We start from the raw sequence: 72,089 nt of genomic DNA, 5'->3' as shown, positions 1-72,089 counted from the left end.
GTCTTACCAACTGCCTAATACACTTAACATAATTGTTTCATACTCCAATTAGTCCTTTTAGGTCTTTAACCTATGTTTCAAAGTAAGGAGAGGGGTAATGATTCGTTCGCGAAACGTCGTTACTTAAAACGGTCGTTTCTCCTAAACCGTACATCAGAATCAAATGAACTACATATCAAAATGAAGCTCGTAACATGAACTATCTAATCATGGCAATGGTCAAAACCTAGCAGTGAGTTCACGGGTCCTAATGTTAAGAACAAAAACAGCCTAATGTAAATCGGACATTACGACGGCTATGTTTACGCGATTACGCAAATTTAAGCCACTCCAAATCATCTCACAATCAACCCACAATCACAACCCAATCAAAACTCCATTCATACTTCATCATAACAGCCCCAACAACTCCACATTATCAATTTATACTATTCTTAAACATGACTTTAAACTACACTTAAGTTCATTAATCAACAATCCAAGAACTACCACTCCAAAAACTTCACAAAACCAACTAATCTCTACATTCACAACAAGCAAGCCTCTCATGAATTATAACAACAAAACTAAACCTAATTACTCAAATAAAGTTAGGGTTTGGAGGGGTTATACCTTCCTTGGAGAGTGGAGAATCAAGTAACTAGCTTGGAATCACCCTTAAAGTCCTTATCCAAGCTTAATCTAAACAAAACTTCAAGAACAAATATTTTAGTTCTTGAAAACACTATTCACCATCTTCTTCCATGATTTTTAGGAAGAGATTTTGAATGATTTAGGAGCTCAAACTTATAGGATATCCATAACTATGCATAAGGAGTCTTAGATAATTACCTTGCAATTTAACAAAGCTTGGAACTAGGATTTTGATTTTTCTTTCTTTGGAAAAGAAGAAAAGCCGAGAGCTTTGATGAAGGAGATGAAAATTTTTGTGTTTTTGGTGAAAATGAAATGTTTTGGCTTGGTTGGTTGATTTTTGATTTGTTTTGTTTTGTTTTCTTACCTTTTTACCATGGTAATTTTTGTGTGGTTCTAATTCAACCAACAACACACTTTGCTTGGTCATGCTTATGTCACCATATGTTGTCACCCTCCCGCCTTTATCCTCTTCTTATTGGTTTGATGACATTATCCCCACTAATCTCTTTGATTAGCTTTTAATTATTTGGCTAATGACCGCTGATCTGTTATACGGTTCGCTTAACTTTCGTTTCCGTTTATCGTTTGTGGGATCATACCCGGGATCTTATTACTTAGGTTCCCTTAACCTTTCTCAACACATTATATTCCTTTTATGATCCTCTATTAAAATCCTTGAATTTAAATCATTTTTATCCTGTTACCTTATACTCAATTCTTTCGATATCTGGTGGATTTTCGGGAAAAATCAAAAGGTTCAAATTTGGATTCTGACGATCTTTACATACACTTATATATCATATAGAGTACCAATAAAATCTCAGAATATCCATAAAAGAACCCCTACATAGTGTGGCATGAAAAGTTTTCTTATTCAGCAATATCAGCAAAAACACTATTCATAAGGGTTACAAAAAGTTCAAAATTTTGGGGTTATTACATCTCTCCTTGAACTCTGTGAGCAGGGTAGAATCTCCAGTCATGTGTCTTGAACAACCACTATCCAAGTACCACATATTCTTTCTGTTTCCCTGCACACAATAAAACCAAATCAAGTTGATTTTGGTACCCAAGTGTCATTGGGTCCTTCCTTGTTAGCTTTCTTCTTTTGTCTCTTAGGTTTGATCTCATTTGACTTGGAGATCTTAGATTCATCCTTAGTCATCTGAGTTGGACCTTTGAAACCATTCATTAAAACAGAATTATCATGCACATTTTGATTAACAGGAAATGGCATGCTATTTGCAAACATGTTATTCCAGTAAGGTATGCTAAATGGCATTTGAGGATACTAAATGCATCATTATAAGGATTAGGTGTAAATGGCATATTAGCAAATTGTGCATTCATATTCTGTGTAGACATGGCATTCATAGGCATAGAAGGCATAGCACTCATATTGGGAAAAACAAATGGTACAGTCATGGAAGTAGGCATGGCAAGTTTGCAATTAACAGATAGATGATTAACACTACCACACTTAACACAGATTTTTCTTGGAGCATACTTATCAGGTGTGTAGTTGTTATGTTTGTTAATCCCTACTTTACCATTTCTACGGTTTTTCTTTTTAGCCTTTGTTTTAACCTCAATCTTTTCTAGTCTGTCATTCAATTGCTTGATGGACAGATGACTAAGATTCACTTTCTTCTCCTTCTTCACTTGACTAGATTCTCCTGAAATAAAGTTTTTGGAAACTGATCCATATTTTTCATTTAACTTGGCAAGTTTGGCTTTACTCACAGGCTTGCTTACAGCCGACGGATGAGGATTTATATCACTCGACGGATAACCTTTTTGATTATCCGACGGATGACTCTCATCATCCGTCGAGTCTATATCTGTTAGCAATCCTTCAACCAAATTGGAGTCCAGCTTCTCTTTACTCTTTTTCCAGGCTGCATCACAGAAGGACTCAATACCTTGAACTTTGGTGATTTGAGCATGGACATCTCTAGATGATTTCCATGCCTTAATCACCTCATGTTCACGATCAAGCTGCTTCTTCAAAATTTCTTCTTTCTTCAAGGACTCAGTTAATTCCTCCTTAGCAATCTTACATTCTATTCTCAATTTCTCAAATTCAATAAACTGAGACTCTAGCACATTATTCCTCTCACTTAAAAACAAATTGTTTTCTTTGATTTTAGCATTTTCCTTAGTAAGGGACTTAAGTTAACATGCAAATGATATAATTCTGTAGACATGTCATTTATTGCATCATTACACTCTCCTTTAGAGAAATGTGCAAGGTTAGTGGTGATTACCTGATTACTTGAAGAACTTGTCTTTGTTTCATCAGACTTGGCCATTAGGGTTAGATTGACATAGCTGACATCTTCATCCTCATCCAGACCATATGCTGCCTAGTCATTTTCTTGTATAATAAAAGCCCTTTCCTTTTGTTTGAGCAATTCAAAATACTTCTGTTTATAATCCACAGGCTCAAACTTTTTCTTGCTGGAATCTGACTTTCTACACTCACTGGCAAAGTGCCCTGCCAAGCCACATTTGAAACATTTGAATTTTGATTTATCCACCATGTTTCTATTTGGCTTAGCTGCTCCAAAGTTCTTCTTGAATTTGAGCTTGGCAAATCTTCTGGAAAGAAATGCAAGATGTTCATCAATATCATCCATATCTTCTTGGCTCAAAGAATCTTCATTTTCTGCTACCAGCCCCTTGCCCTTATTTTCACAGACCTTTGAAGTAGACTCAACAGCTTCTATCTTCATCTCCTTCTCTTTCTCTAACTCAGCAACCAGTGCAATGGACCCTCCTTTCTTTCTCCCTTTTTCCATTATTTCATCTTGCTCTATTTCAAGCTCATAAGTCTTTAGAATGCCATACAGTCTCTCTACTGTAAATTCCTTGTATTCTTGTGAATTTCTCAAGGAGACCGTCATTGGTTTCCATTCTTTTGGAAGGGATCTCAGGAATTTGAGGTTAGAATCTTTGGTTTGGTAGACTCTTCCATGCAGTTTCAGAGCATTTAGTAGCTTTTGAAATCTACTAAAGATATCAGTGAGAGTTTCACCTTCTTCACAGCGGAAATGCTCATATTGCTGAATTAGTAACTGCATCTTGTTTTCTCTAACTTATTCAGTGCCATCACAAATTATTTGAATGGTGTCCCAAACCTCCTTGGTTGTCTTGCAATTGATGATGTTATCAAACATATCACCATCAACTCCATTGAATAAGATATTCATGGCCTTCTTGTCTTTCCTGACTTGTTCAATATCAGGATCTGACCATTCATGCCTTGGCTTGGGAACTGATGGCTCATTTCCAGTTGCAGCTCTCATTGGTACATGAGGACCTCTCTCTATACAATCCACATAGGCCTCATCTTGAGAAAGTAAATGAAGATGCATCTTTACCTTCCAGTGATGGTAATTATCTTTGTCTAGAAAAGGAATCTTGACTCCAACATCCTTCTTGTTCATCTTGCTGTTTGTTGTGATCTTTAAACTCTTTGTGCTTTAAGAGCTTGCTCTGATACCAATTGTTAGTCCCTAACAATACAACAAGAATTACAGAAGGGGGGTTGAATGTAATTCTGGCTACTTTTTGAGATTAATGAAAAATGGTTCTATCTTAATAATATATAAGTATTTGATTTGCAAAGTGCGGAATAAAGAGTTAGATAAATCAAAATATAAGTAATAAAAACACAATTCTTTAAAACTTTCTGGTGGATTTGAATGTATCCGCCAGAGATATATTTATATATATATATATATATATCAAGAGAACCCTGTGAAGCTTGAATAGCTCACAGCTGCTTACAAATATGAACAACTAAACTTATAGAGAAATGCTACAGGATTCAGCTTACAATTGTTTCTCTGAGAATGTAATTGCTTAGTCTTCTTGTTGTTCTACTTGTTACTCTTGGTTTATATATCACCAAGATTACATAGTAATAAGACAAGATAATAAAACAAAATCTATCAAGTCTAATACCATGTTGCTTCACTACTCTATTCCAGCATCTTTGAATATCTTCATAATAGCATGGAAATGGTAATGCTTCTTTGTTATCAAAAACTCAGCTAAATAGGCTACCACATTCCTTTTGCAAACACTCGACGCATGTGACTGTGTTGTCACTGTCAACAGATGTTTGAATTGATCATCCGTCGGATACATGATTATTATTGGTCAGATTGCCTTGTTGATCATCCGTCGGGTAGCTTTGTTGATCATTCGTCGGGTAGTTATTTGACACTTGAATTCATTTCATTTATGCATAATTACAAGACATCTTATATTTATAATTAATCAACCTATTCTATATATCTAATTAAAGTCAACATGACTTATATGCTATTACAGAATATATACAAAGGTGTTTGCAGAAATGTGCTACATGACTTATTGTTACATAAGCTACTCACTCGATGGATGTCAAATCATCATCCGTCGGGACTATATTGAGTCATCTGTCGGGACAATATCTGATCATCCATCGAGTGGTACATTTTTCACTAAGTTAAATCTACTAAGGTGTTTTGTTAATGTAATCATCAAGTTTACAATATCTTCCCAACATTGGTCATTGGAGCAAAGGACTATCCTATTAAGAAAGCTAAGAAAGCTGGATTGGTATCTCAAGAAAATACTGTGCTTGAACTTGGAACCATAAGTGGGCATGTAGCTAACATGATTGTTTGTGAGGTTGTTGCTTCTGAAACCAATGATGGGTATGTTACTTACAACCCTGTACAACTTTACAATTATCTATCACATGAATGGTTGATTGATACTGGAGCTACTGTGCATATTTGTGTTAATATTAGTTTGTTTGTATCTTATCACCAGAGTCATGGAGTGAAAATGACGATGGTGAATGCTAGTGTTGCACAAGTGCTTGGAATAGGAAACGTGAACCTGAATTTTGCTTCTAGGTGGATTCTATCTCTCACTAGAGTGCATCATGTTCCCTCGTTTCATAGAAATATAATAAGTGGAAGTTATTTAGTTAAGAATGGCTTTGAACTTTCTTTGAAATGTAATAAAGTAGTGATTACTAACATTTATAAAATTTTTGGCAAGGGTTACTTGTCTAATGGTTTGTTTTTGAAAAATGTTGAACCCGTTTTAGGTGATTTTGTTAACGATAGTGTTTTTCATTATGTTAATTGTGTTGAATCATCTGATTTGTGGCACTTACGACTTGGTCATTTAAATTTTGGTACTCTAAAGAATATGATGAATTTAGAGTTGATTCCAAAGCATTCCATTGATAAGAAATCTAAGTGTCAAGTGTGTATAACAGCTAAACAAATAAGGAATCCTTTTCATAATGTTGTTAGGGATTCGGACTTCTTAGATTAGTTCACTCGGACATATGTGAATTCAGTGGTATTTTGACTAAGGATTATTGTAGATATTTCATTACCTTTATAGATGATTGTAGTAGATACTATTATGTTTATTTGCTTAAATATAAGGATGAAGCACTAGATACATTTATTATGTTTAAAAATGAAGCTGAATCATAAACTGGTAAAGTACTTAAACGTTTGAGGTCTAATGGAGGTGGTGAGTATTCGAGTACCTTGTTTAATGAATTTTGCGCAAGCAATGGTATAGTTCATGAGGTTACTCCATCATACATACATGAGTCTAATGAGGTGGTAGAGTGAAAGAACAAAACTTTTAAAGACATGATTAACAGTATGCTGATTAATTCTAGGTTTCCTAAGTACATGTGGGGAGAGGCTCTGTATACGGCTTGCCATATTCTGAATAGAGTCATTCTGAAACATATGGACAAGACACCTTATAAATTTTGGAGAAAGCGTAAGACTGGTTTGATTTATCTTCGTGTGTGGGTGCTAAGGTGCTTGTCCCTGAACACAAGAGAAATAAACTAGGTCCGAAAATTATTGATTGTATATTTCTTGGCTATCTTGAAACCACAAATGCTATGAGGTTTTTAGTATTAAAATCTGACGTAGATGGTATTTTATTCGAAATTAAATCTGATAGCATTAAATCACGGATTACAGGGCCTAAAAATGTTAGACGCACGTTTTCCTTTCCGAAAAGGTACTCGTTCCCGAAAATCGGACACTAGACCCAGATTTCAGCAAATATGCTGAATCTGATTCAGAATCATATCAAATACGATTCTTATAATAAGAACAAATAAAAATCATGTATATATCAGTATATATACAGATTATATAATCATCATATGATTATACAACTCACATTAATATCATATATTAAAATATACACATAGAGGCATATATATATATAAAAATAACAGCATGCAAAATATACACAATCACATATATATATATAATAGTCATGGCAGATTGTATACATGTTATCCTCGTAAAACCAGTAAACACATAAATGAATTAAACACTTTTTGCAAGTAGCTTTGATACCCTTGACGGGTTTCGAGGAATAAAACTCAACAGAAACAAAAATTAAAAACGTGAAAAAACCAGAATTTTCGAAACCCGCCACAGGATCCATGTGAAAAACATATATTTAATTCGTAGATCAGATTGTTTACCTTAAGAAGCTTTACAAATTGTTTGACTTATGGAGATCCAAAGCTTTTTCAATCACCACACATTCCGCTCTCGCGATCTACGCTCTATCAGTATTCACATAAATGCTTGAACTCAAGGATCGGATGTGTACTAGCACAAAATCGTCTCTTCTTACTCTCTCTCCATCATTTCTCTTGGTGGCTAGGTTTTTTTTAGTAAAAGTCTCTCCTTAAAAATCAGCAACAAGAGATATTATATAGAGAGTACAAAAGCAAATTTAACTCTTAACTAATTAGGAGTTATTATTAATTCAAAATTCCTATTTGTATATTAATTAAGTCGCGCTTAATTATTTAACAACTAAATTTCATAATTAATATCAGTAAATTCGAATATCAATATTTATCTAATTAATTAATTCATGCTTAATTAATATTATAAATAATTCGAATTACTTTAATTTAATTTAAATCCAATTTAAATTAGATAATCCTTCAAGCATTTTGTATGTGTGACCCTATATGTTATTATTACGTTGGCAACAAATTTTAAACCTAATTTAAAATTGTAAACAATGAGAGGCATCTAGTAATACATCATTGCTACCCAAGTAATAATAATTGAATCACTGATCGATTAAATCTTTCGTGAATAATGTACAATGTAATATGATCCCTTTAACCACATATTATAGATTAAACTAGAGTCATGTAATGTGTCATTATCATCATAGTTTAATGCAGATTTTCTTGATCAATGAGTAGACTATCACATCAAATCAACATTTGAGCGCAACCACGCATTTCATAGTCTAGCTCACACAAGAGACCAATAATATCACTCCTAAAATTAGAAAGGTTAAATCCTTTCTAGATCATTCATATTTCTCATACGATTCATAATATACCCGAAATACACTTTTATCATTACCAGGTCAAAGGTAACTTTTAATGTAATCAAAGTATATTAATTCTCGTATAGAAATATAATGATTTCAAGTCTAAGGACCATTAAATCATTATCATAGTGATAATTACTTATGACACAACAGACATGTAGAATCTCACATTGGGTCTGTCCAGCACCATGTATATTTACATATGTCTGTATTTTTTACTTTAGTATCATTATACCTATGATCAATAAGATGTGATCATCAGTCAACAAACACACTAGTATTAATGCGTTATTATTTTCCCTTGATAATAATACTCAACTAGGGATATTTTGGAATATTGATATTATTCTCATAATCTCATTTCTAAGTCGCGTACTTAGAGATATAGAATTCATATCATATTCCAAGGAAATTTATTAATCTAACATTTATATCACAGTTTATTAAGACATGATAAATTATAAAGGAAATAATTGATAGAACATAAACATTAATAGTCCAAATGTCTTAAACTAAAACTATAGTGTTGTCTCTAGGGCACAAACACTAACATAAGCGTACAAAGATAGTCAAGGACTTTGAAAGTGATTTTATCACTTACAATGTCGAGGATGAACCTTTAACTTTCCGTCAAGCCGTGGATTCTTCGGAGTCAATGCATTGGAACGGCGCTGTGAAGAGTGAAATTGCTTATATTATTCCTAATGGAACATGGGAGTTAGTTGATCTCCCTCCTGGGTATTCTACTATAGGATGTAAATGGATTTTCAAGAAAAAGTTGTACCCTGATGGCTCAATAGATAAGTACAAGGTTAGGCTAGTTGCTAAGGGCTTTAGGAAAACAGAAGGCATTGACTATTTTGAAGATGCACATAGATTATTGAAGATGCACATTGAAATTAAGGATATGGATGAGGCTAGTGTGATTCTTGGGATTAAATTGACTCAGTCAAGTGATGGAATAACATTGTCACAGTCTCATTATATAGAGAAATCTATACTTGAGAAGTACAGTTATTTAAATTGTAGAATCGCTAGTACACCATATGATTCAAAAGTTGCTCTTGTCAAGAATAGTTCATGTGTTCTTGTGTCTCAGCTAAAGTATTCTCAGATTATTGGGAGTTTACAATATCTTTCTAATGTGACTAGACCATATATTTCTTATTTTGTGTCTAATTTAGCTAGATATACAAGCTATCCAAATAAGACTCATTGGGAGGCACTGGATTGAGTTCTTAGATATCTCAAAGGAACTATTTCCTTTGGCTTGCATTATCGGAGATTTTCGGGGGTACTCGAGGGGTATAGTGATGCAAGTTGGATAGCTAAGAAATCAGGTTCAAATGCAGTGACTGGATATGTGTTTACCCTTGCGGGTGGAGTAGTATCCTGGAAGTCTTCTAGATAGACTTTGATTACTCGATTTACGTTTGGGGCTAAGTTGTGTGCACTTGATGCCATGTGGACGGAGGCTGAATGGTTACATGGACTTATGTCCATGTTACTGGTAGTAAGCAAACAACTTCCTGCCATTTTTGTTCATTGTGATAGCCGTACAACTATCGACAAGATCAGAAGTATGGAGTATAGTTCTAAGACAAAGAGACACGTCCAAGTTAGACCGGAGTTTATAAGGGGTCTTATGTCTGATAGGATTATAGCTATAGAGTTCATGGGAACTCAGGATAGTATAGTTGATCCGCTGACTAAGGGGCTTGATCAGCATGCTTTAGTCCTTAAGTCGAGGTTGGAGATGAGATTGGTAACCCATCATGATTCATTAGTAGCGGGAACCCAATACACCTGAGAGGAGATCCCTCGAAGTGTATTTAATATGGTAATAACAAATTGTAGGGAGGAATTAGTGGTACCTCTACCATATACATTTAGATACTTATGTATCTGAGTCTATCTTTTGTGAACCTTAAGAGGTACTTGAACTACTAGTGAGCAAGAGTTTTAATAAACTCTGATGGAAACAGTTTTAGATCACAATTTGCTATGGATCAAATATAGTTTCGGGATTTATAAACTCTAAGTGGGGTCAAGTCGTAAGACGAGATGTTCCAAGCTAAGCGAATGTAATTGTGAGGTTGCAATTAGAGGAAAGGGTTATTCCTTGAAGTATTCGACAAACAGGATCGAGACACGATCATAACGTCTCAAAATCGTAAATCTGCACAATAGCCTTTTGACTTGTCGTCATCTATAAAGTGTGGTTACACCAAACGGATAGAGATTCAAGGTTAAACATTCCATCTATATCCGGTAGCCATCGAAGTAGGGGACTTGGGAGGGTTCAACCCTGGAGGGTACCGAATCTGAAAAGTAAGTCATGATAAAACCTGATATGTATTTCTGTATGGATTTGTGGGGGATTCTTAGAAAATGGAAAGTTTGAGGTATGTTTTAGACATGTTCTTGTCGTAATTTTCTAAAACTAATTATCGTAGGTTGTTCCTTGTAATGAGGACTTAAACTTTCATGTTTGGATCTGAGTCATTTTCTTAGTGTAATCCATATACAAATTAAGTTGAAGTTTGTAGCTTGAAAAGAGTTGTGTGGGTTTATCCGACATTGATAAGGTAAAATAGGGTTGAGTACTTTAATATAGTATCATGTGCAAGTGTAGTGTAGAACTACTAAGGCATGTGGATGGTGTTATTGTATGCCTCGCGTGCACACACGCGCGCGCGCCGCCGCCGCCTTGCCACGCATCATCACGACACGACACGTGTCAGGTCGGGTCGAAGGGCGATTTTTGCAAATGTCTCGGCGTCTCGCGTACGCGAGGTGACTTGGGCGGGGAATTTTACTGCATGTTATAATAAAATATTTAATGACTTATTATATTATTTTAAAATGAATATTGAGTCTGTGTAACAGATATCAGTATTTGCTGATCATGATTTATAAACTCTGATATGGCTGGAGTAAATACTGATCAGTATTTGCAAATCAAATCCTAACGCCTGGAATCAGGATTTGTAGAGGCTGAATAAAACCTGACGCCTGGATAGGGATTTGCTGAGGCTGAATAAATCATGATGCCTAGATCATAATTTATTGTTGATAAATACTGATGGGTTGGGCTGTCTGTATCAGGATTTGACAAACACTGATACCGACTGTTACATTTTTTATTCTGATATATTAAATTAAATGCATACTAAGTCAAAATATTTATTTTAATTAATGAATTATTTTCAGTTATGTTTGAGTTTTGTTTATATACAGAATTGAATGTTTGGAAATAACAGACACAACTCTCTGACTTGTGAAAACCCTAGTTGCATCTTCTCTCTTTTTCTCTCCACATACATACTTATTATTTGCATAGGTTTTCTGCGTGAACTGAGGTACATGTCATTGTTGAGTGTTGCGTATACGTGCACGAAGTACTCTGTGTTATTTTATCCTGGAAGCGATATTGTTGCAACCCAACACAGTGTAAGTGGGGAAATAATCTCTCCAAGAACAGCCTAGGCTTCTCGAAGGCTAGGCGACTAGGTTTCTTTCAGATTTTGTTAAAGTTTCTGTTAGATCTAAGTGTTTCTATCCTCTCTTTGTCAATTCAGTCTCTGATTATATCTTGTTATTTTGCCTTCGTGTTTTGTTTCGTTACTGGTTTATTGCATGTTCTTGCATAATTCTGATTATATAATTGTCTTATTGTTGCGTGTAATGTTAGCAATTACCTAGAACTTCGTAGGACCCTAGACTTAAGTTAATTTCTAGTTCCTAATTACTGAGCCCGTGAAATGTAGGATCCCTAGAACTCTACTATAGTGGGGTGTTAACACGAAAGGGGAAATAATAAAGCAAAATAAAAGTGAGGAAAAATAAGAATTGAGGGAAAACAAATATATTTTGCCTAAAAATTTCGCGGGTCAAAAGGTAACGGTAAAATAATATATATAATTTATATACGTGGGAAAAACAACTATGTGGTATATATTAATGTGATGTATACAAGGGAACATGAGTGTCGTCGCAATAAATAATACTTCCTCCGTCTCACAGGATTATTTACATTGGAGCACGGGGGCTCGACACGTATTTTAAGACTTCTATAAAATATAGTTCACTAATTTATTTTAAAAAAATTCTAAATAAAAATATATTTTTATATTTTTATACAAGAAAAGAAAATTTTAAAAAAAGTTATGAAATTATACTTTTGCTCTGTTTGGGAGTGCTGTTGAAAACTATTGTGTTGTTGGAAAAAGTGTTGTCAGGAAAATTAGATGCTTGTTCGGTAATTTTTTTAATTTATGTATATTTTGAGATATAATGTATAAAAATAATATTTTTGAAAAGGTTTAATGATGAAACTGATAGTTACTCCTGCAAAAGCTGAAAACAGTTTTTTTCTAAAGCATAGGGGGACATATTTTTGCTAACGGCAGCTTTTAGACCAAAAATGTTTTTCCAGACAACAACTTTTAAAATTTACCAAAACCTTTCTGACAGTTTTTTAGCGAAAAACTGATGTAGCTGTTTGTAACAGCAATACCATACGGAGTCTTTATAGTAGTCTTGAAATGCATGTGAAGCATGATCAAAAAAATTATAAAAAAATAAATAGGACAGAGGGAGTAAATTTTTACGACAAATTTCTAACTTTGTCATATATAAATTTAGGGGAAATAAAAGTGAGGGAAAATAATCACGACAAATTCAAAATATACTTCATATATACAACATATAATTATGACGGGAAAAGGCACCCGTCGTATATACAAACTATCACAGTATACCATCTCCAATACATACTCAAGTGTTGCATCGAAAACAGTGACCCTGCATCAAAAACAATGACCCGGATCCTGCTTATCTTTTTTTGCGTTGGAGGAAAAAACAGACTTGGATATAGCCCAAGTTTAGGGGGCTCGGCAAATTACAACAATGTTTATAACTTTTTGCTTATTAATTATTGGTTAATAGGCTAAAATATTACTCAACTTATTGCCAACTTGCAAGTAGGTCACTGAACTCAAAAAACTAGCTAACGAATCACTGAACTACATTTAACTTGCAATTTAGTCATCGAACATTAAAACATTTGCACAAACTTTAAATCATCTTTGATTTTAACGAAATCCCTTAATTTTTTATTTATTTTTATTTTTTTCCCAAAGAAATCAGTTTATATTTTTCTTTCATTTTCTAAATAAATTAGTTTTTTCTTAACTTTTTTCCTAACACTATTTTTTTTCTAAATATATACATTAGTGTTTTTTGCTAAATACATTAATTAGTTTTTTTGTTAAATAAATATGTTGATTTTTTGCTAAATAAATCAGTTAGTTTTTTGTTAAATAAATAAATTAGTTTGTTTTTTCTGTACTAATTTTCATAAAAAATTATTCATAAAATTAAAAAGTTTTTGAAATGATAGATTTTATGAAGTTTATAAATTTTAGAATTTTAGAAATTTGAATTAAATTTTTGTTTGTTCTGTGAATGTATGTTAACGACAATTACCTAAATGCAAATTTTTATTAATTTAGTGAGTTGATTATAAATTTATGAGTTCAGCTCAGTTACCTACTGCAAGTTAAGTAATAGTTCAATCTCTTCTATATAACATGGTAATAATTTTTATGAGATGGGAGGAATTGAACCCGAGTCTTTGTGAATCACAAGCACATCACTTTACCACTACACCATACACATAATATATGAGTGTCATAAATAGTGACAATTTATTTAACTTTAAACATGATTACTAAAATATTTCTAAAGTTAGTTTTGAACAATTGAATTAGAGATATAAAGTTAAGCATAATGCATAAACGAATCATTCCTTTATTTATTTTACAATTTTTAATTTGAAATGTATGTCTCATACATTTTTAATATATATTTTTTAATAAAAATTAAAAGTTTCATATAATTAATTTTTTTATATGTTGAAAAGAGATACACTCATATAAATAATATATATGTGTACTACATATTTAAATAAGTTATAATTAGCGTATTTTGATTTATTTCGAATTCAAAATTAAAACTTGACCCATTTTTCAAAAATTACTCAAAATTTGATTAAATGACCTGCCTGTAAATACCACGTCACTACCTGAGTTTCATTTAAATTACGAGTTCGACTAGAAAATCTTACCAACAAAAAAAGTTTGTAATAGCTTATATTGGTAAAAATTAATATTAGTCGATATTTTGAAAGGATTACAAAGTTCAACTCCTATTTAAAAAAATTCATCAAATTGAAAATATTTAATTATATAAAAATAATACAATGTTATCAAGTTATTATAAATAGAAATATAAGAATAATAAAAGAAAGAAACTTCAAAATGATTTGAATGATGATATTAGTAAAAATTTATCTTCAGATTCTTGGAAAAAAACTTCTGAATATCAGTAGTTAGTTTTTGCGATATATGAATTATTTTTATGTCACATCCATGACTGATGCTCTGTTGAGTAAAAATAGATATTCTACGATATATAAATAATTGTAATTAATTTATTAGATAATTAAATTTTTTGAATAATTATAAATACATGTTATTTGAGTAATTTAATGAATAACAATTAGATATATACATGACCAAGATATCTAGCATATAAATAAACGAGACCAACATAATATACTCGAAAATATAATAAATAATAATTTACATACATACACACATGTGACTTTATCTTTACCAATATTAAAAGATTCAATTTTTAATAGTGTATTTCAGAGTTATTAATATATGTACTAGAAGAAAATAACAAAAGTTTTTTATGTTCTGAAAATAAGAATGATCAATTAAATTTAATTTTTTTTCAATGTATTAAAAACTAAATAGATTATGTAAATTTTAATTTATGAATTGACAATTATCTAACATCCTATAAAATTAACTTTGTATAATAGAGAGGATTAAAAGTTAAGCACACATACGAGATCAACTTTAGTTTAGTTAATGAATTAAGACATTAGCAATGATATTAAATCAAAATAAACATTGAATTAAAAAAATAATTTTTTTCTTAAAAAATAAACTTATATTAATTGTAGTATAAATTCTACTTTGTTGAATATTGCGATTACAGGTCTTGCCCACTTAAATTATGTGTTACTAATTTTTTTAAATTAAGCAAGGTAATTATAAATTAGTAATGATTTTAGTAATAAAATATCTCATTACTCATTTGACCAAAACTTAAAAAATTGACTCGACTCTACAATATACATACATGTTAATTTTTAGTTTCTTTATATAAACATATTGACATTATTTGATGGATTAACTTCAATCTTATCATTTTACTTCCTACTTGTAAGTAAATACAAATTACACGACACAAACAAGAAAATATGTATTATGATTAATGAGATATATTAAAAACATTATGAACGTTATTAATATTTTACATGAAAATCATACATATTGATAGATGTTCAACTTGTATTTGATATGTTTTGGACGTTCTATAATACTAGCGTAAAACCCGTGCGATGCACGGACTGCACATATTTTTTTAATGTTACATAATTTTAAAAAAAATTACTTGAATTCAATTCTTAATTTTGTTCATTTAAAACTTTAAATGATATGATTTCATGATAATTATATAAGTAAACGAATATGTTCATAACTTTTTAGAATATTTAAACTTATTTAAAGTGATAACATTGATAAGGGGAAATATTATTATAATGAAATTATTATTTTATTGGGGGTAAAAATATAATGTCTCCATTATGTTGGTATCTTAAAAAATTATTATTTTAGCATGGTGATTGCTTAATCGATTAACTATAATTCTATAAAAGATATTTGAAAAAGGCAATATTACTCATTGAATGAACGATATATTTTTATTGATAATTCTAAGTGTATTTAAAAAAATTATGTTTTTTAAAAAAATTGATTTTTTATTTCACATGGATAGGATACGAATTATACTTAGTCTAATATTAATTTGATTTATCATGGATCACTGATTTACATTATTTTATTTTAGCCCGATGCCCAATACACCGACCAAATCAAACTAATTATTTTTAGTTTAATTTTATTTTTTTTAAATTTCGGATCAATAAGATAATTTTGTTTTAGATTGAATAATTAGGTATATGTTTTTTTGTTAGTCGAATTGTATTTTTATTTTAGTTTTGTGTTAGTCTGAATCAATTGTATAATGTATATTTTTATCCAGTATAAGTAAAATATAATATTTTGTTTATCCAAGTTCATTAGTATAATTTTTTAGGATATATTTTATTTATCCAAGTTCATTGGTATAATTTTTTAGGAGGATTGATAGTATTATTATTTTATATTAACCTGAGTCACATTATATATCAACCAAATTTTAAGAATTATATTTAGTTTGTTTAAATTTAATTTAGCCCGAAGTAACAAATTAGAATGATATAGAACTCAATTTGAATTAAAATTTAAATTGGTAGAAGAAATTGAATTTAAATATAAATTATAGTGATATAGAATTCAATATAAAATAGAATTAAAATTGGTAAGTAATAGAGGAAGTTGACTTCAATATCAATTAAAATTAGAATTGAACGATCCAATAATTAGAATTAGAACAATTAAGTAAGGGTAATTAAGTAATTTCAGCAAGTACCAATCTACCAAATTTTTAATGTTTCGTCTATTATAATATAGTATAGATTTATCAATAAGAAAACGATCAAGAATTTTAATAATATAATTGTATGATGTATAAAAAAAAATCTAGAAAATGACTTGTGGCTCGGAGCCTTATTATGATAGTTATATTTAATTTGCATACCCTATTGAAATCAACATGGCTCTGGATTGGAGTAAATTATACAAATTTTCTCCAAAATCAACTCTTGCTTATGTAGCATAAAATTAGGTCCTAAAAAATGGACTTACACTCATGAGATGGTCTAAGACTATATATTTTTTATAGTTATATACTAGTTCATTAATATTTAATAATCGTTCCCGTAAATTTACAAGACAACATTTTAGATGTGTGTTATTAAAATTTTATATGTGTACTATTGTTGTAGATAAAGAACTAAAACTATTTAACAGTTCAAGATACCAAGCACACTTTTTCAAAAAATTAGAAAATTAATGGGTTAAATATCAAAATTATCACCAAGTGAAGATCATATATCATTTTATTCATTAATTTAAATGGGGTATCATTTGAATTACTATAATCATTATATCAAATGAATATCTCTAAATATGTATTCGATAATTAAAAACTATTTCTATGAATTTTATATAATGATACTTCAACCAAATTAAAAATTATGAATTCTAATATTTTAGAGAATATATTTTTATTTTTTTAAAAAATTTATCTAATGTTTATTTTTAAATGTATGGTGATTTTATTTGATTTAAACAAGAATAATTAGTATATAAACTTTATAAAATCTAGATATATTATCTTCAATATTAGAAATCATAAGTTTTCATTATAACTCGAGGGATTCAAATGATATCTTATTGAACTGGGTGACTAAAGTAATATATGACTTCACTAATCACTTTCATATTTATTATTTAACCCAAAAATTAATTTAAATAACCAAGTAATTGTGTTAATGTCAATAGGACAAATTGTCCAATGAGAGCACGCAAACAATCAAACAAAACGTTGAAAAAACTTGTAAAAGATTCTGAATAACAACATGACAACAGTTACTCTAAGAGTAAATATAAATGAAAATTTTGGAATCTTCTAAAATTTGACCTGGGTATCAGAGATGATGTTTTTATCCACCTGCAAAGCTTTGACAAGTATATCAGTTGATATGTCTGGTTTAGAACCAAACACAGCATTTGCAATAGTAATAACTCCAGGATTTTGGCTGCTAAGGCCAACAATAGCCATTGCATTACCACTTCCTACATTGCGCTGGTAATGAACGAGACCGATAGGGAACACAAAAACGTCTCCCTTTTTTAAGATCTTCGAGATCAAACGATTGTCGGGATTGGAGGTGACGAATCCAACTTCAAGACTGCCTTTAATGACGGTTAAGATTTCAGTGGCACGGGGATGAGTGTGAGGTGGGTTGATCCCCCATGGTGCATAGTCAATGCGGGCGAGAGATATTCCAAGTGTGTTCAGTCCTGGAATTTGAGTAGCAGAAACCAGAGTTACCCTTGAGCCAACTGCATTGCTTGTGTTGCCTGCTATGTGAAGACCACTGAAGGAGAAGTCACTGACTTGGACCATGCTCGGATTCTTACATGCCAGACCATTTAAAAGCACTGCAAATTTTCAAGGCAATTAGGCATATGAGTGCAAGATATTCAAGTTTTGTTAAATTGCCAAGTTATAATTAAGTCTAATAAAAACATCAAACATATGTATACCTTGGCTATTCGATTGAGCAACGCAAAAATCTTGAAGTGGACTGTGGTCAGCTGCCATCGCAACACAGAAAGAAAGAGCTAAAAGCCCGACCAAGACAATAAATCTCACCATTTCCTTCCAAATTTTGGAAAATTTGTAAAGATTACAGAGAAGAAAGTATAAATGATTAAGATTTAAGTATATGTATGTCCCCGCAGATCTTCCCTTATATAGAGATATTTAGCACCTCAGACTGTTTGCATTACAACTATAACTTACGTATCTTTGCCGTCCTAAGTTTTTGTTTCAAGAAACAGTCGTACTCCTTCCCATGCGGAGACCTGAAAACAGAACGTGTGTATATGTTTACTTTAATATGGTGTACATGATCTATTTGAATTTTTCATAAGTCGGCATGCACATATTATTAACTTTACTAAAGATGTTGTATGCGCGTTACAAACATGGCTTGCAATGCACCACAAATACTCTGGTTTGAAGATCATTAGTTAATATACAGAATCGCAGGACGGATAAGAATTATAAATTCTGGAATAGTTTATCTTCTTGACATCACAATTTATGTTAGTTCATAACTTCATATTCTATTTGACCTTTTCCTTGTACGGCATGCCGTTTGATGATGTTCTCTCCGTAAGAACCAGATTCTTCGATCCGATGGTCTTGACTCCGTCTACTATACATGAGGCCGAGGGATTTAACCCCTCCCATAAATGTTGAAGACAGTGGTGATGTTTCTTTAGTAGACTTATTCGTTAATGGGTTTCTACATATAAATTGAAGACAGTGGGCGTTCACTTGTTGTAACTCATGTGGTTAGTGTTAAATAGTATAAAATCATGTTAGAGATTTCTTTTCTCTTAGAAGAGTATAAGATCCGGTTAGAGATTCCTTTCCTCTTAGAAGAGTATGAGATTTTGTTAGAGATTCCTTTCCTCTGAGACCTTAATGTTTTAGACGGACCGATTATTTAACAACCGCTAATTATTCATAATTATAAGTTGGTTTTTACGGCTTTTACTATAATATTAAATGGACATGATTAGACATTTAGACTTTACTGTTTTTTTTCAAAAAAAAATTGTATGATTTGATTTCCCGCTAACTAGTTAGGCCAGAACTCGTTCACCATTGTACCCCTTATAGAAAGTAAGACTGTAAATAAATTTTGAAAAATAAAGAATGGCAATATTCTTGTCTTTTTATCAGCTGAGAGCTGCACACTACAAAAAAACGGCTAAATATAATCTCGATAAGTCATTTTCTAATTCTCGATAAGAGTCGGGAAAATGACATATCGATATGTATCTATTTTCTCAATATGACTTCTCGATAAACAAATTTCAAATGTTTATTTTGAGTTCTTGATAAGTCATTTACCTTTTACTATAGATACCCAGACATCTCAACATACATCTCTTTACGCCTTCGAGAACTCTAAGTGACCTAATATTTCAAATCCAAACCGATTTCTCTCTCGTTTCAATCTCTTTCTCTCTAATTTTTCTTACCCATTCATTCTTACTCAACTACAATGACACTAAACAACATTAGAGCTGAAATCCTTAAGAATGACACTAACTACCTTGCTTTCACAGATGTTATCCAAGCTCCTGATATTTTTAAGGGGTTTGTTAAGTTTTTATCTGAGTCTTATCTTGCAGGAGCTTTAATTGCTAACCCAATCCTTTACTTGGATTTTTAGCATGAGTTCTTGACAACAGCTGTGGTGAGGACAGTTATGCATGAAAATTCTGTATCTATAGTGGTGAATTGCTCTATTGGAGGCCAACAGGTGGAGTTCAATGAGTAAGATGTGAATGCAGCTTTGGGCATTACATGATGGAGGTTCCTACTCAACAGGAACTATATGAGTTCATGGATTTTGTCAACTACAGTGAGAAGATCAATCTGGCCAGTCTCAATAAGAAATATCTAAGGAGAGAGTGGTCTTTCTTATTTGACTCAATCATAAGGGTCTTCACCTGCCGAAAGGCAGGCTATGACAACATATCAAGTGTTGTCCAGAAGCTGGTGTACTCCATAGCCTACAACAGACATCTGAATGTGGGCTTGCTAATCCTTGAAGAACTGAGCACCAGGCTCACAATGCCACTGGCTGCAAGAGGTAAGGAAATATTTTTTCCTAGATTTATTATGTCCATTTTAAATCATAAGTTTAAGGATATATATTTATTTAATGGTATTAATAGATCATTAATAGGCAATGGTAAGCAAGTTTCCAAAATTCTATTTGGATCACTTACTACAAAGAACACGGTACCTGTAATTTTTAGAATCACTCATTTTATGTTGGAGAGATTCAAGACTTACCCTTACCTCATGCCTGATATGAGGTCTCAAGGTACATCAACATCTGTGCAGCAATAGTCCCTGAACCTCTGGAAGAACAAACACATGAACACCAATAGGGACCTTCCAATGCTGAGACCCTTTCTTCTTCACCATTAGAAGCTAGGAAACCAATCACTTCATCCTCTTAAAAGGGTGGAGTGAGTAAAAAGAAGAGAAAGCAGAAAATCCTGCCAATCATTAATGAGAGTGGTGAGAAACAAACAAAACATGAGTCACCCTTGGTCAAAAAGACAAAGAAGGCTAAATAACTGAGCTGACCACTCAAACCACCTCTGCATCCTCTAAAAAGGGTGTAGTTAAAAAAGAGAGACAAAAACAGACTCTAGGGGCATCCTCTCAACATGGTGTCTCTATTGAAAAGAGCACTCTCCCTAGTGCACCCTGTACAGAGTCAGCACAAACACTTGAACAAATTCAAGTGTATGGAAGGAGAAATAAGGATGACACACACAAGGAGAGCACATCTTTTGAAGCTCCCTCACTCATTCAGGGGGAGCTGCCAAAACTCAATTCTGACATTCAAAATCCTATTTCTAAAATTTAATCTATATATTATGGGCTTACAAATTAAAATAATTATATTTAATTATTTATTCTATATTCAGACTAATTAAGTGATCTAAAATAAAGAGTCCAAAGACATCTTATTGGGTATGGGGCTATGTAATGTATAATACCCATAGTAAGCCTTATTAGGTTTAATGGGGTCTAATTAGGCTACTATATAAAGAACATAATAGGATTTTGGTCCCCAAGACTATTCACAACCTCTACTCCTCCATTCTCATCAGTTTGAGTGAGATACGGCTAGAGGCGAATCAAGTTTGTGAAAGATCAAGTCCCATAATCCGTAATCAAGAAGGAGGATATACAAGTTCCATGATCAAGCCTCTCAAGCGTATTGATATTCAAGAGCTATGGAATCAGGTACGTTTCCGCACTACAGTTTTACATAGTAACCTTGATAATATTGCATAAGATGATCTGTGGTTATGTATTGATTTATATTTAACAATTGGTATCTGAGCCTCTCTTATGTGATTTATTAGGGTTGATCATATTTTACAACATGATTGTTATATATGCTTATCCGAGACAATGCATGAATTATTAATTTTTTAATTCGTATTAATCATGTACTTATGCGGTTTATGGAATCAGTAGGTTAATATTTTTTCGGATTATATATATTTTCTCTGACCGATTAATACATGATTAAGAATATTATGCGTCTGACTTGTGGTTTTTGCCATATACATTATATATAATCCATTTTTCCCTAGTTTTCCATGTGCACCATTCTGCTGCATATTATATGAACTCAACATAATTGTTGTACATGTTTCTTTTTGGCATGTATTTTTTTGTATTAAAATCGAGTACATATTAGTGATGTCATGTGGGGTGTTGAATGGATTCAGTTTTTTAATTTTGTTTTCCACTGCCATGAAATCAGAAGGCTAAGTTCATCATGTTATATGTATATTAATAAACGGTGATGTTGACCTGGCCATGAACCTTGTTAGTAAGTTTGTTTTTTTATTATTAACTTTGTATGGCTCCTGATTGCTGCATGTTATTGGTTTAATGGCTTAAACTGTGAATTTCTATTTTTTTAATGTTAAACATGATTCATATTTTAGTTGATATGAAAATCGTTCTAGGTAAAAATATTATTTTTAGTAATATTTTAATATTTTTACAAAGTTACGGATTTGGGCACAATTTTTTAACTTTTCTTAATGTCCTTTTATTTTGTAAATAAGTGAGTTGAAGCAAAATATTGCCAAAGTGATATTTATGTGTAAATTTATTTATTTTAAAATAATAGGATGTGTGTATTTATTATTTATGCGTTAAAATAATCGGCCCAAAGGAAGGTTGTTTAATGGCCAAATAATGAATATGCATGCGGGAATAAATATGTAATAATTATCAATTTTTCATGTGAGTAATAACCGGCCCAAAGGAAGCTTATTACTTGACCGAATTTATTATTAATATTTGATTTCTGTATGGAGAGTACCACTTACAAATTAATGTTTCTGTCCAAAGACTAAATATTAATGTTGTGTTAGATTTCTTGTCACAATGGGCCCACACTGTAATCATATTTGAAATTTATGCCCTATGTGCCTCATTTTAAATTTAATTTTTTTGTATGACATTGTAACACCCCCAGATCCGGGGTCGGGGATCCGGGTCGTCACGGTCTTTCTTTCCACAATATCACTTCACTTAATTAATAAATAACCTTATGCTGTGACCCCACACTAACACACACCACAACCCGTTATAGTCTCAGAGATGAAATTTAAATAAGTACAAGTCTTTGAATCCACAATTTAAAAGTTATTACAACCCAAAATGATTACTTGATAAATTTACAGTTAATTGCCATTATCTGCCACAAGTTATAGTTATACATAATTGATTCTCAAAAGTAGATGGTCTGATCTACAATAGATCTACCTCTGCAGCTATAGCAGCTACAACATCAACGGGAAGACACAGGACGCTTCCCACGTGCTTGCGCTGGGTCTGCTGGAGTCTGGCCATCTTTCCTAACTGTTGTTGTGTGATGAAGAAATAAAGCAAGGGTGAGCAGCAAGCCCACCAAAATAATATGTATAATGATTTACAATATATGAGCCTACTCATAATACTCATGAAAGTCTTGGTCAAAAGAAATGAACCAAGTTGATATCTTAATGCGATGAAGTCGCAAAATATTCAGTATATATACATATATACTTTTCAAAATCTTGGAAGTCCTCTTCCATACATAATATACACAGAGTTCCAGTTTATAACTGTATAAAAATATTGTTGCAAGGTGATCTCATATATCTAACCTTGTCTCAACGTTTTTTTCTGAAAATCTTTGTCATGCATAAGATAATCATTTACTAGATATAAGTTTAAAAGATGAAGTTACAAGATACTCCAATATACTTATATCTTTTCCAAATACTACTTGAACTACCACCGTTCAAGTTATAATTAGTTTCAAAAGTTCATCACGTAGATGAGACTACAAGACCAGATTTGAATAGATTAAATCTTTAAAATATCATCAAAATAAAATGAAGTTACGAGATACTTCATTTGATGCAAACATTATTTTGAAAACTTGACCCTGCCAACACTCAACAATCGCCCAACCGTAGCCTTTCTATCGAAGTGCTTTGGGTAGTGTTGCAGAAATATCCAATTGGATGATGAACTCATTACGGGAGTTTACCGCGCCAGGAAGACCACTTACGATGATCAGTCGTAGTAGTACAACCCCACCATTTTCTACATGTAGAGGAGAACCTGTCGGATTTACTTGTCAACCGAACACTGAACTCCTAAGGAATGGACCGCCTTAGCGGAACTTCCAGGCCATTTGGGCCAATATAATAAGGCTGGGCCGGCGCTACTCGGCCACTTACGCCACTCCTAGTTCAGATGAAATCCATGACTCTGAAACGTAAAGCTTGTCCCCACTTTCCCCAAGTAGAAACTTGTTGATACGGCTCCACCAAGAAGTCGTATCTATTTGGAAAGGAGAACTCACCGATATTTCCCAGGCGATGCCTGTTAATGGATTAACTTGTTCCAAGAATTTTACTTCCCGAGTGTTGGGTAAGTAATCAATTCATTTATCAAAACAGCAACCTTGTTGCGAATATAAAACACACCACAGAGCCGGATCCCTCAGGTTTTGAGCGAGTATTTAAATCCCCTTTTTAAAAGGAAGATCTTAAATATAAAAATAGTTTTGGGATCCGCTCTAACTTTTGAAAATTATTTTAAAGACTCGAAAACACTTTAAAGAGTGTTTGGAGTAAAACTGATTTAATGAAGTAAATCAGTCCCCAGAATATTTAGAAAATGTCTGAATATTATTATTTAAATAATATTCCCATAAAAAATAATCTTTATTAAATAATTGAAGTAGAAGTATTAAAACTTATACTTGAAATGAATAGCAAATAATCAAAGATATACTTATACGAAAGTAATATCTTTATTTGAATAATCAAAAATAAGTTTGATTATCGACACCTTATTCTTTAATAAAATAAAGAATATATCTCAGCAAACAATCGGAGTCATAGATCCTCAAATGAATATTCAAATAATATTCAATAAATAAAATAAGCTGAGTCATAATACCTCGAATGAATATTATAAATAATATTCATTAAATAAAATAAAGGAGTCATACATTCTCAAATGAATATTCAAATAATATTCAATAAATAATGTAAAGGAGTCATACGCCTTCGAATAATATTCGAAATAATATTCAATAATAAAATAAAGTTAAAGTTATCGAATAAACCTTATTCGATTAATAGTTTTAAAAACTATATCCATATATATATATAAATATATATATATATATATATATATATATATATATATACTCGGGAACATCGACTCCCGGTTTAGAAATATGTTCACCTTTTATCCCCTATACTAAGGGTATACGCAACTACTTGCTTATTTCTAGCATAGGTATTATGCAACTATAAGCATTGAAATCAACAGATAGATAACCAGATTACGAAACAGACATGCATATATACCATATTAGCATGCTCCAATATATCGCAAAATTTGCTAATAACAATCATGCAATATCACAAGATAATGCATATACATATATTTACATCACAACAACAGTATAACGGGTAGAAAACTTGCCTGAGCGACTGGGGTTACGAATGGCTCGGGACGAGTCTGGTAACCTATAAACAACAAGTAAGTTGGAATTAAACCAAAATCACTTGTAAATCTATACTTTAACTAACTTAGACTCTAACGCTTGATTTGCGCTCACTGTTTTGCTTAAGTCACTCGGGTACCCTCGGCTCCACCATTTTTAATAATTTAACCTTTACGAGTTTTAAAGCGATTCCATCGCGAGTATCTTACCAACTGCCTAACACACTTACCATAAATGTTTCATACATTAATTAACCCTTTTTGGTCTTTAACCTATGTTTTAAAGTAAGGCGAGGGAGAAAGTTTCGTTCGCGAAACGCCGTTACTTGAAACGGTCGTTTCTCCTAAACCGTGCATCGGAATCGAACGAACTACATATCAAAACGAAGCTCGTAACATGAGCTATCTAAACATGGCAGTGGTCATAATCTAGCAGGGGGTTCTCGGGTCCTAATGCTATGCACAAAAACAGTCCAAAGAAAATCGGACGTTACGACGGCTATGTTTACGCGTTTTCCCAATTTTAAACCATTCAATACCAACCACAAATCAACCCCAAATCAATCATACAACCAATATCCCTCCAAACCACATCATAACAGCCCCAACAAATCCACATTAACCATTTATACTTATTCCTCACATGAACTAAAAGCTTTACTTAGGTTCTTTAACTAATTACCAAGATTTACAACTCCAACAATGCAACAAAACCAACTAATCTCTACAAACTCAACCAAACTTCAACCAATCAAGCATCATGCTTCACATATGCTATATCAAACACATTCAATACTAATTACTCAAAACTAAAGCTAGGGTTTGTAGTTTATACCTTCCTTGGAGAGTGGAGAATCAAGAGAATGGCTTGGAATCACCTTTAAAGCCCTTATCCAAGCTTAATCTAAACAAAACTTCAAGAACACAAATTTTAGTTCTTGAAAACACTATTCACCATCTTCTTTCATGATTTATAGAAAAAGATTGGCTTGGAATTAGGAGCTTAAACTTATAGGAAGTATGTAACTATCCATGGGGAAGCTTAGATAATTACCTTGCTAAATAGTAAGTGGAGGAGCTTGGACTTCCATTTTTTAAGAAAAAACCCGAGAGCTTGAAGAAGAAGAAGAGATATTTTTGTGTTTTGCTTGGTGAAATGAAATGATTTGCTTGGTTGGTTGATTTTTGTTGTTTGCTTTAGTGAATTACCTAGTTGCCCTTGGTTTTTGTGTGGTTAAAAAGTCACCACATCTCCTTCCTTCCTTGTCATGCCTATGTCATCCTCATGATGTCATTCTCCCTTCCTTGTCCTCTTTCTATTGGTTGGATGACATCATTCCCACTAATCCCTTTGATTAACTTCCTAATCGTTTGCCTAATGACCGCTGTTCTGTTATACGGTTCGCTTAACTTTCGTTTTCGTTTATCGTTTGAGGGATCATACCCGGGATCTTATTACTTAGGTTCCCTTAACCTTTCTCAATATATTATATCCCTTTTATGATCCTCTCCTATAATCCTTTTATTTAAATCCTTTTTATCCTGTTACCTTATACTCAATTCTCTCCGTATCTTGTGGATTTCCGGGAAAAACCAAAGTGTTCGGAATTGGATTCTGACGATCTTTACATACACTTATATACTTCATAGAGTACTAATAATATCCCATAAGATCAATATCAGAACCCCTACATAGCGTGGCATGAAAAGTTTTCTCGTTCAGCAAAAACACTATTCATAAGGGTTTCAAAATTTCTCAAAAAATTGGGGTTATTACAGTCTCCCCTCCTTAAAAGGATTCCGTCCCGGAATCGGATAGAAATAAATAGGGATACTTTCTTAGTATTGCACTTTCTAACTCTCAAGTCAATTTTCCCACATTGTGGTTCTACCATCAAACTCTTACTAGTTTGATAACCCTTCTCCTAAGCACTCGTTCCTTTTCACTCTATAACCCTTCCTGGTTGCTCCATATAGGTTACGTCGGGTTGCATATCTATGCGCTCATATGCCCCTATTTATCTGGCATCTGAATTACACTTCCTTAACATTGATACGTGAAACACGTTATGACTAGCTACATGTTCTGGGTTAGGGCTAGCTCATATGCTAACTTCCCAAACGTCTTAATATATCCAAGGGTCCAACAAATTGTAGACTTAGCTTTCCTTTCTTTCCGAACCTCATCAATCCTTTCCAAGGGATACCTATAACATTACTAGGTCCCCTATTTCATACTCTTTATCCTCTCGTGTCAAATCAACATACTTATCATGACCATCTTGGGCTACTACCAGCCGTCCTCTGATTAGATCTATCATATCCTTGGTCCTTTGGACTACTGCGGGTCCGAGCATCTTGCGCTCTACAACTTCATCCTAACATAAGGGAGATCGACATTATCTTCCCTCAAGGATCTCATAAGGTGACACCTCGATAATGACATATGATCTATTGTCGTGATATAACTAAATCCGCGTTAAGTGATCATTCCAAATTCTTTCAAGTCTATTGCACAGACTCTCATTATAGCGTTTAACATTAGAACTTTTGCTTCTCAATACCCATTCTTTTCCAGTTCGTAGTCGCTACTACCTTCCGTTCCTAATATTATACTAGTTATACTTTTGCTCGCTAGCGTTCTATAACTTTTTAATAACCACGTCAACCTTAGTATCACGAATGTGTTTCCATTCCGCATACTACCACCACTTTATTACTCCTTTTTCAGTTATTTCTATTTTCCAAAATTTGATCAATCAAATAGAAGTAAAGGAATTTGTTGAGAGATCACTATGATCATGAACACTTGTTATATCGCATAGTTAGTACAGAAGGTGGCCAGCCTTTAGTACTTGACAAGCAATTAAACAACATGTGGTATCCTACTAGGCTTCTATCACAAAGATAGATAGTCATTCGGCAATACCTCCCCTTCTGGAAGGGTTGTTCTTCTCAGCTTACATGAAATGAAAAGAAGAGAAAAAAACGAACTGAAGAGAATTGTATATATGAAAAAAAAATATATACTGCCACAAAATATCTGGCTTGGAATCTACCTCTGAACTATAGAGGTTTGTCATAGGAGAACAAAACATATACGTATTTATATCAGCATCGAGCATTATAGCCTCGTATTTCACGTGCCTAAATATTTTCGCTATCCCGTCCATCATTCTATGGACCCATGCTCTTCCTCGAGCTTATACACAATTACCTTTGAAACTCCCTCGACATCGAAAATCGAATCTGGGATCTCATTCTAGACATCATCGTTACTTGAATTCTATGCTTGCACCGCAACCTTCCTCGTATAATAATACGACTCTCTATTGATAAGAAAGAATAATAATTCGCTAGGTAGATACTCTACTTAATTAGTCTATCAATGATAACTTATACACTACCACGACCCGATTAGTGGTACTCAATCTCAACACCCATTCCAATACAACTCCCACGGTTGTAATCAGCTCATTACTCGCAGAATCATTGCTGCCTTACTATGGTCCACCACTTACCTACTGTAGTCATTCATTTTCCATGAAGTCTTAATAGCTAACCATACGGAGTCCATACATGTCGTATCTAATCCTTCTAAGGAGGTAACATAATCACCATTCATGATTCATGAAGAACACTCCTGATCCTGACATACATACATGACATGAAGCAAATAAAAGTGCAGAAGAGTTTCAATCAAAGCAACGATAGCAGGTTAATACCATTCTTAATCATATGCCTTAAATAGAAGACTTAACTCAAAGGTTCGTCTAGTCCTTTTTGAAACATGGTCCTGGCTTATCTCAAGATAGGACCTTCTAAGATAGATAGCCCGCTCATGGCGATTACACGAATTAAACCTTTACCAACTACTATTACGGCTGGGTATTGCACAGTCATCAGAAGGAATGTCAATCTTCCAAACCATAATACAACCTTCAGCTTTTAACCATCATCACTGTATCCTTTGGCACAAGCGCCTATAATTATCCTTTTACCGTTAAAGTGTCGACCACCTCTTTGGCCTTTCCTGATAGTAATAGTTCCTTACAGTCAATGTCATTTTAACCCCCTCCAAATAAATTTTTCCACCTTATTTCAATCACAGCTTATGTGAAGATGTTTTCCTTAAAATCTGATGAGTAAATAAAAAAAAAATATATCACCATTTTTCCATAAGTTATTGCCTCAGTCTTTAGAGGTTAATCACTGTCACGACTGACTCTCAATCATACTTAGAACATCTTTTATCTTAAGTCTTAATTGCCCTGAATAATTTCGACCTTTACTGGTTCGATCCATACTTTCTCGTGGTTTAACACGTGCCCTACTTGGCATCATTATAATTACGTCATATTTCCTTTTTCAACATTTCTATTCTTGAGAATTTTGAATATTACCTTTCTCCTTGTAAAACCTCTAAGGTTATCCTTCAATCGTTCCTCCTGTATTCCCTAGATACAGGGCATATCAAAATACCATTTACTAATACTAGAACCATTGTCTATATACTTCTGAAAAATTTCTCCACTGATTCTTAAAGGTTGTTGCTACCTTAACCCTTTCCCAATCATACTGTCAAAACTCATACTGTCCCTATTAAGGGTGAAATGCCAACCTTTATGCATTCCCCAAGGATTCATTTTAAGTTACCGATGTTCTATCCTTAATTCCATCTTTAAAAGGTACCTGCATCCTTCCATGGATAAATCAAGTCATATATCCCTGATAAGGGTGTCTTATTCAATCATTCCCACCTCAATAGTATATGCCTAATTTCACAATAACATTTGTATTCAAAATGAGGTCAATCAATATGGCCTCCAAAAGATAACAACGGTTATCCGCTTTTCTTGCCTAATTTGGTAATGATAACAAGGATGTTCTGGAAGATATTGGTCGTGTTCAAAACGTGAACTTCTTCTTAATAATTCCTTATTTACTTTTGTTGTTTATCCCAACAGTCATCTCAATGTTGGGATATCTCTCATACCTGGAATCTCCCTTTCTGGGTATCGAGCCACCGGTCTTACATTTCACATTCCTGAAGGTCACTTCCTTCATCTAATTTTCCTAATTTCTTACTTCCTTGTCTCCTCAGTCTATCCGCGTCTCATTATTTATCCTTCGAATTACCTCAAGGTTTCCTCGAATCCTCCCAACTTACAGGGGATAAAATATATGTATCTCTTATGCCTTCAACCAACAATTTTAACTCATGGAGAATCACCCTCATCCTGACGATTACATACTTTTCTATTTCTATTGCTACGAGTCTTTAGGGTTTCCTCATACCCAATTCCTTTATCATTCCTCAAACTCTATTGCCTTTATATTCCTTTCCACTTCAGTTTTTTTTTTTTTTCCTTTCTCTTATCATTATTTCATGAACCAACACAACTTAAGCATTGATTTCAAACATCCCGTCATTCTGGATTCGTGTCTTCAGAACGAATCTTGATAACTTTTACAACTTAGATTCATAATTCATCATACTCGTCTGCCTTTGTTGTGGCTCTAAAGCTTTTACACTATTCCATAACCTTGGGAATTACGATCCCGAAAACAATTGGCTGAACTTTAATCAGTTTATTATAATCTCTTGCTCCGTGCCTTCCTTGGCCTTTCACCAGCGGGTGGTCTCTCTCTTGGGAGGGTAAGTGACAAAACAGTCTTTTGTGGTTCGTCAATCATTTAGAATCTCAAATGATTCATCTATTTCCTTTAGCCAGGCTCTTGCCTCGACTGGGTCAGCTTGTTCCTTGGAACTCTGAGAGCTTAGCGACTTAAAGGTCATGAAAGAATTTCCCACCGCACTGTCTCCTCAGAGTGGTGGTTGGGGATAATAGTCTAAGTTCTGTCTAGACAGGTCCATGAATTGCCGTATAGGAGTACCGTCTCGGGTCTCCTTTCCTTACTAGACTTTCTGTTTCCTTATTATAAAATGTTTCATCCTACTCCCCATAATTGGGGTCATCTTTTAATTTAAAATCCTCATTTTCCACTCCATTATGTCATGGGTTCCTTCTATCTTGATGGCGACCTCCCTGACTATCGCGTTCAGGGTTTGCTCTAAATCTTATTCCTCAACTATGGCTCTCATCTAAGTTCTCATCCTTACACTCTTGAACTTTCGGAACCCAAATTCTATAGGAATACCTCATTATTCCCTTACCATCTTTCTCGATATTAATCTTTTATCTAATTGTTGGCTCTCTGCCTTCATTCATAACTTTTTCTGGCACAATATGATCTTTTCCAATAATTCGGGCTGTATTGCAATCTCAAACAGCTTTTTCGGTACCGGCTCCGGTTACCTTCACTACTATTTCCATTTTCTCAAAATCTCTTATAAACTCTCCAAAAGACATTATCATCTTGAGTCTCTCTTTTTTACTAAGGGCATCAGCCACCATATTGGCTTTCCCCGAATGATAAAGAATCTCCCAATCATAATTCTTGATTAGCTCCAACCGCCTCCTCTGGCGTATGTTGAGCTCTTTCTACGTAAGAATGTACTAGAGCACTTATGGCTTAGGTAATTCTCGCACTTCTCTCCATACAAGTAGTGCCTCCAATCTTTAGGGTAAAACTATTGCCACGAGCCTAAGCTCATGGGCGGGGATATCGAATTTCATATTACCTTAATTGTCTTGACGCAGACGCGATTATCTTACTGTGCTAAGAAGCACCCTAATTCCTTATGCGAAGCGTCACTTACAAATCACAAAATCTCCTTTTTCCATCCGGCAACGCCAACATAGGGGCCATCACCAACCTCTGCTTCAGTTCTTGAAAGCAGTTCTCACATTTCTCTGTCCATTCGAACATCTCAAGTCTTACGAGTAAGCCGCGTTAAAGGGGCTACTATCTTTACAACTTGAACGAACCTCCGGTAGTGACCGGCCAATCCTACCTCTGGTAGTCGACCAAACCATGGTCATCAATTCATCAGTGGTCCTTTATCCAATCCTGTCAGGATCCTCCATGGGATCCTCCTCAACAACTATCCCTTCTAGGACAACATCCTCAACCGCTAAATCCTCAATATCAACATCACCCGGTCCTGCATTAGGACACTCTATCGGATCCAAAATCCGATCTCCAATTAGTAATAAAATATCCTCGCGATGTTGCTCCTCAACCTCAGGGTTCGGAGTCCCGCTACCATATACGATAACGAACTACGCTCCTATCGCTACATTTATAAGGGTTCCCATAAGGGTTTTAACTGTCAGTACTACGTTAGGTAGTCCGACTATGAACTTGGCAAGAGTTCTTATTATCTTAGTGAACTTATTATCTTAACGTCCCATCATCTCTGAGGTTTATAACGCTTAGCTCTGATACCATTTCTGTAACACCCCCAGATCCGGGGTCGGGGATCCGGGTCGTCACGGTCTTTCTTTCCACAATATCACTTCACTTAATTAATAAATAACCTTATGCTGTGACCCCACACTAACACACACCACAACCCGTTATAGTCTCAGAGATGAAATTTAAATAAGTACAAGTCTTTGAATCCACAATTTAAAAGTTATTACAACCCAAAATGATTACTTGATAAATTTACAGTTAATTGCCATTATCTGCCACAAGTTATAGTTATACATAATTGATTCTCAAAAGTAGATGGTCTGATCTACAATAGATCTACCTCTGCAGCTATAGCAGCTACAACATCAACGGGAAGACACAGGACGCTTCCCACGTGCTTGCGCTGGGTCTGCTGGAGTCTGGCCATCTTTCCTAACTGTTGTTGTGTGATGAAGAAATAAAGCAAGGGTGAGCAGCAAGCCCACCAAAATAATATGTATAATGATTTACAATATATGAGCCTACTCATAATACTCATGAAAGTCTTGGTCAAAAGAAATGAACCAAGTTGATATCTTAATGCGATGAAGTCGCAAAATATTCAGTATATATACATATATACTTTTCAAAATCTTGGAAGTCCTCTTCCATACATAATATACACAGAGTTCCAGTTTATAACTGTATAAAAATATTGTTGCAAGGTGATCTCATATATCTAACCTTGTCTCAACGTTTTTTTCTGAAAATCTTTGTCATGCATAAGATAATCATTTACTAGATATAAGTTTAAAAGATGAAGTTACAAGATACTCCAATATACTTATATCTTTTCCAAATACTACTTGAACTACCACCGTTCAAGTTATAATTAGTTTCAAAAGTTCATCACGTAGATGAGACTACAAGACCAGATTTGAATAGATTAAATCTTTAAAATATCATCAAAATAAAATGAAGTTACGAGATACTTCATTTGATGCAAACATTATTTTGAAAACTTGACCCTGCCAACACTCAACAATCGCCCAACCGTAGCCTTTCTATCGAAGTGCTTTGGGTAGTGTTGCAGAAATATCCAATTAGATGATGAACTCATTACGGGAGTTTACCGCGCCAGGAAGACCACTTACGATGATCAGTCGTAGTAGTACAACCCCACCATTTTCTACATGTAGAGGAGAACCTGTCGGATTTACTTGTCAACCGAACACTGAACTCCTAAGGAATGGACCGCCTTAGCGGAACTTCCAGGCCATTTGGGCCAATATAATAAGGCTGGGCCGGCGCTACTCGGCCACTTACGCCACTCCTAGTTCAGATGAAATCCATGACTCTGAAACGTAAAGCTTGTCCCCACTTTCCCCAAGTAGAAACTTGTTGATACGGCTCCACCAAGAAGTCGTATCTATTTGGAAAGGAGAACTCACCGATATTTCCCAGGCGATGCCTGTTAATGGATTAACTTGTTCCAAGAATTTTACTTCCCGAGTGTTGGGTAAGTAATCAATTCATTTATCAAAACAGCAACCTTGTTGCGAATATAAAACACACCACAGAGCCGGATCCCTCAGGTTTTGAGCGAGTATTTAAATCCCCTTTTTAAAAGGAAGATCTTAAATATAAAAATAGTTTTGGGATCCGCTCTAACTTTTGAAAATCATTTTAAAGACTCGAAAACACTTTAAAGAGTGTTTGGAGTAAAACTGATTTAATGAACTAAATCAGTCCCCAGAATATTTAGAAAATGTCTGAATATTATTATTTAAATAATATTCCCATAAAAAATAATCTTTATTAAATAATTGAAGTAGAAGTATTAAAACTTATACTTGAAATGAATAGCAAATAATCAAAGATATACTTATACGAAAGTAATATCTTTATTTGAATAATCAAAAATAAGTTTGATTATCGACACCTTATTCTTTAATAAAATAAAGAATATATCTCAGCAAACAATCGGAGTCATAGATCCTCAAATGAATATTCAAATAATATTCAATAAATAAAATAAGCTGAGTCATAATACCTCGAATGAATATTATAAATAATATTCATTAAATAAAATAAAGGAGTCATACATTCTCAAATGAATATTCAAATAATATTCAATAAATAATGTAAAGGAGTCATACGCCTTCGAATAATATTCGAAATAATATTCAATAATAAAATAAAGTTAAAGTTATCGAATAAACCTTATTCGATTAATAGTTTTAAAAACTATATCCATATATATATATAAATATATATATATATATATATATATATATATATATATATATACTCGGAAACATCGACTCCCGGTTTAGAAATATGTTCACCTTTTATCCCCTATACTAAGGGTATACGCAACTACTTGCTTATTTCTAGCATAGGTATTCTGCAACTATAAGCATTGAAATCAACAGATAGATAACCAGATTACGAAACAGACATGCATATATACCTTATTAGCATGCTCCAATATATCGCAAAATTTGCTAATAACAATCATGCAATATCACAAGATAATGCATATACATATATTTACATCACAACAACAGTATAACGGGTAGAAAACTTGCCTGAGCGACTGGGGTTACGAATGGCTCGGGACGAGTCTGGTAACCTATAAACAACAAGTAAGTTGGAATTAAACCAAAATCACTTGTAAATCTATACTTTAACTAACTTAGACTCTAACGCTTGATTTGCGCTCACTGTTTTGCTTAAGTCACTCGGGTACCCTCGGCTCCACCATTTTTAATAATTTAACCTTTACGAGTTTTAAAGCGATTCCTTCGCGAGTGTCTTACCAACTGCCTAACACACTTACCATAAATGTTTCATACATTAATTAACCCTTTTTGGTCTTTAACCTATGTTTTAAAGTAAGGCGAGGGAGAAAGTTTCGTTCGCGAAACGCCGTTACTTGAAACGGTCGTTTCTCCTAAACCGTGCATCGGAATCGAACGATCTACATATCAAAACGAAGCTCGTAACATGAGCTATCTAAACATGGCAGTGGTCATAATCTAGCAGGGGGTTCTCGGGTCCTAATGCTATGCACAAAAACAGTCCAAAGAAAATCGGACGTTACGACGGCTATGTTTACGCGTTTTCCCAATTTTAAACCATTCAATACCAACCACAAATCAACCCCAAATCAATCATACAACCAATATCCCTCCAAACCACATCATAACAGCCCCAACAAATCCACATTAACCATTTATACTTATTCCTCACATGAACTAAAAGCTTTACTTAGGTTCTTTAACTAATTACCAAGATTTACAACTCCAACAATGCAACAAAACCAACTAATCTCTACAAACTCAACCAAACTTCAACCAATCAAGCATCATGCTTCACATATGCTATATCAAACACATTCAATACTAATTACTCAAAACTAAAGCTAGGGTTTGTAGTTTATACCTTCCTTGGAGAGTGGAGAATCAAGAGAATGGCTTGGAATCACCTTTAAAGCCCTTATCCAAGCTTAATCTAAACAAAACTTCAAGAACACAAATTTTAGTTCTTGAAAACACTATTCACCATCTTCTTTCATGATTTATAGAAAAAGATTGGCTTGGAATTAGGAGCTTAAACTTATAGGAAGTATGTAACTATCCATGGGGAAGCTTAGATAATTACCTTGCTAAATAGTAAGTGGAGGAGCTTGGACTTCCATTTTTTAAGAAAAAACCCGAGAGCTTGAAGAAGAAGAAGAGATATTTTTGTGTTTTGCTTGGTGAAATGAAATGATTTGCTTGGTTGGTTGATTTTTGTTGTTTGCTTTAGTGAATTACCTAGTTGCCCTTGGTTTTTGTGTGGTTAAAAAGTCACCACATCTCCTTCCTTCCTTGTCATGCCTATGTCATCCTCATGATGTCATTCTCCCTTCCTTGTCCTCTTTCTATTGGTTGGATGACATCATTCCCACTAATCCCTTTGATTAACTTCCTAATCGTTTGCCTAATGACCGCTGATCTGTTATACGGTTCGCTTAACTTTCGTTTTCGTTTATCGTTTGAGGGATCATACCCGGGATCTTATTACTTAGGTTCCCTTAACCTTTCTCAATATATTATATCCCTTTTATGATCCTCTCCTATAATCCTTTTATTTAAATCCTTTTTATCCTGTTACCTTATACTCAATTCTCTCCGTATCTTGTGGATTTCCGGGAAAAACCAAAGTGTTCGGAATTGGATTCTGACGATCTTTACATACACTTATATACTTCATAGAGTACTAATAATATCCCATAAGATCAATATCAGAACCCCTACATAGCGTGGCATGAAAAGTTTTCTCGTTCAGCAAAAACACTATTCATAAGGGTTTCAAAATTTCTCAAAAAATTGGGGTTATTACAGACATGGATTTCAATTTTATGCGAGCTTATGTTTTTCTTGTTCCTAATTGCTAGTTAATGCATCTGTTGCTAATATAACTTCCAATATGAACTTCATTCATGTGCTTAACGTCATAAACTTTAAAAGCTGGAAAGAGAACGTTTTGCTAGTTCTCGGCTGCATGGATTTAGACTATGCTATAAGGAAAGAACAACCTGTTTCTATTATATATGAAAGTTCTGCTACAGAAAAATTGAACTTTGAGAAGTGGGAGCGTTCTAATCGCTTAAGTCAACTGATGATAAAGCACAGCATTCCTGAGGCATTCAGGGGCGGTATGTTTAATGACTCCGATGAGGTATCTGTGAAAGATTTCCTAATAAGCTTGAAAAGCATTTTGCGAAAAATGAAAAGGCTGAAACAAGTAAGCTTTTAGCTGATCTTGTCCAGATGAGGTATAAAGCAAAAGGAAATATTCGAGAGTACATTATGGAGAAAGTCTAACATCGCTTCAAAACTTAAGGCACTGAAGCTTGATCTATCTGATTATTTGCTTGTGTATTTAGTACTTATCTCTCTTCCTGCACAATACAGATAGTTTATAGTGAGTTATAATACTCAGAAGAATAAATGGACTCTTAATGAGCTCATTTCACACTGTGTGCAAGAGGAAGATAGATTGAAGCGTGAAAAGACTGAAAGTGCTCACGTTGCAACTACCTCAAAGGTTAACTACCGAAAGAGGGCTAAAGATAAAGATACTGCAGTGGGAAAGTCACAGCCTAAGAAACAAAAGACTCAGGATCAAGCTGTTACATGCTTCTTTTGTAAGAAATATGGGCACGTGAAAAAGGAATGTCCCAAGTTTGTTGCATGGCGCATAAAGAAAGGTAGACTTTTCACTTCTGAAGTTAATTTAACTTCTGTACCTAGTAATACTTGGTGGGTAGATTCTGGTGCTACTACTCACACAAGTGTTTCTATGCAGGGTTGCATTTGGAGCCGGAAACCAAGTGATGCTGAAAGATTCATCTATGTGGGTGATGGAAATGCAGTTGCGGTTGAAGCCATTGGCACTTTTAGATTATCTTTTGAAACTGGTCATTTTGTTGAACTAAGAGAGACTTATGTAGTACCGTCTTTTAGGCGGAATTTGGTTTCTATTTCTGTTTTGGACAAATATGGTTACTCTTGTTCATTTGGAGATAATAAATTCAGTTTTTTTCTTAATTCTTCTCTTGTTACGACTGTTTCCTTGATTGATAATTTATATATGCTGAATACAATTGCGTCATCTAATGAAACCTTGCAAATAACATCAAGAGGTACGAAAAGAAAATTATCTAAGGAGAATTCCGCTATGTTGTGGCATAAGCGTTTAGGTCATATCTCAAAAGAGAGACTACAGAGGTTTGTGTCATTTGGAATGCTTGAATCACTTGATTATTTAGATCTTAATGTATGTGTTGAGTGTATTAACGGAAAACAGACAAACAAAAGGAAGTTTAGTGCCAACAGGATTACTGGTGTCTTACATCTGATACATACTGATATATGTGGTCCATTCCATACGGCTTCTTGGAATAGCCAACAGTATTTTATCACTTTCATAGAAGATTGTTGTGCATATATTGTGTACTTGATGATTTCATAAACAAAAAATCTAAGTAGATTTTACTTAGTGAAATAATATAGCACTCGACGGATAAGATATATAGTCCCGACGGATAACTCATTACAGTCCCGACGGATGTTAACTTATTATCCATCGAGTGAGTAGCTTATGTAATAATGAGTCTGTAGCACAGTTCTGTATACATCTTTGTATAGATTCTGTAGTAGTCTATAAGTCATGTTGACTTTAACTAGATATGCAGATAGGTTGATTAACTGTATATAAATGATGTCTTGTAATTCTGCATAAGTAAAATGAAGTCAAGTGCCAAAATAGCTATCGACGGATGATTAACAAAGCCATCGACGGATGATCAAATGACTATCAACGGATGTTTAATATAGCAGTCAACGGATAATCAGTGAAGCCATCAACGGATGTTCAGAAAGTCGCCGGGTGATCATATATCTAACGGATACTCATAAAGTCCAACGGATGATCATATAAAGAATTCAAATAGCAGTTGAACAGTGAAAACTGAGCACAGCCGTCGAGATGTACACAAATCTACTGTGGAAGCCCATTGACTGGGTAAAAGAGGACAAAAAGTAGCAAAGCTTAAGATTGATAGTTTTTATATTTATTCGGTCTTTTTGACTTTGTAATCTTGGTAATATATAAACCAAGAACGTAGCAAATAAAAAGTGAGCTGAGATACAAAAGAAAAACAGAGAAATCTTAATAAGCAGAATCCTTAGCATTTCCCTGTATTCTCAGTAGTTTAATTTGTAAGCAACTGTGCGCATTCTTGCACACAGAGTCCTCTCTGGTGGAATTGTTTAAATCCACCAGAAAGTTTTTAAAGACTCTTGTTTTAATTACTTATGTTTTGATTTAATTAAGTTTCTATTCCGCATTGTGCTAATCAAAACATTTATATCTATATTCGAGTTGAACATTTTTATTTCGAGAAAAAGGTTCAAGAATTTCATTCAACCCCCCTTCTGTAATTCTTGCTATATTGTAAAGGGACTAACAATTGGTATCAGAGCAAGCTCTTAATCTACAAAGAGTTTAATGATCAAAATAATTCAGCAAGATGAACAAGAAAGACGTTGGAGTCAAGATTCCTTTCCTAGATAAAGATAATTACCATCATTGAAAGGTAAAGATGCATCTTCATATTCTTTCTCAAGATGAGGCCTATGTGGACTGCATAGAAAGAGGCCCTCATGTTCCAATAAGAGCTGCAACAGGAAACGAGCCATCAGTTCCCAAGCCAAGGCACGAATGGTCTGATCCTGACATTGAACAAGTCAGGAAGGATAAAAAGGCCATGAACATTATGTTCAATAGAGTTGATGCAGACATTTTTGACAACATTATCAACTGCAAATCAACCAAGAAAGTCTGGGATACTATACAGATAATCTGTGATGGCACTGAACAAGTTAGAGAAAATAAGATGCAGCTCTTGATTCAGCAATATGAGCATTTTCACAATGAGGAATGTGAGTCACTCACTGACATTTTTAGTAGATTTCTACTAAATGCTCTTAAGTTGCATGGAAGTGTCTACCAGACCAAAGACTCTAATTTGAAATTCCTTAGATCTCTTCCAAAGGAATGGAAACCAATGATAGTCTTATTAAGAAACTCACAAGATTACAAAGAGTTTACTTTGGAGAGACTGTATGGCATCCTGAAGACCTATGAGCTTGAGATAGAACAGGATGAAAGGATGGAGAGAGGAAAGAAGAAAGAAGGATCCATTGCACTAGTTGCTGATTTGGAAAAGGAGAAGAAAGTGAATATGGAAGCTGTTGAGTCAACTTCTAAGGTCTGTGAGAACAAGGGCAAGGGGCTTGCAGTAGAAAGTGAAGATTCATTGAGCCAAGATGACATGGAGGACAATGATGAGCACCTAGCATTTCTCACCAGGAGATTTGCCAAGCTCAAGTTTAAGAAGAACTTTGGAGCAGCCAAGCCAAATAGAAACATGGTGGATAAGTCAAAATTCAAATGTTTCAAATGTGGCTTGGCAGGGCATTTTGCAAATGAGTGTAGAAAGTCAGATTCCAGGAAGAAAAGGTTTGAGTCTGTGGATTATAAGCAAAAATACTTTGATCTACTCAAACAAAAGGAAAGGGCTTTTATTACACAAGAGAATGACTGGGCAGCAGATGGTTTGGATGAAGATGAAGATGTCAGCTATGTCAATCTAGCCCTAATGGCCAATTATGATGAAACAGAGACAAGTTCCTCAAGCAATCAGGTAATTACTACAAACCTTGCACATTTATCTAAAGCTGAGTGTAATGATGCCATAAATGACATGTCTACAGAATTATATTATTTGCGTGTTACACTTAAGTCTCTTACTAAATAAAATACTAAAATCAAAGAAAACAACTTATTTTTAAGTGAGAGGAATAATGTGCTTTAATCTCAGTTTGTTGATTTTGAGAAACTAAGAATTGAGTGTAAGATTGCCAAGGAGGAATTAACTGAGTCCTTGAAAAAGGAAAAGATTTTAAAGAAGCAGTTCGAGCGTGAACAAGAGGTGATTAAAGCATGGAAAACATCCAGGGATGTCCATGCTCAAATCACTAAAGTTCAAGGAATTGAGTCTTTTTGTGATGAAGCCTGGAAAAAGAGTAAAGAGAAACTAGAACTTAATTTGGTAGATGGTTTGCTGACAGATGTAGAATCGACGGATGATGAGGACTATCCGCCGGATAACAAAAAGTGTTATCCGTCGAAAGATGAAAATCCTCATCTGTCGGCTGTGAGCAAGCCCATTAGCAAAGCCAAACTAATCAAGCTGAATGAGAAGTACGGGTCTGTTTCCAAGAACTTTGTTTCAGGAGAGTCAAGTTAAGAAAGGAAAAAGGGCTAATGTTGGTCACATGACTGTCAAACAGTTAAGTGACAAACTTGAGAAAATTGAGATAAAAACAGAGACTAAAAGGAAAAACAACAGGAATGGTAAAGTAGGGATTAACAAACACAATAACTACACAGCTGATAAATATGCTCCTAGAAAAATCTGTGTAAAGTGTGGTACTGTAAATCATTTGTCTGTTAATTGCAAATCTGCCATGCCTACTCCCATGTCTGTTCAGTCTCAATTTCCTAACATGAATGTCATGCCTCCCGTGCCTGTTAATGTTATGCCTACACAGAACATGAATGCACAGTTTGCTAATATGCCATTTGTACCTAATCCATATTATGCTGTATACAGTATGCCTCAAATGCCATTTAGCATGCCTTACTGGAATAACATGTTTACACCAAGCATGCTAAAGCATATAGAGTCTACAATCTAAGAACCAACATTGTTGTGGAATCTATACATGTTGTGTTTGATGATAAAAAGATTGAAGGACTAAAAGATGGAGATTACCATGAGAGCCTCAAATTCGACAATGTGGAGATGGTTAGTGATGACAGTGATGATGAGAGTGATCAAGAAACAGTGTCTAAAGATAATGCCGACAAATCTACCACCAATGAAGCATGAAACTCAACATCCGTCGAGTTGCATAATGCTTCATCCGTCGGAAGGCAATCTGTGTTATCCGTCGGAAGACAACCTGCCTCATCCGTCGATACTCAAAATTCACCATCCATTGGGTTATCAAAAGGAGCAGGAGGTCAAGACAGATCACCTATAGAAAATTCTCCTTTCTCAAATCAAAGATCCACAAACTCAGGGGGAGTTTCCAGTAATCAAAACTCAATCACACATCAAGACAATCATGAGGTCTCTTCATCTAGAGCTAATCTACCTCAACAAAGGAAATGGACAAAAGATCACCCTTTTGAGCTTATCATTGGTGATGTTTCTTCTAGAGTTCAAACAAGAAGAGCAACTCAGGAAGAATGTCTATACAGCAGCTTTCTGTCAAAGGAAGAACCAAAGAAGGTAGAAGAAGCTTTGTTGGATCCTGATTGGATTTTAGCTATGCAGGAGGAGCTAAACCAATTTGAAAGAAATAATGTATGGAAGCTTGTACCCAAGCCTAAAGGAAAGAATCCAATAGACACCAAGTGGGTATTCAGAAACAAGATGGATGAAAATGGCATAGTAATCAGGAATAAAGCTAGATTGGTTGCTAAGGGTTATTGTCAGCAAGAAGGAATAGATTTTGATGAAACTTTTGCTCCTGTTGCAAGACTTGAAGCCATCAGAATCTTCTTAGCCTATGCAGCCCATGCCAATTTCAAGGTCTATCAAATGGATGTCAAAAGTGCCTTTCTAAATGGAGATTTGGAAGAAGAATGTATGTTAGTCAACCTCCCGGTTTTGAAAATCCAAATTTTCCAGAATATATCTATTATCTTCTGAAAGCACTTTATGGACTGAAATAAGCACCTAAAGCCTGGTATGACACTTTATCAAAGTTTCTTTTGGAAAATCATTTCACAAGAGGTACAGTAGATAAAACTTTATTTTTCAGAAATGTTAATGGCTCTAGTATACTTGTTCAAATTTATGTAGATGATATTATCTTTCGCTCTACAGATGAGAAACTTTGTAAAAAGTTTGTCAAATTTATGCAAAGTAAGTTTGAAATGAGCATGATGGGATAACTAATTTACCTTCTTGGTTTGCAAGTTAAGCAAGTTAGTGATGGAATATTCATTAGTCAAACTAAATATATTTTTGATCTTTTAAAGAAGTTTGATCTAATGGATTGCACATCTGCAAAAACTCCCATGGCCACTGCAACTAAGCTTGAACTAACCAATACTGAAAAGTCTGTGGATATTTCAAGTTATAGAGGCATGGTTGGCTCACTTCTGTACTTAACAGCTAGTAGACCAGATATAATGTTTGCTACATGTTTATGTGCTAGATTTCAGGCTGATCCTAGAGAATCTCACTTGATAGCTATTAAGAGAATTTTCAGATATCTCAAGGGAACACCAAAACTTGGCATTTGGTACCCTAGAGATTCTGGTTTTGATCTAACTGGCTATTCAGATGCAGATTATGCAGGTTGTAGAATTGATAGAAAGAGCACAACAGGAACCTGTCAATTTCTAGGAAACAAGCTTGTGTCCTGGTTCAGTAAAAAGCAAAATTCAGTTTCTACCTCTACAGCTGAAGCTGAATATATTGCTGCTGGCAGTTGCTGTGCACAGATTTTATGGATGAAAAATCAATTGTTAGACTATGGTTTGCAAGTTGAAAGGATTCCTATTTTCTGTGATAACACAAGTGCAATTTCCATCACTGAAAATCCAGTGCAACATTCAAGGACAAAGCATATAGACATCAAGTACCATTTCATAAGGGAACATGTAATGAAAGGTACTGTGGAATTACATTTTGTTCCAAGTGAGAAGCAACTTGCAGATATCTTTACCAAGCCACTGGATGAATCCACATTTTCAAGGTTGGTAAGTGAGTTAGGTATGCTTAATTACTCTTAAATTTATCTGAGTTATTTTGCAAGTTGTAATGGAGCCAGGAATTTAGTTGATCTTTAAATCTTGGAAGAAATTTTGGCTAAGTCAAAATTTGCATCTCGACGGATGACCCTTATCCATCGAGTTTAGTCATCCGTCGATTCACTAATTGCTAATAAAAGTCAATTATTTTTCTGGAATACTTTATGTCTCGACGGATATCAGTTTATCCTCATCCGTCGAATTGTCTAAATCTCAGCCGTCAATTCCCTGAACATTATCCATCGAGTATACTTACAGTTTGTAAGCATTACATGACGGATAATGGGTGGAATTTTTACAGTTTTATTTTAAAACGGCTATTTTAGGCAATTTCTATTGGTTAATTTACTTTATTATTTTTATCAGTTATTTTTGAGATAATATAAAAGCTTATTTCATAGCAATTGTTTTCTTTTATCATTCTCAAATTTAACTGCTTTTATTTCATTCTCTCTCAAGCAAATATTCTCCTTCTCTTCAAGCTTTCATTCTCTAACAATGGCTCATGTAGTAAAGATTATGTCTCAAACTGGGTTCATTTATGAGAAGAATAACTTCATTGCTTTGGTCAATAAGGGTATTCAGCAATCAGAGGACTATCACAAGATGATGGACTTTGTGAAGAATTACAAGCTAAATAATGCCATGCTGGAGTCACCCACAATTTTCTGTGAGGTTGTTGAAGAGATGTGGACCACTGCTATTTAAAACTCTGCTGACAAGACCATCACTCTAACCATCAAAGGTAATGAATTCTGTATCAATAGTGATGTAATAAAAGCATGTTTCAAAATTCCTGATAATAATGTGACTTCACCACACAATGACACTGATATTATCAATATGCTTAATTCCATGCACTATGCACTTCCTACTACTAAACTAAGTGATATTAGGAGATTGGGTCTTAGGAAGGAGTGGAGTTTCTTGTGTGATGTGGTTACTAAAGTTTTCTCTGGAAAAATTAGTAATTTTGATTCAGTGAATATTTCCATGCTTAATATGCTATACATGCTAGTTACAGATAAATTTTATATATTCAGTGACCTTGTCTTGTGTGAGTTAGGTTTTAAACTAGGTGAGTTAGCTAAAAGAGGAAAGAATGTGTATTATGCTAGATTTTTCATGTTATTGGCTAACCATCTATGTCAAGAAATTGTGCTTGAGAACCCAAACAACAAACTGGATTGTTGGGTTCAAAAGAGAAGACTCATTGCAGATCTGAACAGAGCCAACCATCACAGGGATGTGCCAATGTTCTATTTTCCTGTAATGCAGGCACCTCAGGTAAGTGAGGTAAGTTCATCCATCCCTACAACAATTCCAACCTCCACTATTTCTTTGACTTCAGGAGTAGCTATAGCAACTGTCCCAATGACCAAACAGTTGCCTACCAAAGCCTCCAAACCCTCTACAATTTCCAAATCTAAATCAAAAAAAACCCCCTATGGTATCTCTCAAAAGATACCAGTTGAAAAATCCACAAAAGCAAAAGAGGGGAGTGTGAAGGAGGGAAAGTCGGGTGAGGGAAGGGGTGAACATCAAAGAAACCCCAAGAATAAGGATGGAGGGTTGAGTGAATCCCAGCCTAGCCACACTGCAGTTTCCCAACAAACTGCAGTGCTCAAAAAGGATAAAAGCTCACTCCTAGCTGCATCCGCCCAAAATGATGTAGTTATTGAACAAAGCTCTCAGCCAAGAGCACAAGCCAAAAGGGTTAGGGACACAAGCTCACCCCAAACTTACACAAGAAAGAAGAAATCTAAAACCTCCGGGGATGCACAGGGCATACACACAGTGCAAACTGGTGCTAAAGACACAGTCCCTGCACTCTCTCAAATTCAGTGTGATGTGGCTCCAATAAATGTGGAGTCACAGCCAAAATCTCTAACAATAGAAGCATCTGAAACACCATACTCACCAACAAACTCTCTAGAAGTGGATATGATAAACACTTCAATTCCTGATTCCCCTTCTTTAACTCTGTTGGGGAAGCCAAAATCTAGTGCAAGTGAGCATCATCTTTTAGATGATTTGTTGGCTCACTTGCCAATTCTTTCAGATACTATTATGACATCTGTGCCTCTAATATCTTCAATCAGCACAGAGTCAACAATAGTTTCTCTTCCCACCTCATTCATTTCTACTCTCTCGATGGATATTGCTCATCCGTCGAGTATTGATTGTATCCCGACGGATAAGCCTAACAGCAGTTATCCGTCGGATAGCATTACCACTCACTCGACGGATATCACTTATCCATCGAGTATCTCTGCACAACTTCAAACTTCAACTATTTCAAGTGCAGAAGATTTAGTGGTTGTACAGTCCCTCTTAGGACTGAGAGAGGAGAGTGTATTGAGTGAGAGGCTGGGTTGCTCCCAGGCAAAAGGAGAGGAAAAGAGTGAAAATCAGCAATCCATTTATTCAGGATTGGTAAAAGTGAGTGAGAGGAGTCCCACCTTAGTAGGTGAAGGTGAGGGTGTGAGGGTGGGGAGCCAGGGTGAGACCCTGATGCAACAAAAGAGAGATTATGAGAGAAAAGCAGGTACAGAAGCTATAAGGGTGGATCCAGCCATTGCTAGTGAGTCAATGATTATGGATGATGCTGAAAAGGAAAGACAATTTCAGCAACATTACAAAGCTGTAATTGATAACATTTCCTTGGATGTTGACACTTTTACTCACCCTGTGTCAGCCTATCAACTGTTGGCTGCTCATGGCAATGTGGAGGCAGAACAGACTTTGAACTTAGTACACACTTCAGAATTTCTTCAGAGAGATAAAGCTGTTGTTAATAGGATGTCTTATCAAGCTGGTGAGCCATCTGAAGAATTCGAAGTAAATTCTAATGATGATGACTCTGGTTCTTTGGATGGAAGCATGAACTTAGGGGGAGATGAAGGCCCAAGTTCTGTTCCAAATTTACCTGAATGGGCATGGACAAAGGAATCTACACCAGGACAATTTGGTGTATCTTTGGTTAAGCAGGTTATGGTTATTCAAAAGGCCCTTCAGGAAACTTCAGATGCTGGTACCAAGGCTATTCTTCAAGCTCACCTAGACTCTCTACATCTCATGAAGATACAGCAATTAAGACAGAATCTGAGTGTGGATGAACTCAAAAAGGATATAGCTGACTTGAAGACCTACAATTCTGAGAAGCTGGATTCAGTCATGCCATATGGTACCATGCAGGATCTATTACTGAGACTGAGGAGAGAATCAGATTCTGAAAAGAAGCTGGCCAAGCTGGAAGATAGAGTTCAAGTTATTGAGAATTCAGTGGCCACCCTTCTTCAAAATCAACAGTCTCAGACAAATCTTCTCATGCAACTGGCTAAAGCACAAGGCCTACCTCCCCAACTTGATGATAACAAAAAGGGGGAGAGAGAATCAAGTAAGGGGGAGAAAGGACCAAGTGAGGGGGAGAAACTTCAAGTTCAAATCAGCAAAGTAATTGTACCTTCAATTACTGTCTCCAAGCCACCAGTTGCAGATGGTATAGATCTTATTAAAGCAGCAGCAGCAAATTTGAAAGTTGCTGAGAAAGGAAAGTTGAGTTTGATCAACTGGGATAAGATTGATGAGGAGATACAGAAAAAGTTTGAACTTGTCAAGGAGCCAGTTAAGTCAGCCATCCATCACTCTCAAGTCAAGCAAATAAGTGTGAATGAGATGAGCATGAATTATCTGGAAAGAGGACAATCTTCCTGCATCAAGTCTACAAAGGCTGAAATAATTCTTAAACCAAGGGCAAACTATCCAAAATCATCCTTGAAAAAACCCCTTGGACACTGTGTATGAGACACCCAAGCCTGATGAGAAGAAGCTTCTGTCAAGATCAATTGTCTTCTATAAAGATCCAGCTGATTCAGCTTCAAAAAGAAGAATTGCTAAGATATTCAGAAATGGAAAGGAAATTTGTGTGGTAGATGGACATCCACAATTTGCTCAAGCAAAGAGAGAAGAAAAAGCCAGATTAAAGCAGGAAAAGAAGTAAGCTGCTCTAGATGCAAAGAAGACTAAATAAAAGAAAGAGCATATTGCTATCTTGGCCAAGCTACAGGCTGTGAATTCATCTCAACAAATTCCCTCTCAACCATCTGAAGCTGCTGAATCAAAGAAGAAAATTGAAGAACAGAAGAAATCTCCAAGAAAGAAAGAATTGTCTAGAAGAACAAAAAGGAAACTGGATATTGTTGACAAAGAATTGGAAGATCAATTTCCTAGGGTACCCACACCAGCTACAACTCAAGCATCAAAGCCCTCTGTGGTATTTGAAGATATAAGGGTGGTGGATCCCTACAGGAATATTCATGGTGAACCTATTGTGCCCAAGGATGAGCCAATAGAGTGGGATAAGATACCAATTCCTGACTTCAGTTTACCAATCCTTAGTAAGCCAAAAAGGATAAAGTCAAGGGCAGTCAAGAAAGTGAAGTTGTCACCTCTCAAATCCAAATCAGTAGTTAAAGCTCAACCCAAAGTCAACAGGGGAGACTACTTATACTTGTGTGACATCAAGGAATTTTCTGATCTAAATCTCTATCTAGATGAACTAGATGAAGTGAGGGGAATTTATGGATACAGGAACCTACCTGAAAGGTTAGTGTTCAAGTATAGAGGAGGAAAGGAGATTGTGTGGCCACTTCACAGAATTCTTCAAGAAAGCCAAGCTGTACTGATTAAAGTTTATTCATCCTTCAAGAAGAATTTTGGGTTCAATGTAACTGCAAGAAGACTAGTATTGAAGAAGATTGAAGAACTAAGGAGTATTAGAGCTAAAGATGCACTCCCAAAGACTCTAATCATCCCATACACAGGGAGAAGAGTGCATCTAAGGCCCTACTGGCTGATGGAGTTCATAGATGACAAAGGTGTGAGAAGATTCTTCAGGTTAGAAGACCATTTGAGTATCTCTAGCAATGAGACTCTCTTGGAAATGCAAGAAAAGCTAGATCTCTCAGAATCTGATGAACTGGAATTCCACAGGCAGCTCCAAAATCAGATTGATGAAAACAACAGGAAGCTTGGAAGAAGATCCAGATCTTCAAGAAACTAGAAAAATCTGCTCAGGCTAGAGGAGCATCTTGAAATGACTGTGAGCCAAACTTTGTTCATTTTGATTATTTGAAGCACTTTCAGTACTATCTACTTATCTTTAAAGCTGTATGTTTAGGATGTTTTGTTATCATCAAGTATCTCTTAATTTATGGCTACAATTCCAGTAGACATAAATTGGGGGAGATTGTTGTGCATATGTTGTCTACTTGATGATTTCATAAACAAAACATCTAAGTAGATTTTACTTAGTAAAATAATGTAGCACTCGACGGATAAGAATTATAGTCCCGACGGATAACTCATTACAGTCCCGACGGATGTTAACTTATTATCCATCGAGTGAGTAGCTTATGTAATAATGAGTCTGTAGCACAGTTCTGTATACATCTTTGTATAGATTCTGTAGTAGTCTATAAGTCATGTTGACTTTAACTAGATATGTAGAATAGGTTGATTAACTGTATATAAATGTTGTCTTGTAATTCTGCATAAGTGAAATGAAGTCAAGTGCCAAAATAGCTACCGACGGATGATTAACAAAGCCATCGACGGATGATCAAATGACTATCAACGGATGTTTAATATAGCAGTCGACGGATAATCAGTGAAGCCATCAACGGATGTTCAGAAAGTCGACGGATGATCATATATCTAACGGACACTCATAAAGTCCAACGGATGATCATATAAAGAATTCAAACAACAGCTGAACAATGAAAACTGAGCACAGCCGTCGAGATGTACACAAATCTACTGTGGAAGCCCATTGACTGGGTAAAAGAGGACAAAAAGTAGCAAAGCTTAAGACTGATAGTTTTTATATTTATTCGGTCTTTTTGACTTTGTAATCTTGGTAATATATAAACCAAGAACGTAGCAAATAAAAAGTGAGCTGAGATACAAAAGAAAAACAGAGAAATCTTAGTAAGCAGAATCCTTAGCATTTCCATGTATTCTCAGTAGTTCAATTTGTAAGCAGCTGTGAGCATTCTTGCACACAGAGTCCTCTCGATATATAATATATATCTCTGGTGGAATTGTTTAAATCCACCAGAAAGTTTTTAAAGACTCTTATTTTTAATTACTTATGTTTTGATTTAATTAAGTTTCTATTCCGCATTGTGCTAATCAAAACATTTATATCTATATTTGAGTTGAACATTTTTATTTCGAGAAAAAGGTTCAAGAATTCCATTAAACCCCCCTTCTGTAATTCTTGCTATATTGTTAAGGGACTAACAAAGACTATTCTCGATATGGGTACTTATACTTAATTCATGAAAAGTCACAATCTCTGGACGTTTTTAAGGTCCTCAAAGTTAAAGTTGAAAAATAGCTTGGTAAGACAATTAAAGCTATCAAATCTGATCGTGGTGGTGAATACTATGGTCGGTACGACAGATCCGGTGAACAACGTCCTGGGCCTTTTGCAAAATTCCTAGAGGAATGCGGAATCGTCCCACAATACACAATGCCTGGGCAACCACGCATGAATGGTGTTGCTGAGAGAAGAAACAAAACGCTTAAGGACATGATAAGAAGTATGATTAGTCATTCTTCTTTACCAGAATCACTCTGGGGAGATGCGTTTAAGCATGCAACCTGCATACTAAATAGAGTACCTAGCAAAGCAGTAGACAAAACCCCTTATGAACTATGGATTGAGCAAAAACTCAGTATTGAGCATTTACATATTTGGGGTTGTCCAGCTGAGGCAAGGCCTTATAGGCCATATGAAAATAAGCTGGACTCAAGAACTGATAGTTGCTACTTTGTTGGGTATCCTGAAAGGACAAAGGGTTTCAACTTTTATGATCCTTTATCAAAGTCCTTTTTCAAAACGGGAAATGCTAGATTTCTTGAGGATGTTGTGTTTGAGGGGAGGGATAAAGTTAGGGATGTTGTCTTTGAGGAAGAATTTGTTTCTTTGCCTCATATAGTTCAAGACAACAATGTGGATATACCTATACCACCTCCTACTGAGAATCAAAATGATGCTCAAGAAGAGCAAACTCAACGACCTCAAGAAGAAGTGCCACTTAGGCGATCCACTAGAGAAAGAAGGAGTGCAATTCCATACGATTATATTATATTTCTTCAAGAGCATGAGTTTGACATAGGGGTGATGGAAAATGACCCTGTCAATTTCCAACAAATCAAACGAAGTGCAAATTGTGAAAAGTGAATTGATGCCATGAATGATGAGATGGAATCCATGAAGGTCAATGACGTTTGGGATCTTGTCGAGTTGCTTGAAGGTGTGAAACCAATTGGTTGTAAATGGATATTTAAAACCAAAAGGGATTCTAAAGGAAACATTGAGAGATATAAAGCATGTCTAGTGGAAAAGGTTATTGTCAAAGGGAAGGCATTGACTATACAAAAACTTTCTCTCCAATATCATCGAAAGATTCTTTTAGAATAATAATGGCACTTGTGGCTCATTTTGATTTAGAGTTACTCCAGATGGATGTTAAAACAGTTTTTCTCAATGATGATATTGATAAAACCATATACATGACACAACCAGAAAATTTTGAAATAGGTGATTCAAAGTCTATGGTTTGTAAACTTAAAAAGTCCATCTATGGTGTAAAGAAAGCTTCCCGTCTATGGAATCGCAAATTTCATTAGATTATTGTCTCATACGATTTTGAGTCAAATGTTGTTGAAAAATGCATATATCACAAGTTCAGTGGGGGTAAATTTATATTTTTGGTGCTTTATATCGATGACATATTATAAGCATGTAATGATATAGGCTTATTGCACAAAATTAAGAGATTTCTATCAAATCATTTTGAGATGAAAGATCTTGGTGACACCTCTTTTATATTAGGAATTTAGATACATCGAGATCGCTCTCGAGGTATCCTTGGGTTATCACAAAAGAGCTATATCGAAAAGGTACTTGCCAGGTTTGGCATGAAAGATTGTGCACATATAAGTACTCATGTTGCTAAGGGTGAAAAAATTAATATGAAACAGTGCCCTAAGAATGATCTCGAAAGAAACGAGATGCAGAACATTCCATATGCTTCGGCTATTGGGAGTCTTATGTACGCTCAAGTTTGTACCCGGCCAGATCTGGCGTTCATTGTGGGTATGTTAAGCAGATACTTGAGTAAACCCGGAATGGATCATTGGATTGCTGTCAAAAGGGTTATCAGGTACTTGCAAGGAACAAAAGATTATATGCTTGTTTATCAGAGATCTGAAAATTTGGAGGTCATTGGGTATTCCGACTCTGATATTGGTGGTTGCATCGATACGAGAAAATCTACTTCTGGTTATATTTTCATGTTAGCTGGGGGAGCTATATCTTGGAAAAGTGCTAAGCAGTCACTCAAAGCTCAATCTACCATGGAAGCAGAATTTATAGCCTGTTATAAGGAAGTCAATCATGCTATATGGTTACGGAATTTTGTCACGGGATTGCGGGTTGTAGATGGAGTTGAAAGGCCATTGAAAGTATACTATGATAATCGTTCTGCAACTGAGTTTTCGAACAATAATGAAAGCTCTGAAGCTTCAAAACATATAGATATTAAGTATCTAGTTGTTATAGAGAGAGTGCAAAATCAAATAGTATCCACTGAACACATAGGAACAAACTTTATGCTAGTAGACCCACTAACTAAAGCTTTGAAACCTAAGGTCTTTCATGGGCATATTGCTCATATGGGTGTTGTCTCGTTGGAGGATGTTTAGTTTTAGTGGGAGTTTATTTTTTGTTTCTTGATACTTGGTTTTATTGACACTACTATGATACATTATGTATTTTCAGTTCTCTGCAGAATGAAGTTATTTTTATTATTTTATTTATTCTCTCTATTGCTCTAAATGAGCTATCTTTCGGTTGTGATTTGACATAAATATTGAAAGAATTAAGTTTGATCTCACTAAGGTATTTAAGGATCAATTGGAAATAGGCATGATTGAGATCACATTGCATGTAATTTCCAATTACACATCCATACTTGATTTATGTCATTGAATATATTTATGTAGTGATCATTGAGGATCAAGTTACGGGTAACGTGGCAAATGTCGCTTTGGTTCTATATTTATATATGCGATGGACCAGATTGTTTTATGAAGATGCTCTAAAGGATAAAAAAATTTGTACGCACATATAGTTATTGAATGTAATTGTTATTTGGAATAATTTGTGCCCAAGTGGCAGATTGTTAGATTATTTTTATAATATATATATTATGGACTTACAAATTAAAATAATTATATTTAATTATTTATTCTATATTCGGATTAATTAAGTGGTCTAAAATAAAGAGTTCAAATACATCTTAATGGATATGGGCTATGTAATGTGTAATACCCATAGTAAGCCTTATTAGGGTTAATGGGTCTAATTAGGCTACTATATAAAGAACATAATAGGGTTTTGGTCCCCTAGGCTATACAACATCAACTCCTCCATTCCCATCAGTTTGAGTGAGATGCGGCTAGAGGCGAATCAAGTATGTGGAAGATCAAGTCCCACAATTTGTAATCAAGAAGGAGGATATACGAGTTTCACGATCAAGTCTCTCAAGCGTATTTAAATTCAAGAGCTATGGAATTAGGTATATTTTCGCACTACAATTTTATATAGTAATCTTGATAATATTGCATAAGATGATCCGTGATTATGTATTGATTTATATTTAACAAGGTAAGATTTTATTTTCCCCTACCTAGTTGGGCCAGAACTCGTTCACCCTTGCCCCTTGTTAAAAAAGTAAGATTGTAAATAAATTTGACAAATAAAGAGCGGCAATATTCTGGTCTTTTATCAGCTGAGAGCTGCAGTTAAAATATACTATCAAACACATGTTTTTCTCATTTTCTTCGTATCTAACTTTCTTGTGATATTATAAAACGTAGTAATCAAAAGAAGAAACAATTGAAACTTTCAGTAGTTAGATATGTTTAAATCTCAATACAAAAAAATAGAACAATTTCAGTTGTCCTGTTATCTTGTTAATCATCAAACCAATAAAAATAGTACATTCCATAAATTGAAGAGATTGGAACCAGGACTCTTGGAATCGTATTTGTTGTTCAGGTCTTTTGGATAACAGAACTGGGTTCTAATTGTGTCTCCAACAATAAATGGCGGAGAGACTGCAGAGTCCTTGAAGATTTTGCCGTGAAGTTACTGGTTTTTTTTATCGTAGGTAACCCGCAGTCGCTACCCTTCGGGTGCGCACTGGGTAAACCCTACGGGCTCACGTAATAGCCTGCAAACCACGTGAACCAAGGTAAACCGCTTAAGCGACAGGCTCTGACTCAGGAGGCATAATCATAAATTCTCCTCCTGTGGGATTCAAACCTGTGACCAAGAAGATAATTATCCCCTCTTTAACCAACTGAGTCAACCCTTGCGGGCAAGTTGTTGCTGGTTTTTATATGGCGGGTGTTCACTCGTAATGCTGAGACGTATTTGAATGCTATTCTTCGTAAGGTGACAGAGAGTAGTGGCAGATCCAGCTTCGAATATAAGGGGAGTCGGGAAAAAAATTAACGACTTCGAGCCAAGCATTTGGCATATTTTGCTCGAGTTCAGCTAATTCTAGCTAGAGTTCGGCTCGAAAAAAATAAAAAATATGATCTTAAATATTAGATTATTGAGAATATTTTTGGCTGAAAATTCTCCCTTAATTGTTTCAGTTGCAACCGTTAAAATTATCGATAATTTTACCAACATATAAATTCAAGGATATTCAATATCTTTGTGTTTGGCGGTAATACGATTCGGGCAGCTCCCGAGCTCGCCCGGCTCGAAGTCGTTTTACTGGACTCGGCTCATTTCGTAAACGAGCTCGAGTCCAGGTAGAGGTTTCGGCTCGTTTAATTAAACGAGTCGGCTCAACTCGAATCGTGAAATTAAACTAGCCGAATTCGGATAGCGTTTTAGGCTCGATTTAGTGTAAAATTGAACGAGCCGCCTCGTTAAAACCAACTCCTTTAGCTAAATGAGCTGTCTCGAATCGACTCGTGAAAATTAACCAGTCGGGTTCGGGGAGAGGTTTAGGCTCGTTTAACTAAATGAGTCGGCTCAGTTCAGTTAAACCTGGCTCGCCCGGACCGAATTATACCCCTATCCTTATGTTTTCAACCATTTTTTGAACGTGGTCAAGAATACAATTCAAATTTTAAAAATCAACTTTAGTTCTTGTGTCAACTATATAGTTAAAAAGCGGATCTTCAAATGAATAGAAGACGTATTTGATCAAATTCTGAATAATAGAATTTTAATCAAAAATTGATAAAAAAAACTATATGAATTAATGCATGATAGACAAGAAATCAACTTCATATAACTTCATTATAATTCTATCAAAATCAAAATGAATGGTGTTAAAGTGGTTTAACTAGAAATACTCGTTCAATATCTATTCCTATCATTTTTTATCATCTATTCATAACTTCTACTTTCATTTATAACTCATAATTTTTTAAAACAAAAAATGTTTAACTTTGACTTATAAATATTGACTCAATAAAGTGAATTTTGACATCAAAAAATTTTTAGTAGGGGCAATCTTTTTTTGCCAAAATTAAGGCCGTCATTTTTAATTTTTATATAATCTAAATATAGATATTTAATTAAATTAAAAATTTAAGGGGTCTGATGAGCCTTACCTGTTAAAGAATCCCCACATACAGAGAGTAAAAACGATTATAGGCACAAATGAAATTTTTTGCAAGTGAAGATTTTCAGTATTTGAACTCGAACGTTCAATAGTGAGTTCAATCAAATTAATCGGCTGATGGTAAGAAAAAATGAGAGAGAATAAAATCAGTATCTCTTGAAAGATTTTGTACTTTGAAATATTTATTAGCAAATTTGTGTGTGACTCGGGAAATAATAGTTAAGGAAAAACTAAATGCAATAATGAGATTGGTAGAAAAACAAGATAATCAAGAAAATACATTCAAATAAAAAATTAGTTTTGCGTCAAATGTAATCAATAATATATATTTTAGAACTTGGACCGTATACTAGAGACGACCCTCTTGTCCACCTGGAATGCCTTGGCAAGTATATCACTTGATATAGCTGGTTTTGAACCATAAACCGCGTTTCCAATGGTAATGACTCCTGGATTTTGGCTGCTGAGACCTGCAATGGCCATGGCATTGCCTTTTCCTACATTTCGTTGGTAGTGAATGAGACCAATGGGGAAGACAAACACATCACCCTTATGCAGTATTTTTGAAATTAATCGATTATCAGGATTTGAGGTGACAAATCCAACTTCAAGGCTTCCTTCCATGACAGTTAAGATTTCTGTGGCACGAGGATGTGTGTGGGGAGGATTGATGCCCCATGGTGCATAGTCAATTCGGACAAGGGAGATGCCTAGCGTATTTAGTCCTGGAATTTGAGTAGCAGAAACCAGAGTTACCCTTGAGCCAACTGCATTGCTTGTGTTGCCTGATATATGAAGTCCGCTAAAGGAAAAGTCGGTGGCTTGAACCATGCTCGGATTCTTGCATGCTAATCCATTTAGAAGCACTGCAAATAGGCCAGTAAGTGTGATGTGAGACATGCATGTTATACATATGGCATAGGTAAACTAGCCTAGTACAGCTACAGAAGCGGCTTTAAACTATAAATTTAATATACCGTATACATTAACATACATATTCACTTCTAATAATTTTATACCTTGGCTATTTGATTGAGCGACGCAAAAATCTTGAAGTGGGCTATGATCAGCTGCCATTGTAATGCAGAAAGAAAGAGCTAATAGCCCTACCAAGACAATCATTTCTACCATTTCTTTTCAAATTTTGTGAGAAGTTAGTGTAAACGGAGAGATGAAAGTATATGATATATTTGATTAGTATATGTCTAAATGTCTGCACAGGTCTTTCTTATATAGTGAGAGATATGTACTATTTCCACGACGACTGCCGTCCTAAGTTTGGATCTCATGAAACAGTCGTAGTCCCTTGCATACCGTGTGGAAACTAACATGATTTAGACGACAGATCAGAGAGTGTTAAAGTGCATATTCAAATTAATGATGAGACACGCCGGCTTGGATAATATAGTATTCTTAATCGGTATTTAATAGTTCTAATTTCGGATATCTACGACCGTGATTGTATTTAAAGAAAAATTCTAATGTACAGACACAACGGAAGGACTCCTCCCAAAAACAAAAACATCCAAAACCAGAGAACCAAGAAAAATTAGAATTTATTTGGTTGTAAAGTGAAAGGAAAAAAGTACGCCAATGCAGTAAGATTGGCCTGCAAAAACATGTTTAACTTGAGTGAAAAAAACATACAGAAGCAAATTTATAAACAGAACCAGCAACAATATAGTCAACTCAAATCTGGTCACACCATATGCCGAATACAAGCACATAAACCATGGCACATTGTGTGTCGAAGCATAACTTAGTTGCAAGAATTTGCATTTTCAATATGAAAGAAAAACTTGAAAGAAAAATACTTTGTTGAACATGCTAATCACTTGCCAGTGAAATTAAAAGTAGCAGTGTTTGAGTTGGTCAGAAAAATGTAAGATTCCTAAGATGGAAAATCAGGCAAACGGGGCGTTCAAATCCTATCAATAAAACATGTAATGATGACATTCACACACTGATTTTTGAATAGAACAAAGATAATAGGAGACAAATATGAAAATATAATATAACCTGCAATGCAATCATAAAATCATATCAACAAAACATGTAATGACATTCACACTCTGATTTTTGAACTGAATATGGGAAATAGCAGAAAAATATGAAAATATAATAATCTGCAAAGCTATCAATAAACCAAACAGACACAAATCGATAGAAACTGTCTTGGCTAATTATGTAAAACCAACCTACTAATATAATGATCAAGTAGCCAAAATAACTAACTTCATACTTAATTACAACACCTAGACCTAATACTTATTGTCAGACCAAGTGCTAAGCACATAACTTCAATTTGTACTATAATCAGTTGGCAATGTGGCTAGCCAAGATGGTGGACGCATTCCAGTCTGATCATTTACTGTCTGCAGCAATGGCGGTAGCATTCCATACAAACCCGCTATCTCTTTCAGCGCACCACCAGAGCCACCACCATTCGAACTGCCCTCACCAACACCATTACCAGGTGCCCCTGTCCAGATATTTATCTTTGGTTGCAGCCCACGAACCGCATCAGAGTTAAGCTGGGCAACATCCTTGTAGGTTCCATTATAGATCATCAAGTAATCTCTGAGAGAAGAGTAGTTCCCTCCCACTTGTTTGAGGAGGTTTCCAACACTGAAAGCTTGTGCTTGTGCTAGTGCAGTCATACCTTCTGCTTCTTTCAGTTTTGAATAGAGTTCAGCTTCTGCTGCTCGTTGGCGAGCATACAAATCAGCATCTGCGCTCGCTTTCTGTGCTTCCGCTTTCTTTTGCGCCTCAAATAGAACTGCTTCAGCTGCTTTCTGTTTCGCATACAGCTTTGTGTTCGTCTCTTGTACCTGTATTACATAACAGGTTTACAAACTATAGCTAAAAGGATTTTGGCAATGCATGTTAAATAAGGATTTTAGCCTAAAGGATCACGAAACATCTAACTCAATATAATTATGAGCAAATAACAAATGAAGAAACCAATGATGAAATTGAGCAAGTTACCTGTATGTCATATTCAATGTTAGCCTTACTGAGATCTTGAGCCCTAAGCTTCTCAGTCATGGTCAAAGCATTCTGCTTCTCCACCTCCATTTGCAGAGCTGCCTCCCTTATGGACACTGCCTTGTGTGCCTCCACCTCTGCCATCCTAGCTGACTGAGACCACATGGCCTTCTTCTTTGTCAACTCTGCATTCGCCTGCTCAACCTCTGCATCCCTCTGATTCTTATATATCTGCACTTCCGTTTCGATCCTTATTTCCTCCTTATTGCCTTCTCCTTGCCTCCTGGTGGCCATAATCTTGGATTCTGCGTCAACCTTTGCTGCATTCTGTAACGTTAATCCTTCTCGTTCCTTGGCTCCAATAGCACCTTTCATCTTGGCCTCGGACACATCCACCTTAGCCTGATTGGCCGCCTCCATCTGAGTCTTCTGTCCTAGATAAGAAAAGTACTCATGCCCGGGAACATCCACAAGTTGTTTGACATTGGCGTTGTATATATGAAGCCCAAACTGATTAAGTTCAAGCTGAACTTGATCAAACACTTGTTGTTTAAACTGCTTGGTTCCTCTGAAGATTTCATCCATAGTCATGGAAGCAGCAAGAACCCGAGTTTCACCCTCGATAACGCCCATGACAAGATCATTGACATGGTTAGAATGTCTGTCATGGGAAGAGACAAGTTTAGCGTACAGCATGAGGCTATCATGATCATCAACACGGGGGCCGATGGTGAAAACAGCTGGGAGCACGAAGGGCAGTTTTTCGGCACTCATGGCTTGGACATTAAATTCATAGTTAACGGGAGAGATGTCGAATTTAACACACTTTTGGAAAGGGTAAACATATTTTTTCTTTGCAAGTTTTACGTCGTCGATGAAGAGACCAGTAATGGCCAAGTACTCAGAAGGGCCAGCAACCTTATACATGGTGACTAGTATAAATTGATAAAAATTTGTTAATGGCAGACAATATGTGTAATAATATGATCTAGAACGCACGCTGAAAAGATGTATATATAGGAGATTCACCCAGCCTCGATCATTTAGACTCCTATATGAAATTTAAATAGTATAGGGGAGTTCTACTCCTATTTGAATTCATCTCCTAGAGTTAGGAGAGTGCCCTTCTGAGTTTAATTTACTCTATAAGACTAAATTACCCTTATTTTTAATATTTATATAAAAGATGTGGTTCGTGGAAATCGAACTCAAATTATTTTATTCAATTATACAACCTCTTACCACTACACCATATTATCACATGTGCTTTTTATCATACACATAATATGTAAGTGTGCTAAATGAATATTTTATTTAACTTTAAAGATACTTACTTGAATTCCGAAAAAAAGGATAGTTAGTTGAATATTTGTATAGTTAATTTTAAAGAATTGAATATTAGATATAAAATTAGGCATAATACATAAATTGATTATCATCTTATTTATTAATCATTTTTTAGTTTGAAAATATATCTCATATATTTTTAACATATTTTTATTATAAAAAGTAATTAAAATGTACATATATAATTTTTAAAAAATATTGAAAATAGAATCGCTTATATATAAATAATCTATATTGGTATTACATATTTAGATAAGTTCGAATTATAATAAGTCAATGCATTTTAGAACTTGGCCCATTATTCAAAAAATACTCAAAATTTGACTACATGACCCGGCCGAAAAACATCGTCACATTCTACGTTTAGTAAATTTAAATTACAAGCTCGGCGAGAATATTTTACCAATAATGTGAATTTTTTTAATATTTTATGTTAATATAAATTAATGTGTTTGAGGTCTTTATAGGATCAAGTCAATTGATTATTTATATTAAAATTACAAAATTCATTGGTAACGCATTATTATTTTTGGGATTTGTCCCAATTTTAAGAATATTTGAAATTTGAAATGAGATCTCACTAGATTTGTTAAAACTACGATAATATATTAAATCGATTTATTTTTCATTTTTCACTTAAAAAAAACTAACTTTTTAAAAAGAATTCTTTTAGATCAGCAATATTCATTGATCAAGATAATATTGTACAAATATTTTGAATTATTTTAATATTTTAAATTATTCAAATAAAAGTTATATCTATACTATATTGCATTTGATTCCATGCATTTATATTATTTAAGAAAAAAAATATATATTGTTCAATAATTTGAAGGAATTAACCAGTTCAACTGATATTTATAAAATTTTATCGAACTGAGAATTTTTAATATTAGAAGAATAGTATAAAATGTTATCAAATTATTATATGAAGAAATATTAGAGTCGTAACGAAAGAAACTTAAAAACAGTTGATATAAATACAATTTTTCTTTCGAATTCTTGAAAAAAATCTTGAATATCAATAATAAGTCTAAAAAATATATAATTCATTTTTATGTTACAACCATAATTGATACCCGGTTGCGTAAAAAATAGATATTTATTGTTTGTCAGTGATAATGTGAATACCATATATAAATTATAGCAATTTATTTATTACATAATTTTAATTTTGAATAATTATAAATGCATGTTATTTAAGTAATCAATTATCTCACTAGATGTTAATAATGATTATACATGTACATAAATCAGATATTTAACATATAAATAATTGAAACCATCATAATTTACTAAGAGATGTAACATGCAATAATTTACATGCTAACACACACACACATACATATAACTTAATTTTACTTTGTTAACAATAGTGTTAAAAAAAACTAATATTTTCCCATACATACATACGTTGAATTTCAAAAACTAATATTTTTCATTAAAACCAACTTTAATATTAACAATAATGTAAATTTTACATTATTGTATATTATGATTGCAAGCCATTCTGACTTCAGTTATGCATTTTTTATCTTTTTAAATTGAGTAAGTTAATTGTAAGTTAGTAGTGAACTCGGTAATAATATAGAGCAGTACATATAGTTTATTTAAATAAAATTCAAGATTTTGGTCAACTCTGTATTCAACATATATGTTAATTTGTAGCTTTTTATTTGTAAACATACTAACGACATTCTACAGATTAAGTTTAATCGTTTCGTTTTAAACGTACAATTACTATCCTGTTTATATTCATTCATTAAATATAAAATAACAGGTAAGAAAAATATAATATAATAATAGTTGAGGCGATATTCACTCCTAAAAGTGAGGAAGCATTCAAAACTCCTAATGTTATAGAGGGGGACATGGAGCTTGTTGGAGAGAAATTTTATCTCCATTTCTTCAAAATTTGACTCAAGAGCTTATATAAGGATATTGTTGGAGTTACTCTACAAACATTATAATTGCATGATGCATAAAAAAACTCTAGAAAATGACCCGTGCCTTATGCTAGTCTATATATAATAGCACAACAAGGGGATAATATTGTGAGATTAAAAAGTCTCATTGAAAAGACTATACTACCCTTACTTTTAAAATTTATATAAAAGTTGTGTTTTGTGGGAATCGAACTCAGGTTGCTTCATTTTTCTATACAACCTCGTACCACCACACCATATTGTCACATGTGCTTTTTATCATACACATAATATGTAAGTGTGCTAAAGGAATATTTTATTTAACTTTAAAGATAGCTACTTGAATTCCGCAAAAAAAATGATAGTTACTTAAATATTTGTACAATTAATTTTAAAGAACTGAATTCCAGATATAAAGTTAGGCATAATACATAAATGGAATATTATTTTATTTATTATTATTTTTTAGTTTGAAAATATATCTCATATATTTTTAATAATTTTTTATTATAAAAAGTAATTAAAATGTATATATATAATTTTTAAAGAAAATATTAAAAATAGAATCGCCTATATATAAATAATCTAGATTGGTATTAAGTATTTAGATAAGTTTGAATTACAATGAGTCAATGAATTTTAGTTTATTTTAAATTTGAAATCAGAATTTGGCCCATTGTTCAAAAAATACTCGAAATTTGACTACATAACTAGCCGAAAAACATTGTCACATTCTATGTTTAGTAAATTTAAATAACAAGTTCGACGAGAATATCTTACCAATAATGTGAAATTTTTTGATATCTCATATTAATATAAATTAATGTGTTTGAGGTATTTATAGGATCAAGTCAATTGATTATTTGTATTAAAATTACTAACTTCACTGATAGCGCAATAGCATTTTGGGACTTGTCCCGATTTTAAAAATATTTGAAATTTGATATGAGATCTCACGAGATTTGTTAAAACTACGATGATATATTAAATCGATTTATTTTTCCCGATTTTAAAAATATTTGAAATTTGATATGAGATCTCACGAGATTTGTTAAAACTACGATGATGTATTAAATCGATTTATTTTCCATTTTTCACTTTAAAAAACCTAGCATTTTAAAAAAAAATTCTTTTAGATAAACAATATTTATTGATCAAGATAATATTGTACAAACATTTTGAATTATTTTAATATTTTGAATTATTTTAATATTTTGAATTATTCAAATAAAAATTATATCTATACTATATTGTAGCATTTGATTCAATACATTTTATACTATTTAAAAAATGTATATATTGTTCAATAATTTGAAGGAATTAACCAGTTCAACTAATATTTATAAAACTTTATCGAATTGAAAAATATTTAATTTTAGGAAAATAGTATACAATATTATCAAATTATTATATGAAGAAATATTAGAGTTGTAATGAAAGAAACTTAAAAATAATTTAAATAACAATATAATTACAATTTTTCCTTCAAATTCTTGTAAAAAAATCATGAATATCAATAATAAGTCTTACAATATATAATTTATTTTTATGTTACATGCATGGTTAGAGAAATCGAAAATCAGACTAGATCGGTTGAGCTACCGATTTATGATTTATCGGAAATCGGGGATTTATCGGAATGTTAAATCGGAATTAAATCGGTCATATTTTAATATTTTTTTTAAAATATATGTATTAAATATATATTACATTTGTAGTTGGGTTGGGTATTGGACATGGTTCATGGTGGACTTGACTTTGTATAGATATAGGCTTCTAGCCCATATCTTTCTTATACACGTGATGTACTACTGATGTACTGTGTTGTACTGCATTTTAAACAAACAAAGCATCAATTATATTATTGTATTGTTAATTCCTCCTTCCATCTACCCACCCTCCTCATCCGCCGCTTCTAATCTTTCTCATCTCTCTCCCTCTCTCTAATTCACGTTGTTTCTTCTCCTACTTTTATCTCTTTCTTCTTTTATATTCTTATTTCTTTCTTCTTCTTCTTTCATAGAATACGAAGCTCTGGTTATTTCTTTAATCTTTTGCCGGAGAAAATGGATCTTATAATTGTGCCTATCGACACCTTCGATAGTACCCGATTTCAACCGGATTTTGACCGATTTTGACTGATATGAAGAAAAATGATTAGTGGACCGATTCTGGCTTGTTAGATCGGAAGCCGGTTGTTTTCCGATATGTCGGCCGATAAATTGCCGAAATCGGCGATTTTTATAACACTGGTTACATGATTAATACTCGGTCGTGTAAAAAACATATATGGATTGTTTGTCAGTGATAATGTGAATACCATATATAAATTATTGCAATTTATTTATTACATAATTTTAATTTTTGAATAATTATAAATACATGTTATTCAAGTAATCAATTGCCTCACTAGATATTAATAATGATTATACATGTACATAAATCAGATATTTAGCATATAAATAATTGAAACCATCGTAATTTTCTAAGAAATGTAACATATGATAATTCACATGCTAACATAGACACATATAACTTAATCTTATTTTGTTAAGAGTAGTGTAAAAAAACTAACATTTTTCAAAACATACATACGTTAAATTTCAAAAACTAACATTTTTCATTAAAATCGACTTTTATATTAACAGTAGTGTAAATTTTATATTATTTTATATTATGATTGCAAGTAGTTCTGAATTCAGTTATTCATTTTTTATTTTTTTTAAATTGAGTAAGTTAACTGTAAGTTAGTAGAGAACTCAATAATAATATAGACCAGTTATATAGTTTATTTAAATGAAATTCAAAATTTTTGGACAACTCTGTATTCAACATATATGTTAGTTTTTAACTTTTTATTTGTAAACATACCAACGACATTCTACATATTAAGTTTATTTGTTTCATTTTAAACGTACACTGACTACCCTGTTTATATTCATTCATTAAATACAATTATACAACGCAAACAAGAAATACATATATTTTTCTTAATAAGCTATATTGGAAATGTTGTGTAATTTAGTAATGTCTTGTATGAAAATGATACACAGATAAATACGTTAGACATTATACAACATTTACAAATAAGAATATAACTAAAAACATTATAATTGCATGCATAAAAACTCTAGAAAATGACCCGTGCCTCGTACGGGTTATTAGGCTAGTTCGAATTTATAGGGCAAAGGACAAATCTGGCAAAATTTGAGAAGAATTTGACAAAAATAACTGATACCGCGCAAGATGGCCATCTTTAGCCAACGGGTTACACATTTGGGGTTGGTATAATCAAAATACGCATTCGCCAGCCGTGTAAGTCTTATTCATTTTTTTTTAAAAAAAATTATGCTGGTTACGCATAAGCAGTGGGAGTATTCCCTTTATAATTTTTTTTAGTTTTGGGAAGTGATGAAATACGAATCATGCAGAGAGAGGGTATTGTTGGAGAATAACCAAACCTTGCTTGGGTAATGTAAATACGCATTTGTGAGCTTTGTAATTCCTATTCATTTTGTGAAAAAAAAATTAAGTTAGTTACGCATAAATAGTGGGAGTATTCCCTTTACAATTTTTTTATTTTGTGAAGTGATTATACGCATAAGGGAATGGTGTAATGTTGAATAATGTTGATTACACATATTGAAGTAGAGTAATGTTGAATATTTGTTTTTTTGGTTCAGCTATTTTTATATAAAATTAATAACTGTGAACGGAATATTTCGTATATAGGATACCAAATTATTAGTGGAGCATTTTATATAAGTTTCAGTGGAGTAATCAAACAGTTAAAATTAATTACTTTTTTATAACGATTTAATTTGTTTTTTAATGGTTATTTATATCAATTTTCCAATTAAAATTAGAATATATCTAAAAAATATTCTAATATTTCTAAAAACCAAATACCGAAATATTGAATCCTAAAATATTAAAAACCATTAAATTAGGGCCTAAAATATGAATTAGTATTTGGTTCCTAGGCTTTCGGGCTAGGTTAAATTAGGGTTTAGGCTACATTTTATTAATTAATTTTTTAATATTTCTAAAACCAAATAGGGAATTATTGAACCCTAAAATATTAAAAAATATAAAATTAGGGTCTAAAATGTGAATTAGTGTTTGGTTCATACTTTCGGGCCTAAAGGACCTAAAGCCTAGGTTAAATTAGGGTTCATGCCTAAATCCTAAACCCTAAATCGGTGTACACTTTATTAGTTTATTTTTTAATATAACTAAAAACCAAATAGGGAATTATTGAACCCTAAAATATTAAAAAATGTTAAAATATGGTACAATCCTAAAAATTAAAAAAAATGTAACATTAATTGGTGTACCATTTGTCTTTTACAAAATTAAATATTTCAAAAACTTAATAGGAATTATTGAAACAATAACATTTATTAATAACAAAACATTATTTCATAATTGAATATTTTTAAAACTTACAGGAATACTGTATTACTTATAAAATATAAAATATTTTATAAGGAAATACGAAAAATATAAAATATTAATATAATAATTATTAAAGTAATAAGAATTATGCATGTCGGGATCGGGTATTGTTTCAGAATAACAAAACTTGGCTGGGGTAATCGAAATACGCATTCGGAAGCTGTGTAATATTTATTTAGTTTTTATTTTAAAATTCTAATGATGGTTATGCATAAGAGGTAGGAGTATTCCCACACATATAAAAATAGCAATACGCATATGCCAGTGTAGGAATTGTAACACACATTTTAATATTTTTATTTTTTTATTTTTTTATTTTTTTATTTTTTTGAACATATTACGCATATGGGGATGGTGTAATATGATATTATTAGTAAAGTAATATGAAATACGCATATGCGGAAGGAGTCTTGTCGAAGAATACGAAAGTCTGGCTGGTGTATCACAAAAGATTACGCAAATGTGGATGAAGTATCTTTACCAATGTACTTATAACATATATCTCAAAAAAAAATTCAATCAGACACAACAACCCCTAATTCACTTCTTCTGCGCTCTATGAAATCGTTCTGGAGGACTCTCTCGCACTAGTGAGGGAACTATAATTTCAATTCTCATGTACAAGGTAAACACTGAAACTTAATTACTTCAAATGGCTTCACAATCACACTTTATCTATGGCTGGATATACTCTGATGGTAATATTGTAAATGATGCGGTGGAAGGTGTTAAATATGATAAAAAAAATGACTAGATTAGTGAAATTGGATTTTAATTTGAAATATCAAGATCTGTTGAATTTGTTGTATACAAAGTTGTGGATAGATGTTGTTGTGCATAAGCTGAATATATATCGAAGATTTTAAAATCCTACAACAAACAAGTTTGAACTGGCACCAATGTATGATGATGATGATGTTGAATTTATGTTTGAAGCTACAGTGGATAGCGAAAGTTGAAAAACTTTTGTTAAGCTTTATATTAAAAAGGTAGAAATTGGTTTGGGACAAAGTTCGAATGAAATAGTTCAGATTTCGACAAGTCGCTATACAAGTACAAGTTCCCAAAGTTCAAAAAAGTTGAGAATTAGCGGAAGTGTTAGTGAAAGTGCAGAATTTTCAAGTGCAAGTTCATGTAAATCGTTGTACATAACTCGTGTGGATAGTGATAGAAACTCAAGAGGAAGTAGTGAATATCGAGACGAAGATATTCCGTTGTATAGATCGTTTGATGGAAGGTCCATGTTTGCTTCATTTGATGAGCCGGTTATGCAAAAGGTTGGAAACATTCTTAATCCTACGGAGCTTGAAAAAGGAATGGTATTTGAATCAAAAGAGGAGTTGTTGAATGTAGTAAAAGATGTTCATATTGCAAATCATCTAGAGATGAAAGTGGTTAAATCTAATTATGAGAGTTTGAAAGTGGAATGTAAGAGGAAAGAAACCGGTTGTGTATGGATGTTGAGAGCTACAAAGAGGAGATCTCATAAGTGCTTTGAGATTATGGAGACTAAGGGGCCACACACATGTGTCAACCCTAACATGACATAAGACCATTGCAATTTAAGCTCTTCAAACATTGCACAAGTCATTGGTACCCAAATTGTTGCGGATCCTGGTGTCTCAGAGAAGGTTTTAGAGGCTACTGTTGTGAGCTAATTTGGTTATAGACCTTCAAGAAGGAAGATCAAACATGCAAGGGAGAAATTAGGAAAAAAATTGTTTAAGTCTTCTGAAGAATCCTACGAGTACCTTCCTTTCTTTATGAATGCACTGCAATCATTCAATCATGGCACATATGTTGACTGGCATTTCAAGGAGCATGATCTAGGAGAGCCTATCGATGATGTATAAACACACTTAGCATCTACATAATTGTCATTTTAAAGAATAAATTAGTTGTTCATTATTGACTCAACATATTGGCTCATTTTTTTCTTGTAAAATGTTAATAGGTAGTGAGATTCAAGCGGGTATTTTGGGCATTCAAGCCTTGCATCGATGTATTTGCACATTCCTTACCATTTCTCCTTATAGATGCCACACATATTTATGACAAATACCGTGGAGTCTTACTTACTACTACAACAGTGGATGGATTCAACCACCTCATTCCAGTTGCCTTTGCAATTGTTGAAGCAGAAAACATAGCAAGTTGGAGTTGGTTTATGGACAGAGTGAAGAAAATGGTGGTTCTCCGATGTAGAGATGTTTGTGTGATTTCGGATAGGCACGCGGGGATAATATTCTCTACGAACAACCCGGATCTTGGGTGGCATGAACCCCAAGCACATCATCAATATTGTGCAAGATATCTAGCTGCGAACTTTGGTAAAGAGTTTAAGAGGAAATTGAAGGAGAGGGTTGTGCCATTGTGCAGCCAATTGACAGGTCCCAAGTTTACTTTGCATTGGAAATCATTGATAGTTGTTGAACCTAGAGCAGAAGAGTGGTTTTCTGACAAACCATTAAAGCATTGGGCTTTGGCATTTGATGATGGTAGACGGTTTTGTTAGGATTATGTTGTGAACTTGATGATAAGCTAAACAAAACACCTTAGTAGATTTAACTTAGTGTATTCTGTAGCACTCGACGGATAATCTAATATAGTCCTGACAGATAAACTTTACAGTCCCGATAGATGACAGATTAACATCCATCGAGTAAGTAGCTTATGTAATAATAAGAACTGTAGCACATTTCTGCAAACAACATGTATTAGTCAAGTAGATTGCTTAGGGATTTGTAAGTCAAGTTGACTACTAGATTGATACACAGAATAGGTTGATTAATTGTAAATATGAGATGTATTGTAATTCTGTATAAGTGAAATGGAGTCAAGTGACAAATAGACACCCGACGGATGATCTTCAAGACTCCTGACGGATGATCAGCAAAGCTTCTCGATGGATGACAAGCATAGTCTCGACGAATGATCAAATTCAAATAGCTGTTGATAGTGATAACACAGTCACATGCGTTGGGTGTTTGCAAAAGGAATGTGGCAGCCTGTTAAGCAGGAATTTGAGAACAAAGAAGCATTACTATTTTCATGCAATTGTGAAGATATTCAAAGATGTTGGAATAAGAGTAGTGAAGCAGCATGGAGTTAGACTAGAAATATTTTGTTTTATTTTCTTGTCTTATTGTCATGTAAACTTGGTGATATATAAACCAAGTGTAGCTAGTAGAACATTCAACTAAGCAAACACATTTTAAAGAGAGATAGAAAAAGCTGTACTTGTCAACAATTTCTCTGTAGTTTGTTTGTTTACTTGTAAAACAGTTGTGAGCCATTTTAAGCTACACAGAGTTCTCTACTTGTAAACCCTAATTTGTCCCTTAATCCAGGGGGAACGGGTTTATTCTAAAAACCTTTAATTTGAAGTCGGTTTCCCCCCTCTAGATCGATCCGGTTAACCTTTTTGGGTTCACCGTTCCAGGGTTTTTAGAATAAACCCGTTTCCCCCGGGATTAAGGGATAAATTAGGGTTTATGGGTCCCCCTCTGGGTCGATCCGGTTAACTTTTTTTGGGTTCACCGTTCCAGGGTTTTTAGAATAAACCTGTTCCCCCCATGATTAAGGGATAAATTAGGGTTTAGGGTTCAGGGTTTAGGGAACCCTGAAGCCTAAACCTCTAATTTGAAGGAGGTTTCCCCCCTATGGGTCGATCCGGCTAACCTTTTGGTACAAGTATGATATAAAACATTTTTATATTAGGTTTTATATGGGGTTATATTTAAAAAAATGTTGCATTAGGGGTTGCATATAGGGTTAAAATATGGTTGTGTTGCATAAGGGGTTGCATATAGGGTTAAATTCATATAAATGTTTTAGTATTTTGCTACTTTTCTTTTAAATAGGTCATCAATTTGCTTTATGAGGTCACATAAGGGTTAACATTTATATTAATATTGCATATTATTATATAAAAGTCTAAAATTAACAATGTATTGAATAAAAAATGTGATAAGACGAATTTTATTATAATACAAATTTTTTAAAATAATACTAGATTCTAGAATTCTTACAAATGTTATATAAACTAAGTTCATTTGCTTTATTTAGAAGTAAACAATACAATATCTGTAACTGAAGTTATGTAATGAATATTGAATAAAAATATATACAGAATAAACTAAATATTTTTAATGGATTTCTGCAGGTCCTCCTGTTATGCCCAAATTGATTACAATTTCCACATTGCACTTGTGTTTTAAACTTGTTTCCCAATGATATTTAATTCTTCGCTTCTTTGGTCTACCAACTTTAACTCTCCCTTCTGGAGGATAGACTATCACAGATTTGACCTGTTCTGGAACATGCCAGGTGTCCTTGTTTCCAACTGGATAAATGACTTCTTTATAAGCTGCAAGCATCATCTCTTTTTGATAATATCTTGAACAATAGTCATAAGGATTGAGTCTTGTTTTCTGTAAAACAACAATGGCATGGGAACACGGTATTTGATCCATTTGGAACCTTGAAAGAAAATAAAAAGATCAACATAATACAAAAAGTAAAGTGCTATTACATGAAAATAAATTACGAATTAATTTAGTTTAACATACCTGTTGCAGTTGCAAGTCTTAGTACTCAGATTAACCACAAAATTCTTCTCCTTATTATACACCTCAAAGAAAATGTCATTTGATGGGTGCACCTAATTATTTGAAGCAAAATTAGACATATACAACTGAATAAGAACATGAATTATGTACTTATAGTTTGTGGAAACAAATTTATGTTGTAAGTTGTAAAATATACCGTTAAATTTAACTGAGAAGTGGTAATTTGCCTTCAAAAGTTCTTCATATTTCCTAGTTAAGTGTGTTGATGTTGCATTTGCCTAATTTATGTTCTTCCAAGTCCATTTTTGTAGTAAAGCTCACAAACTCTCTAACATTGTACAAATAGGAAGCTCCCTTATTGAGATTATAACAGCATTCAAAGACTCTGCAACATTTGAAGTCATGTTTAAGTATCTGTTACTTGCTGAGAAAACCTTAGCCCATTTCTCATACCCAACCTCTTGTAAATATTGTTGAACTATTTTATCAATCTTCTCAAGTTCAGACATGTGATAGTTAATTTTTTCCAATGTATACGCATTTGCAGCAGAAAGGAATTCATCCTTTATCCACTTCAAATTTTTCTTGAACTTGGTTTTAATGTTTCCGAGTAGATGAAAAATGCAAAACACGTGTGGTACTTCGTTGTATACATTGTTAGCCTCTTTTATAATGCTTTCATGTCTATATGACACTATTATCATCCCTTCCCTGACATCATAAGCATTTTTGAATTTCACAAAAAACCATTCCCAAGACATATCATTCTCTGAATCAACTGCGGTAAATGCTAGAGGAGAAACTTTACCACCCGAATCTTG

The 72,089-nt window shown here is 33.9% G+C and overlaps 3 protein-coding genes across 3 annotated transcripts; all 3 read right to left on the bottom strand.

Moving 5' to 3' along the window:
* Positions 1-17,728: 17,728 nt before the first annotated feature.
* Positions 17,729-18,546, bottom strand: LOC141672809 (putative germin-like protein 2-1). Its single transcript, XM_074479486.1, has 2 exons — positions 18,408-18,546; positions 17,729-18,302 (listed from the first exon to the last, which is right to left on the bottom strand). Exons 1-2 carry the CDS (start codon positions 18,517-18,519, stop codon positions 17,767-17,769), a joined length of 648 nt encoding a protein of 215 aa, XP_074335587.1. The 5' UTR covers positions 18,520-18,546; the 3' UTR covers positions 17,729-17,766.
* A 37,701-nt stretch (positions 18,547-56,247) lies between these two features.
* Positions 56,248-57,157, bottom strand: LOC141672559 (putative germin-like protein 2-1). Its single transcript, XM_074479180.1, has 2 exons — positions 56,999-57,157; positions 56,248-56,845 (listed from the first exon to the last, which is right to left on the bottom strand). Exons 1-2 carry the CDS (start codon positions 57,108-57,110, stop codon positions 56,310-56,312), a joined length of 648 nt encoding a protein of 215 aa, XP_074335281.1. The 5' UTR covers positions 57,111-57,157; the 3' UTR covers positions 56,248-56,309.
* Positions 57,158-58,115: 958 nt separating this feature from the next.
* On the bottom strand, positions 58,116-59,937 carry LOC141672962 (flotillin-like protein 3). The gene is made up of 2 exons (XM_074479663.1): positions 58,968-59,937; positions 58,116-58,810 (listed from the first exon to the last, which is right to left on the bottom strand). Exons 1-2 carry the CDS (start codon positions 59,892-59,894, stop codon positions 58,280-58,282), a joined length of 1,458 nt encoding a protein of 485 aa, XP_074335764.1. The 5' UTR covers positions 59,895-59,937; the 3' UTR covers positions 58,116-58,279.
* Positions 59,938-72,089: the final 12,152 nt, after the last annotated feature.

Source organism: Apium graveolens, chromosome 7 (genome assembly GCF_009905375.1).
Source record: "Apium graveolens cultivar Ventura chromosome 7, ASM990537v1, whole genome shotgun sequence".
NCBI lineage: Eukaryota > Viridiplantae > Streptophyta > Magnoliopsida > Apiales > Apiaceae > Apium > Apium graveolens.
The sequence above is the reverse complement of the archived record's forward strand: the minus strand, read 5'-3'. Positions and strand labels throughout refer to the sequence as shown.

What these genes read in the sequence shown, in the direction of transcription:
- LOC141672809 (XM_074479486.1), bottom strand. Translation starts at nt 18,519, where the DNA reads ATGGTGAGATTTATTGTCTTGGTCGGGCTTTTAGCTCTTTCTTTCTGT. An exon ending in TGCTCAATCGAATAGCCAAG is followed by an intron (nt 18,303 to 18,407) that starts GTATACATATGT and finishes GAAAATTTGCAG; the next exon opens with TGCTTTTAAATGGTCTGGCA.
- LOC141672559 (XM_074479180.1), bottom strand. Translation starts at nt 57,110, where the DNA reads ATGGTAGAAATGATTGTCTTGGTAGGGCTATTAGCTCTTTCTTTCTGC. An exon ending in CGCTCAATCAAATAGCCAAG is followed by an intron (nt 56,846 to 56,998) that starts GTATAAAATTAT and finishes GCCTATTTGCAG; the next exon opens with TGCTTCTAAATGGATTAGCA.
- LOC141672962 (XM_074479663.1), bottom strand. Translation starts at nt 59,894, where the DNA reads ATGTATAAGGTTGCTGGCCCTTCTGAGTACTTGGCCATTACTGGTCTC. An exon ending in ACATTGAATATGACATACAG is followed by an intron (nt 58,811 to 58,967) that starts GTAACTTGCTCA and finishes TATGTAATACAG; the next exon opens with GTACAAGAGACGAACACAAA.